Source organism: Pipistrellus hanaki (genome assembly GCF_964339955.1).
Source record: "Pipistrellus hanaki genome assembly, chromosome: 4".
Taxonomy (NCBI): domain Eukaryota; kingdom Metazoa; phylum Chordata; class Mammalia; order Chiroptera; family Vespertilionidae; genus Pipistrellus; species Pipistrellus hanaki.
In genome coordinates this window covers 92310738-92381651 of record NC_140506.1, presented here as the reverse complement: position 1 = coordinate 92381651, position 70914 = coordinate 92310738, and the positions used below count along the sequence as shown (strand labels likewise).

Here is a 70914-nt window from a genome sequence, read left to right as displayed (position 1 = left end):
TGGCCTCCCTGAGAAGTCTGGGGTCCCTGTTCTCTGTGTCTGGGTGTGAAGAGGTTTTCCAGGGTACAGTTCCATGTGATGGCATTTCTGGGAGCTCATGGATTTTTGCTTGTCCCAGTGTCCCTCCCTCCATCCCTACACATTCCTCATCCTTTGTTCCTCCCCACCACCCTATCCCTGCTTTTTATTTTCTCTCCCTGCTTGTCTATATTCTTTATCTTTAATTTCCCTTGTTTTCCTCCCTCTGTCCCTCCCTCCTTTCCTCTCTCCCTCCCTTTCTTCTTCCCTCCCTTATTTCCTCTCTCCCTTCCACCCCCCCTCTCTCCCTTCTTTCCTCCCTCTCTCCCCTTCTCTCTAATTATTATTGACCAGATTTGCCCAGCATGGACAAGGTCTTGGGGGAAGGAGTTCATGGAGTAGGTACCTGGGTTCCTGGAACCCACAGGGAGGTGAGGAAAGACATAAACACAGCACTGTAGTGAGTGTGGGACATGGTGTGGAGGTGAGTGCTGAAGACAGAGCTGGAGGGACACAGGGCGTGATGGAGCCATCCTGGACCTGATGGGAGGGTTTGATGAGGCTGACCTGCCAGGCCCAGCTCAGGAAGCATGAGCAAGTGTGGGCACTGGGGGATAGGGGCTCCGGATAGAGGGACAGAGGTGGTAGGGAAAGAGGTGGTGGGAACAGAGGTGGGGTCAGACATAGTGAGGGCAGAGGCATGAGCTTAGAAGGGATTTGAGGGGGCAGAAGTCCATTCTCTGAGTGTGCTTAAATGTAAGCTTGTTTGATTTTCAATATTAGCACATCAGAAACAGAGGAATTTAAAAATATATATATATATATATATATATATATATATATATATATATATATATATATATTATTGATTTTTTTTACAAAGAGGAAGAGAGTGATATAGAGAGTTAGAAACATTGATGAGGGAGTCATTGATCAGCTGCCTCTTGCACACCCCATACTTGGGCATGTGCCCAGAACCAAGGTACATGTGTTTGACCGGAATCAAACCTGGGACCTTTCAGTCCATAGGCTGACTCTCTATCCACTGAGCCAAACAGGTTTCTACATGAATTTTTTAAAAAACATATTTTTTTATTTAGTTCAGAGGGGAAGAGAGAGGGAAAAGGAGACAGAGACATCAATGATGAGAGAGAATCATTGATCAGCTACCTCCTGCACACCCCACACTGGATCGGTCCCATAACCTGGGCATTAGTCCTGACCTGGAATCAAACCTGGCACCCTTCAGTCTGCAGGCCAATGCTCCATCTACTGAGCCAAACCAGTCATGGCAGAAACAGAAGAATCTTAAAAACCCCCATAAAACATGAAAGAGCATCTGGGTAGATGGTTTGAGAGCCCAACTTCAGAAGCTTATTAGAGATTCAGAACCCCTTATCAGGAATTTACAAAAACTGTGTGAAAAAATGAAAACGTGGTTTTGGTACAAAAATATGTGATAATTTTCTAGAATCAAAGAAAAATGGTGTACCTCCAGTGGAAAGTGGCTGTGAAAATGCAGCAGAATAGATACAAAGAAATTCTCACCTAAACACATTTCAGTAAAACTGCACAATGTCCACATTAAAAGCCAGAGGAGACACATGATAGTTTAACCTAAAAAGAAAAGTCTATCAGACTCAGGGGAATTATGATCAGCAACAGGATGTGGAAGGAGAACCTGGAGCATTCCTTTGAAATGGTTAGGAAAAATCACCATCAACATAAAATTTTATTCCCAGATAAATTGTCTCATAATATTGAGCGGGAGGGAAATGGTGACATTACAAAACAGAAGACATGAAGAGTGTCTTATCACCTGCAGGCACTCATGAAAAGAAGTACTTAAAGATTTATTCCAGGAAGAGGAAATATTAATTCAGTGGAATGACGTGGGACAAAGGAAACAAAGCGTTAATGGAAACACACACACTGCATGCAATTCTCAAAAAACACACCTGAGTGGCCATTGGCATTTACTGGTCTGCTTCATAATCAGAGGAAAATAAAAAGACATACAGTTTCACACTCATCAGGTTGAAGAAAGTAAAAAAGTACGATAAAACCACATGTTTGCAAAGATGTTGAGAAATGAGCAACTCGTGTGGAATCTAAAACAAAATAAAACAAATAAAGAAAAGAGAAAAAGACCCATAGATAGAGAGAACAAGTTAGTGGCAGCCCAAAGGGGTGGGAACAAAATTAAAAAGGAAAATAACAAAGCTGTCCTATCTTTGTATTTACATGGTGTATTTCTGCAAACAATTTTATAAAGGAAGAAGGGGGCCCTGGCTGGTTTGCTCAGTGGTTGGAGTGTCAAACAGCAGAAGGAAGAGGACTGGGTTTGAGTCTCAGTCAAGGGCACGAGCTTGGGTTGCATATTTGATGCCCAGTCCGTGTTGTGATGCCTGCAGGAGGCAACCAATTAAATGTCTTTCACATGGATGCTCTTCTCTCTCCTCTCTCTCCCGTGTCCCTTCCAGTCTCACTAAAAATCAATGGCGAAAAATATCCTTGGATGAGGATCAACAGAAAAGATTAGAAGAATGCTGAGAAAACATGCGCATGGACATTCAGGCCAGCAGATGTGTTTGGGAGGTGGGTGGGCAATGCTCTGAGCAGGAGTCCTTCTGGCCTCAGGCCACCGTTGAGGGCTCCAGGGAGCTGGGTCTGAGTGAGAGGAATGGATGCCCAGAGAAGGGTGGGGCTGGTGGGCATTAGGGACAGGATCAAAGCCAGAACTGTAACAAGGATGTCAGAGCCCTGATAGGGGAAGGCTGAGGGCAGGTGGGCAAAAGGCACACCCTCTGTTACCTAACAGCCCCATTTTGCATCACCTCAGTGGAAGCTAAAGCAGGGAGGGAGGGTGAGGTGCTGTGGGGGCAGCACTGTGCCAGTGTCCCGGGGTCCTCACGTGTCACAGTGGAGGTCTTAGGGCCCGGGGCAGGGAGGGCTCGTGGAGGCCCTCATTCATATCCCTGGCTGTCCCATTTCGGGCCCCATCTAATGTCAGGAAAACTGTGAGCACACTGACAATGACACTGAATCTCACTCAGTCTCCCCCACTGCTCAGAGGGACACAGGCCCCAGCGCAGCTTTGTTTCCAGAGGACGGCTTTGCTCCTCAACCAGGGCAGCACCCGGGACCAGTTTCCAAGCAGCACCCCTCTCCGCAGTGCCCGCCAGGCTCTGACCGTGGCCGCTGATTTCTGTGTGCTGCTCCCGGGCACCTCTCCTGGTGGCTGTCCTCCCACAGCCAGGCCTCTGTGCTATAATGGATGCCGGGGTGCCAGCCAGTGACACTCAGGCTGTTTGGCTTCACCTCCACCATCCCCTCCTTCCTTCTGCTGGCTCCCCACTCTCCAATCTCCCTCCTCCCAGAGGCCCAGGCACCCTGGCACCCCCGTGTTCTAATGGATAGGAGACTTGACTGGCATCATCTGGGCTCCTACCACACAGGCCCCACAGCTGGAGGTTCCCGCCGCCTCTCTATGGAATGTTCCCAGTGTCTTGCTTGGTAGTTTGATTGCTTTCCCCTGAGGTGATCAGTTTTGCCAGGAGAGGCACCAGGTGCAGTGGCCTGGCTGCTTCCTCTGGCTCCAGGGCATGTTGGGAAAGAAGGCTGGAAGCTCAGGGTCCCACAGGCAGACTGCCACCCATGACTGGATTCTCAGCCCTAGGTTGGTCTCCCTGTACCCGGAACCTTCTAGGTCCTCTCTGCATGTGTACCCATGCATCATCTTCTGCATGTATGTGTGTGTATGTGCATGTGTGTGTGTGTGTGTGTGTGTGTGTGTGTGTGTGTGTGTGGCTGTTCAGTTGCATGGATTGGGAAGCTCCGATACATGCAGACATAAGGTCACTTAAAACTTTGATAGACGTTGGACAGGAGCAGATCACAGCGAACAACATGAGACAAGGCCACTTGCCATCAAGTTTACTGACTGAGTTTGTGAGGGGCGACCTGTAACCCATCTTTTGTAACTGATGATGGACATTTATTTCTCTGCCTTTGCTTATGTCCTCAGCAAATACTGAGCCTGAATTTCTGTTCTCAGAGGTCACTTCCAGTTGCCTTGTATTGGAAGAAAAGAGGCTACAATGGTATTTTAAGCTTTCTCACACTTATATCAAAAGTGAGCACAAGCCCTTCTACATTGGTAAATTTAAAAAATGTACTTCTAAAGAAATGTCAGAATGAAAATTTAAAAGTATATAAGACTCACAATAGTGACAATATCACCTCCTAACATTCACAGGGAAATGGGGGTTTGCACCTGGTGGGAGATGACCAGTCCTTTCTGGATTTAGTACAAATAGAACAGAGTCTATCCTATTGAAGTCCAGAAGTGAGAAAAAAGATGTCCAAGGAAACACAGAGAGAGCATAAGCAATAGGAGAACAGATAGGCCAACTAAAGTAAGAAAGTCCCCAGTGATTTAAAGCAAAAGAAGCACCTGGACTAGATAATTAAAAAAAAAGTTATAGGGTTGCAAAGCCAAAAATGAGTTCCTTAAATCTAATGAAATAGGCAAACTTCTGAAAATATTGATCAGGTAGGACAGTGGGTGGCAAACTGGGGCTCTGGAGCCACATGTTGCTCTTTGGCCCCTCAAGTGTGGCTCTTCCACAAAATACCAGGTGTAAGCGAACTCATATAGTGGGATTGAAACTTCATGGCCCATGTGAAAAAGTTGGTTTTTGGCTCTTAAAAGAAATTTCAATGGTTATACTGTTGATATTTGGTTCTGTTGACTAATGAGTTTGCCGAACACTGAGATAGGAAAAATGATGCACAGCTAATCCTATATAATGAAAGCCTAGGTGGCATCATACCCTCCCCGACACCTTTGAGGGACGTTGTCACAAGATGGGAGCCACAAGACGGCAGCCACAAGATGGCAGCCACAGATAGCTGCCAAGAAGGCTGACAGGGGAGGGCAGTGGGGGCAACCAGGCCTGCAGGAGTGGCAAGTTGGGGGACATGAGGTTGTTAGGGGATGGCAGTTGGGAACAAGATCAGGGCAGGAGGGGTGGGCAGTTGGGGGTGATCAGGTCTGCAAGGTAGGGCAGTTGCGGGGGGGGGGAGGGGCGGGGGGGGGGGAGACACTAGACTACAGGGAAGGGAAGTTGTGGGCAACCAGAGCTGCAGGGAATGGAAGTTGGGGAAAGAAGGGGACCAGGCCAGCAGAAGAGGCATTTAGGCATGACAGGCTTGCAGGAGAGGGCAGTTGGGGGCAAGATCAGGCCGGAAGGGGAGAAGTTAGGGTGCAATCAGGGGGACAAGCAGGCAGGCAGATGAGTGGTTAGGAGACAGCAGTCTGGGATTGTGAGAGGGATGTTTAGACTGTCCCTTTAGGCCTGATCTTGCAATCAGTCAGAAATGCTGCAGTCAAACATCCCCTGAAGGGTCCCAGATTAGAGAGGGTGCAGGCCCGACTGAGGGACACCCCTACCATTCCATGCACAAATTTCCTGCACCAGGCCTCTAGTATTAGTAATAAAGAGAAAAACAAAACGTGGACAGGCAGAGATGCTTAAAAATCGGAAGAGGTTAGTATGAACAACCACATTAGACAAATTTACCCTCAGGTGAAATGGACAACTTTTAGGCAAGTATAACTCATGGGAACTGACTTTAGGACAAAGGGAAGCAGGACCAGATTGATAATCAGGAAAGGCCTGCATCTGGGTGGTGAACATCTATATTTAGTATGAGCTAAAATATAAAGTACAACATGGGAGAGTTACAGCACAGCATGGCTTTCTGGAGAAATACACTAAGACATAAGGCCCCAGGGATATTCAGGGAACAAAAAGGAGGCAGCTCCCTGGCACACTGTCTGTAGAAAAGAACCAGGCACAGAGAATAAAGGGAAATTTCAGGCCACTTTCCATTATGAACATGGAATGAAGAAATGCAAAGTAAAACTTTGTCAAACCAACTTTCAATGTGTAAAATTATTCCCAAAGAACCCAGGAAGGTCTAAACCACCATGATTTAACACCAATTAGTGCAATATACCACAGTAACGGAGCAGAAATAGATGATAAAAACCATATGATAATCTCAATAGATATGAAAAAATAATTTTATTCTGGTTGATAAATTTAAGCATAGTTTGTGATGAAACTCTTAGCAAACTTGGGCAATAGATGACTTCCTAAAATGATAATGGTGGCTCTCCCAGAGCCTCAGCAAATGTCCTGCTTGTGCAGTTTGGGAGTACGCTGGCAGTCCCACCCCTGAATGAGGGACGATGGACAGGGAGGCTCAGACAGTGCAGGTGACTCCAGGCAGCACACAGCGACCAGAAACACACAAAAGGAGTGAGGATCAGGGAGATGAATGAGGTTACCAGGAAGAGCATAGCAGTGTACACAAAACTCCCAAGGCCATCTGCACAGAATGATAGAACTAATATGAGGGTGGGGCAAGGAAGCTTTGCCCACGATCAATGCAGGTCCAGCACTGAAATCCCACAGGGATACTAGCCACTGCCAATGGCCACTTAAAAGAGGAATCAGTAAGATACCATTGCCAATGATGTCTACCAGCCAGGGTGAGTGAAATGTATTTTGTTGACACAAGAACTGAGAAAGTGCTAGATTGGCACTATGTAGTCTCCCCTCTCCCCTCCACAGTGTCTTCTGTTTGAGCACCTGATTTTAAGATGAATAAGATCTGAAGGGTTCTCAGTGGGCCAGGTCACTCACCTATGATATGAGGCCATCATGTATCAAAAGAGCTTTTATTTCAGGAACCTGGGTGCAGGTTGCTGACGCTGAAAAAGCAATCAGTGGTGACAGAAGTGGGAGGCAGAAGGGTTTTACTAACTTCTGCGGGCTGCAAACCGGTCTACTGGTGTAAGGGTTCGGTCCTCCTTTCCTCCCATCGCCAGATCTAATGGTTGTCTAGGCTATGCCATGCTCAAGGCTGCAGGCTTTCTGCAAGATAACTGATAAGCACAATAAGTTTTCTCTGTCCCCTTTTATTCTGCTTAATATTTCAAGATCAAGATGCTTTCTGGACAAAGGTTCTTGGTCATGAGCCAGAAGAACACAATTCTTTATAAAGTTTAAATGTGTGTTCTTAATGGGAATCAGAGGGTTCTAAAATGAGTCCTCTTACATGTTATTAAATTAAGAGTAAGGAGTGTCTGACATAAGTAAATCCTAACAATGAGGTGATAATATCTAATCTCCAGGTTGTGTGAATCTCATGAAAATGTCAACAACTGTATTTGTTTTAATGTTTATCAAAGAAAAGTGCTTTGGTTCGCTATATCTTTAAGAAATATTAATCATGCCCTGTTAATCATGGTTGTTCCTTTCTGATTAGACAAAGCACATTCTCACCTGGCTGGGAGTTGTGCATCCTGGTACATGGAAGCTAGCAGCCGAATGCAGTCCATCTTACTGTCCAGAGAACTGTCTATCATTAATGCAGAGATTTACAACCTCATGACTGAGATAATCTAGTTCCGTAGGAACCTGCTTTGTACAACTCCAGCCCCTATTACCTGTTATCTGGTACTGAGGTCCTGGGAGGCGTCCACCCCCGGTGACCCCGCCACCCCAGCCTGCATGACTTTTTACCTATAATGATGCCCCATGCCCACTTCCCCATGCCTGTCATTCCAGCAGTGGCTTATGGTGAGCCGCAGAGCAGATTTCTCTGGCTGACCTGCTACTCTCCCATGCTGCTGGCAGGACTGGAATAAACGCTCCCACATGATTCAAGCCTGTCTCTGCTCCATGGGCTCAAGCAGTGACAGGCAGCCCAGGCCCACTGGCTGTCCGGTTACAAGTTCACATAAAGAGAAGCCCACATGGTGCGACCTCTGTGCCTCGCTGATTTCACTGAACACGTTTCCAGGGAGCACTGCACTTTGTAAGTCTCCTGCTCGGTTTCTCATTGGGTGAGTTGGTGTCTACACCCTGAGCATCTCTGTGGTGTGAAGGGCCTCTATGGGAACAAGCACCTTCAGCAGGCATTTGTTTGCCACTGCCCCTCCTCCACCTGCTTCTGCCCCAGGAGCACTGATGGAAATCCCTTACGTGCTGCCACCTCCCTCCTGCCCTCTGTCCTTGCCTTTCATGTCATTCGTCCAGAAGGGAGACACTATGGAGGAAGTGTCCGCTCAGTCATGGGTGCCAGGGAGACAGACAGGACATGGGAGAAGGCACTCGAAGAAACACACACCTGTGCCCTGCTGTTTGTTAGTGTCCAGCCACCCTACCCCCAACAAGGGACACTGAGGGCACCTCTACTTCCTGCTGATCTCTGCCACCCAACAAGTTACCCATTTCCTATCTCACTGGATCTCAGTTCAAGGTGGTCAGTTCCTGACCCCTGCTTCCTGTGTAGAGGCTGCTGAGCCTCTGATTTTGGGTTTCTGGGAACCCTGCCCACAGCAGTTAGAGCCAGGTGTGTCCTGAGGAGGCCACTCTGGGCTAGGGCCTTGGAGCTGGAGGCTGCTGCCTGGCCGGCCATGGGAAGCCAGCACTGACAACGGGGGCACACAGCAGGAACTTTGGGGGGATGCTGAGCCAAGCAGCAGCCCTGGAGAAAGGTTCCAACAACGTGACAGCAATGGACTGGTCACTGAAGGCCACACACAGAGCTGAAGAGCACCTGGCTGGCTGGTGGGCTATTTGATTCTGTTCTAAGATGCTGGAAAACAAATGGGTTTCACTATAAAGAGATGTTGACAGGAAGCCAGGAAGGCTGGTCAACAACCTTAATTGCTCTAACCACTCACCCTTTAGTTGAGATATTGTTAGCTGAAGCAGCCTCCACCTTGTTTGTCCCATGTAAGTTTCTGTTATTTCCTGCCTAAGGGCCACATGTAAATTTCTATTTATGTTGTCTAACCTGTTTTCCCCAAAGCCTCAATAAAAGGGATGGCAGGGCCAGAGCAGTGAGTAGTTCTCCCACTAGAGTTGGACTACCGCCTGGCCCCCCATATCGCCAAATTGAATTTGTTCAAGTCTCAAGTCCTTTCCTTTGTGTGCGGCCCTTCTCCAGAATCTGAAGGCAAAATTGGAACTCTTTCCAAGCGGGTTCTGAAAGACATTCCTATAGGCAAAAACCAAGGCTTCCTAAATGCCAGTCCTCTGTTTTGCTGGGACCAAAGGTTCTAGAGATAGATCACTCCCCCTCCTCCTGGGGTGACCCCAACAACAGGAGGGAGAGGAAGGCCTGGGTCCTGACCATGATTCCAGTCCCATGGCTCTCACCACCTTCCTATGTGCGGGTGACTCTCTCCAGCCCTCGCCAAGATCTGAGTTGCCTGGTACCCTCAAGTTCAAGTTTACTCCACCTCCATGTGTCCTGCACAGTGAGGGGTTTCACACCAAGCACCAGAACAGTGGGCTGCACTTCTCCCCAAGCCCCTCTTCTTCCTCCCTTCCTTCTATTCCCAGGGGCCATCACTGATGCCGGGTCCTCCTTCTTTGCTCTGAGTTGATACCATGCCTTTGTCTGCTGCTGTGCTGTCACATAGGCTGGGCCTAGGAGGATGGGCAGGTCGGCCAGGCCATTCAGGCACCCCACTTCACTGGGCGGCCACTGGGTTCCCATTTCCACAGCTTTCTGGCACCAGCTGCCTAGTTTGCCTCCCTCTGCCCTGTGGATTCTTGGGACATCCCCTCACGTCTTTCCCCCAGACAAACTTGGGGGTCACATTGAATGTTCCAGGCTTACCTGCAGTTCACATTCCATTGGGATTTGAAGAGTTGATATATGATGACACCGTCTCTTTTTAACCTGGAATGACATTTTATTTTGTGTGAGTTTCCTTATAAGGAAGTTGATGTTTGTCACCGACTCTGGATTAGGAATGTAAGGAACTGCCTTGAATGGAGTCTTTACCTAATGGCTTCGCAATAGTTACACTGAGAGTAACAGATGAGTTTCTGCTTCTTTCTCTCCTGATTTGCGTTTTAAAAATTTATCTTACATGCAGACACCTTCGAATCTTAATCTTAAAACCTTCTCAGGTAGGCTTTGGCTTTTCTTAAAAGAAATCGCATTATCTGCCAATGATTTTCACATGATTCCCTCCCAAGCCCCTCAAACCTCTTGTTTGTGTTTCGGGCAGATCTGCTCGAGCTGATCCAATGCTGTCTTTGTTCCAGGTCTGGCCCAGCTGGTTACCGCCCAGCCTGGTGGTGGAGGGTGGGAAGTCTGGGTCCAGCATCAGGCTGTGCGATGGGGCCAGTGGCTTCTCGCTGATTCCTCTGGGACTTGCTTTTCTGCCATCTGGGCCTGGGAACCAGCCCCAAACCACATCAACTGTTGAGGTGGGTAAAGGTCTGCGCTCTGACCAGACCACTGGCAGAGTGGGAGGAACCCCGCCCCTTAACACCCAATGTCTACCTCCGTGCCTGAATGACTTGCTGTGTCTCTGAGCTCAGCCTGTTTCCTCCTGGGTGCTCACTCCCCCCACCATGGGGCCCCTGGCCATGTTGGATCCTGATTGTTTCCCCTGGAGATCCCTAGTGTCCCCTAAAGATGCTGATCCTGGGTTCCCCCAGACACACCAGCATCTCAGCAAGGGTGACAGGGACTCTGGCCCCAGGAGGGAATGATGTATTTCTACAGACCTAAGCTCACCTAAGTGCGAAAAAGCATCCTTAGATGGGCTCCTCGCTGGGCTCATGGGAAGAGAGGACCGGGTGTGGTTCAGGAGTGTGGGAACCCCTCTTGCTTCTCCGCTGGAAGCATTGTCTGGTCCTATCCCATGCTAGGTGGAGAATGATTCTCAGAATGTCAACGGGAAGAAAAGCCTGTGCCTGGCGGGTGGCCGGCCTCATCCTGGGGTTGGACTTGGGGGACAGAGCTCCTCCATGCAGAAAGCAGGGAGGGTGAGAGTGGAGGTTGGCTCCCAGTGCTGTGCAGGTGCCTGGAGTGTGCAGAACGTGAGGAAAACTAGCAGTAAATTGGCACCTCTCACACCCTTTGCCCTATATTTTGACAAAGCTTGATCATGAGGACAACTGAGCAGATGCCTGAGTGTCCTGAGGCGGCCCTAACAATTGCCACAGACTTGGGCCTTTAGACAAAACCTTATTCTGTCCCACTGTGGGAGGCTGGAAGTCAACCATCAAGGTGCCAGCAGGTCCCACTCCCTCCAAATGCCACAGGGCAGCTGCCTCCTCCATCTTATGGTGCTGCTGGCCATCTCTGTCTGCAGGTCCAGCGAGTCTGTACTTTGTGGGGGGCACTGTGAGCCTCAAAATGTGGGTCGGGGGGCACTTTACCTGCTGCTGACCTTCATCCTCTTTTTGAGTCAGGTGCCAGCCCCCCTCCCCATCTGTGCCCCTGCTCTGTTTTGTTTCAGAGCATCTGACTCATTTATTATTATTTATTTAGTTCACCACCCTAGGATAGGCTTATGGCTTTTAGGGAGAGGAAGGGAGAGAGAGGGGTGAGGAACATTGATCGGTAGCCTCTTTTATGTGTCCTTATTGGGGAATGAACTCAGCCTAGGTATGTGGCCTGATTGAGATCAGAACCTGAGACCCTTCAGTGTACAGGATGATGCAAAGCATCTCATTTCTTTCATTTTCACATGCACTGTCATCTAACTACTGAAATGTCTCCAGAACCAATATTCTTATTGTTTTTATTTTTTGTGAGTCCTCACCCAAGGATATTTTTCCATTGGTATTTTGAGAGTGTGGGACAGGCAGAGGCAGAAAGAAACATCGATGTGACCTATTGATTGTTTGCCTTCTGCAAGAACCTGCAACCAAGGTAGGTGCCCTTGACCAGAATCACACCTGGGACCCTTCAGTACGCAGCCTGACGTTCTATCCACTGAGCAAAACCAGCTAAGGCTTCAGCACCAATACTGAGTGTCTTCTCAGAGAGGACCCCACATATTTCCTGTCTGATAGCTGATCTACTGGTCATCGCTGATCCCACTGAAGGGATAAGCCCCGACTTCTCCTATGCCCCACCCCAAAAGAGATTGGCTTCCCTTTGGGGCAGTCTGGGCAAGAGCATAAAGGCCCTCAGAGGGGTCCAGCAATAGAAGGCAAAGAGGCCTGACATGGTGAGGACGCTGCTCAAAGCCACATCCTCTCCATTCCCAGGTCCCTGCCCCAGATCTCCTCACTGGCTCTCCCGTTTTCCTCCTGCCTCCCCCTGCAGATGCTGTGGCTAATGCTCCTAACTCTACCCTGTCTGGAGGGCTCCATACCTGTGACCTCAGGCGAGTGCTGACCCCAGACCTGGCTTGTCTCTGAACCCCTCACACTTACCTCTCAGAGGCCTCCCCTGGGATGGGTGGAGATCCCCTCTGAGGATGGCTTTGGTAGGGACTCAGTATAGGGCCATGCTGAGTGCCGGGCAGGGGTGTTTGGGTCCCTGATGGCTCCTCCTCTGCTTTCCCAGATCCCAGCCCAGGGACTGAGCTGGTGGGCATCGTGGGAGGGCATAATGCTTCCTTGGAGAAGTGGCCGTGGCAGGTGGGCCTGTGGGTCCTTGATACAGAAGAGTGCAAGTGGAGTTTCAAATGTGGGGGCTCCCTCATCCACCGCCAATGGGTGCTGACCGCTGCACACTGCATTAAAGAGTAAGTCCCTCCTCTGACAGCACCCGGGATGGGAGTGGGGGACAATATTGGGAGGCATGTGATGTGTGTTGTGGGCAGATCTTGGGCTGAGTTGGTGCAGACCCCCCACCAGAATTCAGCTTCCTGGAGCTCCCCTTGCCCACCACAGAGGGGAGGTCTCTGGGCTCTAAGGGGCTGGGCCACTTCCTGCCACAGCACCTCAGAAGCCTTTGGCCTCTGTCCCCAGGACAAAACCCAAACCTCAGCACTTTAAGGTCCAACTAGGACGAGTGAGACCCTCATTCAGTGACAGTGTGCAGGTGGCTAGGATCATCCGCCACCCGGAGTACAGGCGTGGAAAGGGAGCAAAAGGTGGGGCAGACATGGCACTTCTCAAACTGAAGGCCTCCATGCGACCATCTAACCTCGTCAAGTGGATCAGCCTCCCGCCAGCCTCCTCCGCATTCCCCCCAGGCACACGGTGCTGGGTGACTGGCTGGGGCAACATTCATTATGAAGGTAAGAACCAGAACCAGGATGACAGGAGGGTGATGCATTGGGGCGGGCCAGGCTTTACCGATGAGGCCTCAGCTGGGGTCCCTCAGGGGTCTCCCTTGGGTGCAGGAGGCACACAGCTCCAGAGGAGTCTGTTCTGGAGCAGGGACCAAAGTAGCATGAATGAGGCATGGACATGAGATAGTTTTCCATTGATTTTTAGAGAGAGAGGAAGGTAGCGGGAGAGAGAAATATCAATATGAGACACATATCTATTAGTTGCCTCCCCGACGGGGGCTGGAAATTGAACCCTCAACCCAGGACCTTGTCCTTGACCAAGAATCAGAACTGGGACTCTTTGGGCCAGTGCTCTAACCACTGAGAACATGGGCATTTCTTTCTCTCACTTTGCACCAGGCCTGTGTGCACGCTTCCGGAGTCCCATTCTCCCTGAGTCTTCCCAGTGAGATGGAGAGGAGGAGAGAGAACTCCCGTGACCTGCTCCAGGATTCACTGTGAAATGGACAAAGTGAAATCTGACAGGAGGGCCACTCACTCTGCTTTTCTCGGGGGAAAGTACTTGCTCTGATTTTTCCCGATAAAATTGTTTGTGGATAAAAAATATATATATCTGTTCCTTTTTGGATCTTGTTGCCCCCAGTGTCAGCCTAGAGATTATCATCCCACTGGCCTAGAATGAACCCAGAGAGCAGGGGTTTTGGGTGACTCCCAGTGTCCCTTTGGGGGCGCTGAGGCTCAGTGTGATGTTCTAGAACCCGAGGCCTCTGATTGGCTGCCTTCTCAGGACAGCAGGCTCACTGGGCTTCTTCTCACAGAGCCGCTGCCAAAGCCCTACAATCTGCAGGAAGTGGAGGTCCCCATCATGGCGGATGAGATCTGTAGGCAGCAATATGGCAAGGATATCAAGGACGACATGCTGTGTGCAGGGAGCCCGGGCAGGGACTCCTGCAAGGTGAGACACCCAGACTGTGGCCTTCTTCACTGCTCCTGCCTGCAGGGACCCTGAGTATTGACTGCTTTTCTCCTCTATTCACAGGGCGACTCTGGGGGCCCCCTGGTCTGTAAATGGAGGAACACTTGGGTCCAAGTAGGGGTGGTGAGTTGGGGGAAAAAGTGTGGTCTTTCCGACTTTCCTGGAGTCTATGCCCGAGTGACATCCTACTTGCCTTGGATCCGCCGTCATATTCCCTCCTCTCCTTGAGCCCGGAGTCCGGCAAGGATGCTGCCCATGTGAGATGAAGACAGGCTCTCCATGGTGTCTGAGGACCTCACTGCTCCCTCCCAATGCCAGCTCTTCACTGCACCTAGCACCCTCCTCCACCACCAGTCCCTCTTAGATCCTCCAGCCTCTGCCATCTCCATCAGTCTGTCTCCCCCCTGACAAGCAAAAAGGAGTGGAGGGGTGTAGTCTGAGGTAAGGCGGGGCACTGCAGGCCTCCTGCCTCCTCCCCACCCTCTGTAGCTCATTAAACTGCATGAAAAACTGCTCTGGCCTGAGTGTAGTTACCTTTGGGAGGGGCCAGGGTGCCATGGGTGGTGCGTCCTGGTGGGGAACCAGGCTCTGGAAGGTGGACCAAGTGGGGATGGGCAAGTATGGCTGCAGCGTGGAAGAGGGACACATGGGTGGACTCTCTTGGCTGGGGAGGAGGAGGAGTGTTCTGCCTGGGGCTGGAGACCACAGCCATTAGGGCGGCTCCCAGAACCGCCAACACCTTCCCTCTTCCTCCTTCCATCCTGGTCAGTGTGGAATGGATGCTTTGAAGGGCTTGGACTTGGCAGCAAACAAAAAGGAAATATAGTTTTCCATGGTCACCACTGCTCTGCCTGACCTGGCGGCCACCAAATCCTCATTTTCCAATTCAATCATCTCCTTTGACTAATTAAAGTCCGGTCCCATTTGTATGCAGAACCTAGTCTCCCATTCTGAGCTTCTCCTGAGCCTGGAGAACCTGCAGGTGCCAGAAAAAAAACCCATTCCTGCTTCCCTGCCTCTGCCCTCAGTCTCACTTGGTGCCTTGGTTTGGGTTGGTTGGAGGCTGCCAGAGAGGAGGTTGGAGAGGGGGACCCCATCCTCCCAGAGGAGCCCCTGCTGGAGAAGTACCTCAGTGCACCCTCCTCTCAGGATCCTCAAAGCCCATCCTTTCTCCCAGGGGGTGGGAGGGGCTCCCAGAGGACAGAGGAGCTTCTGTCTCAGATGGAGGAGTGAGATGGGGCTGTGGAGCCCCTCCTGCCCCAGGCAGTGATGTGCAGTCCCTGCTGGGTTAGGATTTGGAGGGCATGGCTGGTTCCCAGCTGGGGTGGGTGCCTGCACCTGCAGGTTGGGGCCAGGACCCAGGACAGCCTGGGAGCCTGAGGCGGCCTGTATGGTGGATGAAGGGGTCCCCAGCCTGATTCTAAAATGTGGTGGAGCATTCAAGGTCCCTGCACAGTGAAGCCAGAGTGGACAAGCCCTGTCATCTCCCTGTGACCCTGTCCTTCGGGGAGAGCTGCCCTCCAGTTAGGGAGAGTGTTAGCTCCAGGGCAGACGGAGCAGGAGCTGCGTACCCCATGTGCCCGGGACTGAAGTCTGGGTTTCCTGAGCGCCAGGAGCTCTCCAGGAACTCCTTTATTTTTGGAAAATAAAGCCCAGGATTCAGCTGGAAGGCACCACCTTGCAGTTGGCCCCCTTAGTGATCTGATCCGCCCAGGAAGCAAGGAGGGGCTGACACAGCTCAGCCTGGTGCTGGGCCCTGGCTCTTGGGTTCCAGCACACTTTCTGCCTAAGTGAGTGCCCTGTCTATGGGCCTGTGGATGGGCGGCTTCCGGGGTGTCCACAGGCATCCAGGAATCTTCTGCCTGGCAGGAGAAGTGTGGGCTGACTGCAGTGCCATTGGGCCCTGGGGAATATGACTCTGTAGGGCTTCCCCCATGTGTGCGGGTGTAGTCAGACCTCAGTGTTTCCAGGGTTAAGAATGAGGGTTGAGTGACTAGAGGCCAGAGCTCCCAGGTGGGAGAGGACATGGGACTAGGTGTGGAGGGAAGGCTGGAATGGGACACACCTGGGCCTGGGGCCAGGTCTGCAGGCATGGCCACCTGGTGGCCCCACAGGGCTCTCTCTAAAGAGGATGGGCTCAGGGCCGATGGTCCCACCACCCATCCCCGCTACCGCTTGCCTGGAATCATCAAGGATCTCAGCACCTGGTTTCCTGGGATGAGCAGTAAGGCACGGTGGGTGGAGCCAGTTGCCTGGTTTGGACATGGACAGGGGCTTGTTGCTTGTGGTCTATGAAATCTGTACTAACCGAGCCCGGGGCCAGCAGAAATGGGGACACTGGGCCTACAGGGCTGTGTCCCCCAAAAAGACCCTGCAGGCCAGATCAGTGCCCTTGGACCCTTCCCGTTGTCTGAGGGTGACAGGATACACCCTCAGCGCTTAAAATGGAGATGATACAAGGCCACGACCTACCTGGTGGTACTCACATCTTCTTCAGTGCCAGGCTCACCTACCTGTGGTGTCCTGGAGTGGCAGTGAAATGCCAGGACTGGTGTGTGAGTGTGTGAGTGTGTGTGTGCACTTAAACACACAAATTCATTCTCTCACAGGCTAGAGGCCAGAATCAAGTTTTTCTGGGGCCACACCTCCCCAGGCTCCTGCCGCCTCCACTTCTGGTGGCGTCACGACCCTATCTTGCTGAGGAATCACTGGACCCCCCATCCTCCCCATTCTACCACTCCTTGTGTCTCTCCGCATCCTCACCTCTTCCTACAAGGACACCCATCACTGGTTTCGGGCCTCCCCTCCTCCACTCTGACCTCATCTGACCGAGTTCCCTCTACATCTATTTCTGTGAAGTCAGGTGTGAGGGACCTCACTGGTTAGGTTCCAGGCCACCAGGCTGTGTGCTCCTGAGGGGGAGCCCCTGAGGAGGCCAGGGGCTGGCACAGGAAAGCTTTCGGACCCAGCACCCAGGGGCACCCCATCCAACCACAGGCCGTGAGGGCCTCTGCACCTCTCAGGGCAAGAAGCAGCGAGCTCCACACCTCCCAGTGCCTGCCAGCCCGGGACGCCGGCCACACAGAGGCTGTGGCTCTGAGCGCTCCCATTGCTAGACAGGGCACCGCTGCAGGTCCAGGCTGCACTGGTGTCACAAGAGCAGCAGACACAATGGCGGTAAAGGTATTGGTGATGGGCCATGCAGCTGGCCCTGAAGAATGATCCTGAGATGGAAGTACAGCTGGTGTCTGGGTACTGGGAGCCAGCCATGCCGCCATCTTGGTGGGGCCAAAGACACTAACTGCCAGGCAGAGGCAGGAATGCTGTGTCACAATGAGGAGCAGGGACAGGAATGGCTCTGGTGTCTCTTGGTGCCCCCATGTATATGTGATGGCAGGTGGACACGTGCCTCCCCCCTGCCTGAGAAGTCCCTGTGCCCAGAGCTCAGCCCCTCAGGGATGGGGGTCTGGGTCCCACTTCCAGGTGAGCGCCAGTGTCCCATTGGGGGCAAGAGTGGGGGTCTCCGTGGACAGTGTGGGGCCTGTTGGCCTCAGTTGTGTCCTGAGCCTCTCCTTCCCAGGGCTGGGACTCCTGGGTGGTCCTGCGGCTGCCTCCTCAGCACACAAGGCAGAAGGCGGTGGGCACTGCTGTTCCCAGAGGCAGGCGGGCCAAGTCCCCTCACGGCTGGACTTGATGGCAGTGGCTGGGAGGCCTTGCAGCTCATCAGGCTACCTCACCCCATCAGGTCCAGCTTGGCTGTGCAGGAAGAGGCAGGGGCTGGCCTTGTGTCCTGTGGGGGGCACACCTGGGTTTTCCGTGGGCTGGTCAAGGGAGAATCACCCTGCATTGTGCTCCAGCCTCACCCTCTGCCCAGCTCTACTCTAACCACCTGCCTCCCAGGTGCCTCTCCCTGATGTTTCCCCATGAAAGCCTGTCGCGGTGCAGCTCCAAGAGCCCCCTGAAGAGGGCAGTGTGCAAGGTCTCTGCTGGGGGCAGTGAGGGTGGTCACAGGCCACGTGCCAGGCAGAGGGCATGCTCTAGTCAGATGGCATGCTCCAAGCTGCCTCACAGGGCTCAGCGGATTCAGGCGCTGCCCTGTAACTCCAGGGGCCCAGCAGCAGCTCTGGGGCTCTACCTGCCTGGGCCGCTTGCCTGGGCCCAGCGCTCCCGGACTTCTGTCAGCAAACCTGCTCCTCTGGCATGCTCTCCTTGCTCATGCTGTGGCCTGGCTCGGTTTGTGGCTGAGATCCCTGCAGCCAGAAGGGGCTGCTACCCAGTCACAGCCAGGGGGCAGGTCTGGGGATGTAGCGCCAGGGTCCAGCAGCAGCTCCTCGACGTCTGCTGAATGACCCCCTGACCTTGGTTGGTCCGGAGAGAGGAAAGGCTCTCTCTGCCCATGGCCCAGCCAGGGGCCCACACCTGCCCCTTCCTGTGCAGGGGATGAAGGGGTACAAAAAGGGGCCCAAGGATGCTCTCTCAAGGTGAGGATGTCCCTGCACAGACTCCAGCTTCTCCATCCACACCAGGTCCCACTCTTGGTGGTCTCAGCCAGGCCCCTGCCATCCCCGCAGATGCTGTGGCAGCTGTTCCTGAGCCTCCCAGGCCTCCGTGGCCTTGTTGCCAGGTGAGTCCTCACTCCCTGTCCCCATCTTCTGCTCAGGCTGCCCAGGCCCCTCAGCGTCAACTTAGGGCGGGACTCCTTGGTTCGTCCTGGGGAGACTGAGTGCAAGGGGCCCTGCTGAGGTCTAAGATGGCTTGCCCTCTCCCTTTTATTCCCAGGTCCTGGCTCAGAAGCACCCTGGGGGCACACAATGCCTCCGCTGGCAGATGGCCTTGGCAGGTCAGTGTGCAATGGTACGATAAGGAGCTGGAGCTGTGGCAGCACCTGTATGGGGGCTCCCTCATCCACCCTCAGTGGGTGCTGACTGCAGCCCACTGCACCCAGCGGTGAGCCATGCAGCCTGAGGCCCCCTGGCAGGGGTGGGGAGGGACCACACGGAGGGGTAATGGGAGGCTGGCTTTTGGCAGGGTCCTGGGTCTGCGGTAAGCCACTGTCAGGGAGCCCCACCCCTGCTGCTGTGCCCACACTGGCCCTGCCCAGGAGGCTCCTCTGAGAGGCTCCTGGTCCCTCTGCCAGGGAGGACGTGGACGCTTATGGCCTCAGGGTTCAAGTTGGGCAGCTGAGACTCTATGACCATGACACCCTGACAAATGTGAGTAAGGTTGTCCGCCACCCCAAGTTCAACCAGAGCCTGTCTGCAGAGGGGCGCGCAGACGTCGCCCTGCTGAACCTGGAGGCCCCAGTGACACTGTCTGAGCCCATCAGCCTGGTGCCTCTAACACCTGCCACGCTGAAGGTCCCTGAGTGGAAGATGTGCTGGGTGAGCGGCTGGGGTTACAGCAGCCTCAGAGGTGAGGCTCAGGGGGACCTGCTGGGTGTGTGTGGAGGGAGGCACAAGGATGTATGATTGTGGCTTTTGCCTGTTGTCTTCTTTCCCCTAGCATGATGCACTCCAGGCCCAGCCCTGCTGTAACCTGTGTCAGAACTGCATTTCTCTTTGTGGCCCAGTAACCTCCACTGGCTGGAGTGAGTGTTTTGTGGTCTGTTCCTGCCTGAGAGACTGGTGCCGCCTTCTGGCTGTTGTCAACCATGCTGCTTTGAACCTGTGTGTTCAAGCATTGCCAGAGCACCTGTTCTCTAGTCGTTTTGAACATGTTCCCATTGGAGTTTATAGTCAGTATTATTTTGAATTTGTTTCAGTTGTACGCCCAATGGTTGGACAATCATATACTTTACAAAGTGTCGCCCCACCCCTCATAGTTCCAAACCTACCTCGCAGCATACATGGCTGTGATAGTATTAGTGACTATATTCCCTAATCTGCACTCACATTCCCAGTGACTGTTTTGCAGCCACCCAGGTGTATTTTTTAATCCCCTCTTCTATTTCACTCAGAGCCCCATCCCCCCATTCCTCTGGCAACCACTATCTGTTCACTGTTCTAAGACCCTTTTTCTCTTTTGTTAGTTTGTTTATTTGATTCTTTAGATTCCACACAGAGGTGAAATCATATGGTATTTGTGTTTCTCTGACTGAGTTATTTCACTTAGCATAATGGCAAGATTTCTCTTATTTAATGGCCGAGTAATATTTCATTGTCCATATGGTGGGGCAGTAGGTTTATAGTTGTTCATATGGAAAATGATATGATAATTAATAAATAATAATACAAGAAGATTTTGCCTGCTCCTTACCATAAGCCTACTTTTGCCCCACCCTCTGTGTACCACCATGTTTTTATCACATGTCTAATGATGGACACTTGGGCTGCTTCCATATCTTGGCTATTGTACATAATGCTGCAATGAACACATTGGGTTCATTGGGTGCATATATTCTTTCCAATTATGTTTTAGGTTTCTTGAGATGTATATCCAGAAGTGGAATGGTTGGGTCATAAGGTGGTTCCATTTTTCATTGTTTGAGGAACCTCCACACTGTCTCCCACAGGGCTGCACCACTCTGCATTCCCACTGACAGAGCATGAGGGTTCACCTTCTCCATATCTTAACCAAAACTTGTGGCTTGTTGATCTATTGATGATAGCCATCCTGACAGGTGGGAGGTGGTATCTCATTGTGGTTTTAATTTGCATTTCTTTAATGATTAGTGACATTGGGCATCTTTTCATATGTCTGCTGGCCATCTGTATGTCCTCTTTTTGCTATTTATAGCTTATTTTCTAAAATTTATTTATTGTGGTGACATTGGTTAGTAAGATTATAGAGGTTTAAAGTGTGCAGTTCTATGGTACATCATCTGAATGTTGCATTGTGTGCCCATCACCCAAAGTCACACCTTCTGTCACCATATATTGACCCTTTTACCCTTTATCCCACCCCTTTCCTCTGGTAACCACCACACTGTTATCTGTATCTATGAATTTTTATATGTTTCTTTTTCTTGCTTGTTCATTTGTTGCTCTCAATTTTATATTCCTCAGGTGAGTGAAATTAATTTTTTTTCAGTTTTCTGCCTGACTTATTTAATTTGCATGATATTCTCAAGATCCATCCATGTTTTCTAAAAGGCTGTATTTCATGTTTTCTTATGGCTGAGTAGTATTCCATTGTAAATATGTGTCACATCTTTACCCAATCATCTAGCAAACAACACTACCATTGTTTCTGTCTTGGTCACTGTAAACAATGCTGCAGTGAACATAGGGCTCTGTGTGTGTGTGTGTGTGTGTGTGTGTGTGTGTGTGTGTATTTTTAAATATTTTTATTAATTTCAGGGAGGAAGGGAGAGCGATCAAGAGACAGAAACAACCATAATGAGAGAGAATCATTGATGGGCTGCCTCCTCCATGTCCCTACTGGGAATTGAGTCTGCAACTCAGGCATATGCCCTTGAATGAAATTGAACTTGGGACCCTTCAGTCTGCAGGCTGACACTTTATTTGCTGAGCCAAACCAGATAGAAAAAAGACAGCCTTTCTGGATAAAGTAATCTTGGTTGTAGTGTCTTTCAATTTATCACTTTAAATATTTCATGTAAGTCTCTTCTGCCTGAAATGATTCTGTTGAGAAATTGGTCTTAGGGGAACCTTACTTGTCACTATGTTTCTCTTACCCAATTTTAAGATTCCCTCTTCATCTTTAACCTTTCCCATTTTAATTATAATGTGTCTTGGAGAGGGCCTCCTTGGGTTCATCTACAATAGTTTGGGACTTTCTGTTCTTTCTGGGCTTATATGTCTTTTTCTTCACCAGGTTTGGGAAGTTTTAAATAATTATTTCTTGAAATAGGTTCTCAACCCCTTTCTCTCTCTCTTCTCCTTATGGTAGTCCTATGATGCAAACATTATGCTTTATGTTGTCCCACAGCAGCCTCGGAGGTGAGGCTCAGGGGGACCTGCTGGGTGTGTGCGGAGGGAGGCACAGGGCAGCCGCAGAAGGTGTGGTTGTGGCTTGGTGGAAAAAACTTTATTCTCTGAAATTGGGGGGAACCCTCCACGTTTTTACTGTGGCAAAATGTGCATAACAATAGCCACTACTGAGCTGCTTTCTACTTCTGTGCATTCACTTGTTCTGGAAGCTTCCTATGAATGTAAAGCGTGCAACGTGTGGCCTTGGCGTGTTTGTCTTCTTTCCCCTAGCATGATGCCTTCCAGGCCCAGCCATGCTGTAACCTGTGTCAGAACTGCATTTCTCTTTGTGGCCCAATAACCTCCACTGGGTGGAGGGAGCGGTTTGTGGTCTGTTCCTGCCTGAGAGACTGGTGCCACCTTCAGGCTGCTGTCAATCATGCTGCTGTGAACCTGTGTGTTCAAGCACCGCCAGAGCACCTGTTCTCTAGTCATTTAAAACATGTTCCCACTGCAGTTTGTAGTCAGTATTATTTTGTATTAGTTTCAGGTATACGCACAGTGGTTGAACAGTCATATACTTTACAAAGTGTCCCCCCAACCGCTCATAGTTCCATACCTACCAGCATTCATGGCTATGACAGTATAAGTGACTATTATCCCTAATCTGCACTTACATTCCCTCTGACTGTTTATTATTTACTCATGTGTATTTTTTTAAAATATATTTTATTGATTTTGTACAGAGAGGAAGGGAAAGGGACAAAGAGTTAGAAACATAGATGAGAGAGAGACATCGATCTGCTGCCTCTCGCAAACGCCCAATGGGGATGTGCCTGAAACCAAGGTACATGTCCTTGACCAGAATTGAACCCGGGACCTTTCAGTCCGCAGACCGACGCTCTATCCATTGAGTCAAACCAGTTTTGGCTCATGTGTATTTTTTAATCCCCTCCCCTTTTTCACTCAGCCCCTAAACCGGGCCTCTTCCCCCCTCACCCCCACCCCTCTCTGGCAACCAATAGTCTGTCCCTGTAGCTATGAGCCTGTTTCTCTTTTGTTTGTTTATTTGATTCTTTAGATTCCACACAGAGGGGAAATCATGTGGTATTGGTCTTCCTCTGACGGACTTATTTCACTTAGCACAATGAGAAGATTCCTTTTTTATGGCCCAGTGTTTATTTCATTGTCCATACAGGGTGGGGCAAAGTAGGTTTATAGTTGTTCATAGATAAAATAGTGCAACAATTAATAAATAATAATGCAAGAATAAACTCTGACTGAACATAAACTGTGCACCTATGGATGAGGACAATGGGGTGTGGGGAGGAGACGAGGGTGGGGTGTGAAACTCGTTGAAAGGGGAAGAAATGAGGAACCTTTGTAATAATATGAACAATAAAGATTGATTTTTTTAAAAAAAGAATAAACTCTTTATTTCACCTACTTATAACTCTAAGCCTACTTTTACTTTATGTTGTCCCAGAGCAGGGGTTCCCAACCTTTTGGACCTCTCAGATCACTGCTGGTCCATGGACCACCAGCTTGCCACTGCTGTTCCAGAGGTCCCTTAAGCTATCCTCATTTTAAATTCCTTTTCTCTCTCTCTCTCTCTCTCTCTCTCTCTCTCTCTCTCTCTCTCTCTCTCTCTCTCTCTCTCTCTCTCTCTCCCTCTCTATCTCCCTCTCTTTCTCACTCACTAGGTATTTTCTCCAAGCTTGTCATTTAAATTGCAGGTTCAATTTTGTGCTTTATCTAATCTACTCTTATTCCTTCTAGTGTAGTCATTTCAGATGTCATATCTTTCATTTCTGACCATGTGTTCGCTTATGGTTTCTATGCCCCTTTTTTAAATGCTTACTGTCTCCTTAGTGCAGTCCTCACTGAGTTCATCAGCCCTTCCCCTACATTCCTTGAGGATCCTTAGAACCATTGTTTTGAACTCTGTATCTGGTACATTGGGTGTCTCCATTTAATTTAGTTATTTTCCTGGGGATTTCTCCTGTTCTTTCATTTGGGGCATCCTTCTTTGTCTCCCCATTTTGTCTGTCTCTCTGTATGTGTTTCCCTGTGTTAGGTAGATCTGCTGTATCCTTAGTCTTAGAAGGGTGATTATTTGGGATACATGTCCTGTAGGGCTCAGTGGTGTATTTTTCCTGATTCCCTAAGCTAGGTGCCCCAGGAATGCCCCTGATGTGGGTTGTGTGAACCCTGCTGTTGTAGTTGAGTCTTGATTGTTGTTGGCCTGTTGTAGGTAGGGTTGACCCTCAAGTTGGGGTCCATGACTGTGAGTATTGACCCCGATCAGACTGTATGAGCTTCTGCGAGTAGGCTCACCCCATGAAGGAGAATGTGCTCAGTGGGTCAGGAGCCTGTGGAGATCTCCCTTTGAGTGTGCTTCTTGTGGAGCTAATTGGGTTGTACTTTGCTGTGAGTGGTTCTGGGGCCTCTGGGGAGGCACTCTGGTGCAGGTCAATGTCAGACCCTGCCTGTGACCAATCTTGGGCTACATATTAGAAGCTACAAAGAGCTCCACAGTTGATGGCACCCTTTGGTAGGCCTGGGTTCACATGGGAGCGGCTAAGCTGCAAACTGAGGCTGATTCCCAGCAATCCCAGACATGCATCTGAACACAAAAGGCCCACAGCACCCCAACATCTGCCTCTGCCTGTCAATCGCCATTGGCTCTGTCACTGAACGAGCCTCCAGCTAAGCTGTTGCCCTAGGATTGTCAGCTGTGTGGGTAAGGTGAGCCCAGCTGTTGTAGTTGAGTTGCATGAGGTAGTTTCTATATAAGTCATTGGATTGGGGCTAGTGGTGCTCATCAGGTTGATACAGATTCAAACTCAGCGAAAGTGCTGGGTGTGACGGCACTCAACAGAAGCCTAAGGAAACACCAAGGCCATTCAGCACCACCACCCACCACCCAACACCCACCACCCAATACTCACCTGGGGTCTTCACATCTTTCCAGTGGGGTAGGGTCTCAGGGAGTCGTCAGGATGAGGCCAGTAGATTTCATCAGGCTCTTCACATTAGGATTTGGCAGTGAGCAGGGAGGGCTGTGCACTGTGCAGCTAGTTGGGGGACCTGGGGAAAATGGCCCTCACCTCAGAGACACACAACTCAGTCTCTCCTTGTGTGTCTCCAACAGCCCTGGAGTCTGCTCAGACCTCCTCAGGAGCCTTCTGAGAAAGACTGTATGGACCCAGGCTGGTTGCAGCTAGCAGACTCCCCTGCAGGACCTGAGCTTGGTAGGGCGGGACCACTGGGAGCCTGGAGGCAGGGGCAGGGGTGTGGGGTGTAGGGTGTGTGTGTCTGTGTGTGTGTGTGTGTGTGTGTGTGTGTGTGTGCGCGCGTGCGTGACAGGGGGTAAGTCTATTCCTTCAGCTTGATGCCATATGGAGGGGAGTGTTCACCTCAGGAGAGATTGTATCTGTGGGCATGTGGGAGAGGGACTAAGCCCTGGATAATGGAGGCTGCCCCTGTAGCCCCTCCCCAAGCCATACAACCCAATCTCTCCCCATGTGACTCCCGTACATTCCAGGACACGTGAGTACCTGTAAATGACATGTTTGTGCACTGGCCGTTTAAAAGGGCATCTGGGTTCCTAGAAGTGTTCCTGTCTCACTCTGGCAAGTGCAGTCCCCACTGATGTTCACAGCCAGATGTTGTGTGGCTCCTTTTCCAGGCACTGGTGTTCCAGGTGGGGAGCTCGAGAGGGGTTGGAGACCCCTCCCTTCTTAGAGGGGACCTTTACCTCTGCGGTGTCCCTCCTGACTATCAATTCCAGACTTTTCTGTGTCTCCACCCTCCCTACCTGTCTCCATGTGGCTTTTTCTATGTGTTCTTAAGGATAAGACTTCCTTTCAGCCAATCTCCAGTTGGTGATTAAGGTTGATTGTCTATAATTTAGTTGTAATTGCAATATGATCCTGGGAGGAGGTGAGTGTACCTCCCACCTACTCTGTCACCATCTTGGATCCCTGTTTTCAATTCTTTTCTGTATAGACTGAAAGTAGAATATCTGGGCCATATGCGAATGCTACATTTGGTTATTAGAGGGGGGATTTCCTTTTGAGCCCAAATGTATGCAGAACTGGGGTTCTAGGATCAGATTCATGGACACTGAGGACACAGGTGTTTACTGTGCCAGGCCTACAGGCCATCTTATGGTTCTGCCTGGGCCCTCCCCATGCTCCGTGTGGGTGTTTGGACCTTGATTGTCCTCCTGAGTCAGTCTGGGAGTGAGGGCCTGTGGTGATCTCACAGTGCACAGGTCCCTAATTCAGAATGAAAACCCAACCCTTCAGGTCAGAAGTGTTTCCTTCCTGTTGTGATGCATTTCTCTGGGATGAGTCCTTGATCCATTCCTTTTCAAGGAGAAAAATCCTGGGATAACACTCTCTCCCCAGTGCCTACCCTGAAGCATGTGGAGACCAGACTCTGGCTGATGAAGTGCTGAGTCCAGAACTAAATGGGCTTAATAGCTGCTGGGAGGCTAAGTCCCAGGACCAGGTGTAGCTGCTTCTAGACCTGAGGGTCAGGGCCCACAGAGGGACTTACTGTGCTTTCCAGTGATGGCTGGGAGTGGCCCAGAGAGGGAAAGGAGTACCTGGTTTTTGGGAAGGAGCAGAAGTTGGACTAGCCCTGGTTCTCAGCCAGCCCCTCCCCATAGCTCCGCTGACCTGACTCTACCAGCTGCAGGAGGTGATGGTTGCTATTGTGGGGAACAGGGATTGTAATCAGCACTACAAGAACTCTTCCAACAAGGCTGACCAGATTATCAAGGAGGACATGCTGTGTGCTGGGAGTGATGGCCAGGACTCCTGCCAGGTGAGACCCCACCTGTCTCCGTCCTCTGTCCTCCGTCCCCTCCCTGCGCAGAGAAATCTGGACTCAGAAGCTCCATGCAGAAGCCCATGTGGAGATGTTCACTGAGTCCTGCCTCTCCCCACAGGGAGATTCCGGGGGTCCCCTGGTGTGCAGCTGGAAATGCACCTGGGTCCAGGTAGGGATTGTGAGCTGGGGATACCTCTGTGGTCATCGCGACTTCCCTGGGGTGTATGCCAGGGTGATGAGCTACATTTCTTGGATCCAGAAGTATGTTTCTCCGCCCCCAGGATCCTAGCTGAGGCCAGGCAGGATTCCCATTTTGGGATACCCTCTACCTTCTTTGTTGAAACCCCTGCTGATTTCCCAATTTTAACATCTTTTTTTAAAATATATTTTTAAAATATATTTTATTGATTTTTTTTTTTTAAAGAGAGGAAGGGAAAGAGATAGAGAGCCTGAAACGTCGATGAAAGAGAAACATCGACCAGCCACCTCTTTCACATCCCCCACCAGGGATGTGCCCACAGCCAATGTACATGCCCTTGACCGGAATTGAACCTGGGACTTTTCCGTCTGCAGACTGACGCTCTACCACTGAGCCAAACCGGTTTCAGCCCAGTTTTAACATCCTTCTCCCAACCTCCTCACCCATTGTCTCACCCTCCACAGTGACACCGGCCTCCTGCCCTCTGGGTTACCCACCTTTCCTGGACTTAGAGTGGCAGGCACAGGAAGAAGCTCTAAAGTCTGGTGTCTCTCACAGAAGGGTGGGCCAGGTAAGTGGCCTGTGCCCATGGCCTCCTGCTCACCCTCTGATTCCCATTAAACTTGGAAAAGCCAGCTCGACACCGTGGTCTCAGATGGCGGCATGGACTCATTGTGGGGTTGACTGAGGGTGCATTGTGGCCTCACTGAGAGGTCCTATGTCCCTGGTCTCTGTGTGTGGGGGTGAGAAGGTTTTCAAAGGTTTAGTTCCATATGATGGCATTTCTGGGAGCTTATACATGTTGCTTGTCCCAGTGTCCCTTCCTCCATCCCTCCACTTTCCTTGTCCTTTCTTCCTTCCCTCCCTCCTTTTCCTGCTTTTTTATATTTTCTCTTTCTGATCTTTTATGTTCTCTCTCTTATTTCCTACTTGTTTCTTCTTATTCTCTTCCCTCTTCCTCTCCCTCCCTCCTTCACTTTGTTTGTTATCCTTGTTCAAATGTGCCCATCATGGACAAGGTCTCAGGGGAAGTTCACTGAGTGGGTTCCCGGGTTCCTGGAACACACAGGGAGATGAGGACAGACATAAACACAGCACTGCAGTGAGTGTGGGACATGGTGTGGAGGTTAGTGTTGAAGACAGAGCTGGAGTGACATAGGGCATGACCCAGCCTGATCCTGCTGGGACGATTTGATGGGGCTGAGCTGCTAGGCCCAGCTCATGAAGTATGGGCAAGGGTGGGTATTGGGGGAAGGGGCTCCGGGCAGAGGGACAGAGGTGGTGGGGACAGAGTCATGAACTTGGAAGGAGTTTGAGGGGTGGAGGGCCATTTTCTGAGTGTGTTTGAATGTCGGCTTGTTTGGTTTTCAACATCAGCATATCAGAAACAGAGGAATCTGAAAAAACCCTTAAAAAACCAAAGAACATGTTTGTAGATGGTTTGAGAGCCTCCAGCTTCAGAGGCTTCTTAGAGATTCAGAACCCCTTATTAGGAATTTTAAAAAAAAACTGTCTGGATAAACTAAAACGTTTTTGTAAGAGGGTGGTGGCCCTAAGGGAGAGGGTAGAGGGGAGGGGATAAAATTAATGAAGAGGAAACTCAAAGCTCTCATAATCTCTATATTTACGACGTGGTATATTTCTGTAAATAATTTTAAAAAAGAAGTGTGGGCCCTGGCTGGTTTGGCTCAGTGGTTGGAGTATCCGACCACAGAGCGAAGAGGCCTGAGTTTGATTCCCAGTAAAGAGCATGTGCTTTGTTGCAGGTTTGATCCTTAGCCCGTGTTAGGGTGCCTGCAAAAGGCAATGGATTGATATTCTCTATCCTGCCCTGCCTTCCCTTCCAGTCTCTCTAAAATACAATAGAAAAAAATACCCCGGGATTCGGATTAATTAAAGAGGATAAGAAAAGGATGCTGAGATACAGTTCACATGGGTATTGAAGCCAGCAGCTGTGTTGGGAGGTTGGTGGGCAGTGCCCTGCACTCCTGCTCTGTGCAGGGGTCCTTCTGGCCTCACGCCGCCATTGGGGGTCCCAGAGAGCTGGGTCTGAGTGAGAGGAATGGATGCTCAGAGAGAGGGTGGGGCTGGGTGGGCATCAGGGACGGGATCAAAGCCGGAACTGTAATTAGGGTGTCTGAGCCCTGATAGGGGAAGGCTGAGGGCAGGTGGGCAAAAGGCACAGCTTCTGTTACCTAACAGCCCCATTGTGCAACACCTCAGTGGAAGATGAAGAACCAGGGTGGGTGGGGATGCTGTGGGGGCAGCACTGTGCCAGCATCCATGGTTCCTCACCTGTCACAAGGAGGGTTTTGGGTTCTCCAAGGGAGGGCTCATGGAGGCTCTCATTCATGTCATTGGCTGTCCCATTCAGGCCCCACCGAACCTCAGAACAACTGTTAGGGCAAGGACAATGACACTGAATCTCCCTCACTCAGAGGGACACAGGCCCCAGCGCGGCTTTGTGTCCACAGGACGGCTTTGCTCATCACCAAGGGCAGCCCTTGTGATGGCTTCCAGGCAGTACACCTCTCCACAGTGCCCGCCGGGGCTCTGACCAAGGCCCCCAAGTTCTGTGTGCTGCTCCCTGGCACCTCTCCTGGTGGCTGTCCTCCCATATCCAGGCCTCTGTTCTATAATAGATGCCGGGTGCCAACGTGTGACACCCAGGCTGTCTGGCTCCACCTCCACCATCCCCACCTTTCTCCTGCTTGGCTCCCCACTCTCCCTCCTCAGGGAGGCCCAGGCACTCTGGCACCCACTGTGTTCTAATGGGTAGGATACTTGACTGGCATCACCTGGCCTCCTACCACACAGGCTGCACAGCTGGAGGTTCCTGCAGCCTCTATGTAGGGTGTTCCCAGTGTCTTGGTTGGTAGTTGGTTTGCTTTCCCCTGAGGTGACCAGTTTTGCCAGAAGAGGTGCCAGTTGCAGTGGCCTTGTTGCTCCCCCAGGCTCCAGGGCATGCTGGGAGAGAAGGCTGGAAGCCCAGGGCCCCGCAGGCAGACTGCCACCCATGACTGTGTTCTCAGCCCCAGGCTGGTCTCCCTGCAACCGGAGCCTCCTAAGGCCGCCCTCCAGGTGTGTCTATGCATCATAATCATTTTTAAAAATATATATATTTATTGATTTTTTACAGAGAGGAATGGAGAGAGATAGAGAGCTAGAAAATGTTGTTGAGAGAGAAACATCGACCAGTTGCCTCTTGCACACCCCCTACTGGGGACGTGCTGGCAATCAATGTACATACCCTTGACCGGAATGGAACCTGGATCTTTCAGTTCGCAGACTGATGCTCTACCACTGAGCCAAACCAGCTTCGGCCATACATCATAATCTTCATGTGTGTGGGCATACATGATTTTATGTGTGTGTGTGTGTGTGTGTGTGTGTGTGTGTGTGTGTGTGGTTGTCCTATTGCATGGATGGGGTAGCTCTGATACATGCAGACATATGGTCACATATAACTCTGATAGACGTTGGACAAGAGCAGATCACAGCGAACACCATGAGTCAAGGCCACTTGCCAACAAGTTCACTGTCTGAGTTTACGAGGGGCGTCCTGTATCCCATCTTTTTTTCCTGACACCAGACATGTATTTCTCTGCCTTTGTTTACATCCTCAAAAATACTGAGCCTGAATTTCTTCTTCTCAGAGTTCTCTTCCAGTTGCCTTTTATTGGAAGACAACAGGCTACATTGGTATTTTAAGCTTTCTCACATTTCTATCAAAATGGGCACAAGCCCTCCTACATTGGAAAATTTAAAGAATATACTTCTAAAGAAATGTGAGGTTGAAAATTAAAAAGTATATATGACTCACAAATTGACAATACCACATCCTAATATTCACAGGAACGTGGTGGCTTGCACCAGGAGGGAAATGACCAGTCTTTTCTGGATTCAGTTCAAATAGAACAGAGAATGTCCTGTTGAAATAAAAAAAAGTGAGAAAAAAAGATGTCTGAGGAAACTGAGAGAGAGATTATAAGCAATAGAATAAAAGATCGTCTAACTAAAGGAAGAAAGTCAGGGGTGATTTAAAACAAAAGAAGCACCTGAACTAGATAATAAAGAAATTACAGGGTGGCAAAGCCAAAAGTGAGTTCCTTAAATCTAATGAAACAGGCAAACTTCTGGAAAGATTGATCAGGTAGGAAAACTGAGGCACAGATAATCCTATATAATAAAAGCCTAGGTGGCATCAGGCCCTCCAACGATACCCTTGCGGGACATTGTCACAAGACGGTAGCCACAAGATGTGAACCACAAAATATCTGCCTTGATGGCTGGCAGGGGAAGGCAGTTGTGGGCAACCAGGCCTGCAGGGAATGGCAGTTGAGGGTTGGGGGGACAAAGCCAGCAGAAGAGGCATTTGGGCGTGACTAGGCCTGCAGGGGAAGGTGGTTGGGGGCAAGATCTGTCCAGAAGGGGAGCAGTTAGGGGGCGATCAGACTGGCAGGCAAGCGAACGGTTAGGATACAGCAGTCTGGGATTGTGAGAAGAATGTTTAGACTGCCCTTTTAGGCCTGATCTTGCAATCAGTCAGAAATGCTGCAGTCAGACATCCCCTGAAGGATCTCAGATTGGAGAGGGTGCTGGCCCAAGTGAGGGACACCCCTCCCACCCTGTGCACCAATTTGGTGCACCAGGCCTCTAGTATTAGTAATAAAGAGATTAACAGAAACATGGACAGGCAGAGATTTTTAATTATATGAAAATGTTAGTATGAGCAACCACATTAGACAAATTTGCCCTCGGGTGAAATGGACAGATTTTAGGCAAGTATAACTCTTGGGAACTGATTTGAAGAAAGGGAAGTGGGACCAGACTGAAAATCATGAGAGGCCTGATTCTGGGTGGGTGAACATCTACCCAGAACTAAAATATAAAGGAAAACACAGGAGAGTTACAGCACAGCATGGCTTCCTGGAGAATGACATTGAGCCTTCAAGGTCCGATGGATCTTCCAGGGAATATACTGGCACCCTCTCTGGAGATCAGAACCAGGCACAGAGAATAAAAGAAAGTTTTAGGCCACTATACGTTATGAACACAGAATGAAGAAATACAAAGTAATACATTGTCAAACCAACTTTTAATGTGTAAAATAATTACCAAATAACCCAGGAAGGACTGAACCACCATGGTTTAACACCAATTAGTGCAATATACCACATTAACGGAGCAGAAATAGATGATAAAAGCCATGAGATAATCTCAATAGATATGGAAAAATAATTTTATTTTAGTTGATAAATTCAACCATAGTTTGTGATGAAACTCTTAGCAAACTTGGGCAATACGTGACTTCTTTAAACAATAATGGTGGCTTTCCCAGAGCCCTCAGCAAACTTCCTGCTTGTAGGGTTAGCGGGTATGCTGGCAACCAGGCCCCTGAATGAGGGATGATGGACAGGAAAGCCCAGACTCCAGGCAGTACACAGCGACCAGAAACACACAAAGGGAGTGAGGATTGGGGGGAGGGGAGGAGGCTACCAGGAACAACATGGCAGTGTACACGGAACTTCCAAGGCCATCTGCACACAATGTTAGAACTAACATGGGTGCGGCGAGGCAGCTTTGCCCACGACCATTGCAGGTCTAGTGATAAAATCCCACAGGGCTCCTAGCCACTGCCAATGGCCACTTAGAAGAGGAATCAGTAAGATAGCATTGCCAATGATGACTGCAATAGCCAGGGCGAGTGAAATGTATTTTATTGACACAAGAACTGAGAAAGTGCTAGACTGGCACTAGGTAGTCTTCCCTGTCCCCTCCTCAGTGTCTTCTGTTTGAGCACCTGATTTTAAGATGAACAAGATCTGAAGGGTTCACAGTGGGCCAGGTCACTCACCTATGATATGAGGCCATCGTGTATCAAAAGAGCTTTTATTTCAGGCACCTGGGTACAGTTGGCTAAGGCCGAAAAGCAACCAGCAGTGACTGAAGGGGGAGGCAGGGTTTTACTAACTTCTGCTGGCTACAAACCGTTCTGCTGGTATAAGGGTCCGGTCCTCTTTCCTCCCGTCGCCAGATCTAATGGTTGTCTAGGCTATGCCGTGCTCAAGGCTGCAGGCTTTCTGTAAGATAACTGCTAAGCACAATAAGTTTTATCTGGCCCGTTTTATTCTGCTTAACATTTCAAGATCAATATGCTTTCTGGACAAAGGTTCTTGGTCATGAGCCAAAAGAACACAATTCTTTATAAATTTTAGATGTGTGTGATTTCATGAGAAGAAAAATGAGTCCTCTTACATGTTAATGAATTAAGAGTAAGGAGTGTCTGAGATGAGTAAATCTTAACAATGAGGTGATAATATCTAATCTTCAGGTTGTGTGAATCTTATGAAAATGTCCACAATTGTATTTCTTCCAATGTTTGTCCAAGAAAAATGCCTTTGTTCACTATAATTATAAGAAATATTAATCATGTTCTGTTAATCATGGTTGCCTTTTTCTGTTTAGACTAGGGTTGTCGAACTCAATCAGAGAAGGGGCCAAAATCTAAAATCCAGCCTAAATCGCGGGCCGAATGGTTGACTGAACAGTCATAAACTGACAATGTCATAAACTGACAGCGGAGTGCAGTGATGACAGCGCGGTGCGGGCCACATTGCAAGGCCTGGCGCGCTGGATTCGGCCCGCGGGCCTTGTGTTTGACACATGTGGTTTAGACAATGCACATGCTCACCTGGCTGGGAGTTGTGAGCCCTGGGACATGGAAGCTAGCAGACAAATGCAGTCCATCCTCCTGTCCAGACAACTGTCTATCATTAATGAAGAGATTTACAATCTCATGATTGAGATAATCTAGTTCCATAGGCACCTGCTTTGTACAACTCCAGCCCCTATTACCAGTTATCTGGTCCCGTGGTGCCTGGAGGCGTCCACCCCCAATGACCTGGCCACCCCAAGCTGCATGACGTGTAACCTGTAATGATGCCCCATACCCACTTCCCCATGCCTATCATTCCTGCTTCCCCACGCCATCTCTGTCCATCTACCCAATAGAAACAGTGGTTGATGGTGAGTCCCAGAGCAGATTTCTCTGGCTGACCTGCTGGTCTCCCATGCTGCCGTCAGGACTGGAATAAACGCTCCTGCCTGATTCAAGCCTGTCTCTGCTTCATGGACTCAAGCGGTGACAGGCAGCCTGGACCCACTGGCTGCCCAGTTACAAGTTCACATAAACAGAAGTCCACACTGCGTGACCTCTGCCACTCGCTGATTTCACTGAACACGTTTCCAGGGAGCACTGTACTTTGTAAGTCTCCTGCTCGGTTTCCCATTGGGTGAGTTGGTTTCTACACCCTGAGGCGGTGAGCATCTCTGTGGTGTGAAGGGCCTCTATGGGAACAAGCCCCTTCAGCAGGCATTTGTTTGCCACTGCCCCTCCTCCACCTGCTTCTGCCCCAGGAGGACTGATTGAAATCTCTCATGTGCTGCCACTTCCCGCCTGCCCTCTGCCCTTGGCTTTCATGTCATTGGTCCAGGAGGGAGACGCTATGGAGGTGGTGGCTGCTCAGTCACGGGTGCCGGGGGAACAGTCAGAACTTGGCAGAAGGCACTCACAGAAACACACACCTGTGCCCTGATGTTTGTTAGTGTCCAGCACCCTTGCCCTGATTGGTGGCTCAATGTATGGTCCATACAAAGTGCCTGGTTAGGTGTTCAGGTACCTCCAGGCCGCAGGTATGTCATACTCTGCCCACCAGTTGGGGTAAGGGAGGGTCTATCAGAAACCACAGTGTTTCTCAGGCCTGTGACATGGCAGCTTCCACATTGGGGCCCAGTGGAGGCAATTAAACGCCCCCCTCAAGGCGGGACCTTCAGCACAGCTGTAGCTGGATGGTGACTCTCTCTGGGGAAGAAGCCCATCCTTCTGGCCACAGGGAATGCTCCCCTCCAGGGAATGTCACCTGGGCCCTGTCCCTGGAGGCCAGTAAAGGTCTGGAAGGTGGAGCAGCCCTGCCTGCATCCCTGCTGGGACCTGGGAAGTTGTTGGGAGCCATCAGAGTTGAGACAAGCAACTCCGTCTTAAGAAAATACAACTCCATCTTAGAATTAAGTTCCTTCTAGCAGAAGTTATGCGGTGCCTGCGGGTTTGGTCAGAAGCTAAAGATAACCTGCCGCAGGATCTCTGCAACTCCCCTTCCTGACCCTCCCCCATAGCTAGCCTTGCCTTGGAATGTTACACCATCCTGGCAGTTAGCCAATCCTGTGTTGCCAGATACCTTACCACCTTGTCACTCAGTGCCTAAACCAATTATACACTGTCAAAGACCCCGCTGCATAGGCAACCCTGCCCCCCTTTGTTCCTGCTGTATATATACTGCTGTTCCAAAAATAAAGTTTGAGGCTTGATCAGAACTTTGTCTTGCCTCCATTTCTCCATGCCCCTGTCCCTTCTTTTCATCCTCTACAGGTCCTCCCTCTTCCCACGTTGCTGTGCTTCGTGGGTCAGGGCAGGAAGTGGTGCTCCCCTCCCTGCACAGGGGTGTCTGTCCTGGTCCTGGTCCTGGTCCTGGTCCCGAGAAGAGGTGCCCCACGGCCAGGGGACAGGAGAGGCCCCTGAGCACCCATCGCTGCACTTGTCTCTTTGTGCTCCGAGTGCAGAGGGATGGGTGGCAGGAAGAAGAGGCACCGAGGTGGCAGGTGTACAGGGGCCCTTTGGCTGCCATAGGAATTAGCAGACACCCGGGGTCTTACCACATCGGGGATTCAGTCTCTGGGTCTGGGGCCGGGTGTCCAGAATCAGCCACCAGCAGGGATTCCTTCTGGGAGGCTCACAAAGAGCATGCAGCTGGAAATGCACCTGGGTCCAGGTAGGGACTGTGAGCTGGGGAGACATCTGTGGTCATCACGACTTACCTGGGTTGTATGCCCGGGTGATGAGTTACATTTCTTTGATCTGGAAGTATGTTACTGCACTCCCTGGCTTCTAGCTGAGGCCAGGCAGAGTTCCCATGATGGGGAACCCTCTATCTTCCTTGTTGAAACCCCTGCTTCTTTCCCAATTGCAACATCTTCCTCCCAACCGCCTCACCTTTCGTCTCACCCTCCACAGCGTCAAGGGCCTCCTGCCCTCTGGGTCACCCACTTATACTGACTTTATGTATTTATTTATTTATTTACTTATTTATTTTTAAAATATATTTTATTGATTTTTTTTACAGAGAGGAAGGGAGAGGGGAGGAGAGCTAGAAACATCAATGAGAGAGATAGATTGAACAGCTGCCTCCTGCACACCCGCTACTGGGTATGTGCCTGCAACAAATGTACATGTCATTGACGGGAATGAGACAAGGCATCTTTAAGTCTGAAGACTCATACTCTATCCACTGAGTCAAACCAGTTTTTCCTTTCTTGATTTTAGAGTGGCTGAGGTGGTGGGGACAGACATGGTGTGGACAGAGACGTGAGCTTAGAAGGGATTTGAGATGGCAGAAGGCCATTCTCTGGGTGTGCTTCAATGCCAGCTTGCTTGGTTTTCAATATCAGCATATCAGAAACAGAGGAATCTTTTTTTAAAAAAAATATATTTTTATTGATTTTAGAGAGGAAGACAGAGGGAGAAAGAGACAGAAACAACAATGATGAGAGAGAATCATTGACCAGCTGCCTCCTGGACACCCCACACTGGATCGATCCCACAACCTGGGCATTTGTTCTGACCTGGAATCAAACCCGGGATGCTTCAGTCTGCAGACCAATGCTCCATCTACTCAGCCAAACTAGTCATGGCAGAAACAGAAGAATCTTAAAAACCCCATAAAACATGAAAGAGCATCTTGTTAGATGGTTTGAGAGCCTCCAACTTCAGAAGCTTATTGGAGATTCAGAACCCCTTATCAGGAATTTACAAAAACTGTCTGAAAAAATGAAAACGTGGTTTTAGTACAAAAATATATGGTAATTTTGTAGAATCAATAAGAAAAATGGTGAACCTTCAAAAAAACATGCCCTGTGAAAATTCAGCAGAATAAATACAAATAAATTCTCCCCTAAACCCATTTAGGTAAAACTGCACAATGTGCACATTAAAAGCCAGAGGAGACACATGATAGTTCAACCTGAAAGGGAAAGTCTATTAGCCTCAGGGGAGTTCTGATCAGCAACAGGAGGTGGAAGGAGAACCTGGAGCATTCCTTTGAAGTGGTGAGGAAAAATCGCCATCAACATAAAATTTTATTCCCAGATAAAGTGTCCCATAATATTGAGGGGGGGAAATTGTGATATTACAAAACAGAAGACATGAAGAGTGTCTTATCACCTCCAGGCACTCATGAAAAGAAGTACTTAAAGATTTATTCCAGGAAGAAGAAATATTAATTCAGAGGAATGATATGGGACAAAGCGTTAATGGAAACACACACACTGCATGCAATTCTCAATAGACACACCTGAGTGGCCATTGGCATTGACTAGTCTCCTTCATAATCAGAGGAAAATAAAAAGACATACAGTTTCACACTCATCAGGTTGAAGAACGTAAAATAGTACGATAAAACCACATGTTTGCAAAGATGTTGAGAAATGAGCAACTCATATGTAGAATCTAAATCAAAATAAAACAAATAAAGAAAAGAGAGACAGACCCATAGATAGAGATAACAAATTGGTGGCAGCCCAAAGGGAGTGTGTTCAGGAGTGGGAATAAAATTAAAAAGGAAAATAACAAAGCTGTCCTATCTTTGTATTTACATGGTGTATTTCTGCAAATAATTTTATAAAAGAAGAAGAGGGCGCTGGCTGGTTTGACTCAGTGGTTGGAGTGTCAAACCGCAGAAGGAAGAGGACAGGGTTCGAGTCTCAGTCAAGGGCACGAGCTTGGATTACACGTTTGATGCCCAATCCATGTTGGGGTGCCTGAAGGAGGCAACCAATTAATATGTCTCTCACATTGATGCTCTTCTCTCTCCTCTCTCTCCCGTGTCCTTTCCACTCTCACTAAAAATCAATGTCCTTGGGTGAGGATTAACAGAAAAGATACGAACGATGTTGAGATAACGTGCACGTGGGCATAACTTGACTCCAGGCAGCACACAGCGACCAGAAACACGCAAAAGGAGTGAGGATCAGGGGTGAGGGAAGGAGACAGGAAAAACATGGCAGTGTACATGGAACTCCGATGGCCTGGTGAGGAAAAATGGTGAGGAAAAATCGCCATCAACATAAAATTTTATTCGCAGATAAACTGTCCCATAATATTGAGGGGGGGGGGGGAAATGGTGACAATACAAAACAGAAGACATGAACTTAACGTTAGAACTAATGTGGGTGCAGCGAGGCAGCTTTGCCCACGATCAATATAGGTTCAGCACTGAAATCCCACAGGACTTCTAGCCACTAACAATGGCCACTTAGAAGAGGAATCAGTAAGATAACATTGCCCATGATTAATATCAGCCAGGGTGAGTGAAATGCATTTTGTTGACAGAAGAACTGAGAAAGTGCTAGACTGCCACTAGGTAGATTCCCTTTTCCCCTCCCCAGTGTCTTCTGTTTGAGCACCTGATTTTAAGATGAATGAGATATGAAGGGTTCACAGTGTGCCAGATCACTCACCTATGATATGATGCCATCGTGGATCAAAAGAGCTTTTATTTCAGGCACCTGGGTGCAGGTAGCTGATTCCCAAAAAGCAATCAGCAGTGACAAAAGGGGGAGGCGGGGTTTTACTAACTTCTCCTGGCTTCAAACTGTTCTGCTGATGAAAGGGTCCGGTCCTTGGTTCCTCCCAACGCCAAATCTAATGGTTGTGTTGTCTATGCCATGCTCAAAGCTGCTGGCTTTCTGCAAGAAAACTGCTAAGCACAGTAAGTTTTCTCTGCCCGGTTTTATTCTCCTTAACTTTTTAAGATTAAGATGCTTTCTGGAAAAAGGTTCTTGCTCATGAGCCAAAAGAACACAATTCTATATAAAGTTTAGATGTATGTGGTTTCTTCATAAGAAAAATGCGTCCTCTTTTGAGGACTCATTTATGAATTCAGAGTAAATAGTGTCTGCCATAAGTAAATCTTAAGGATGTGGTTATAATATCTAATCTCCAGGTTGTATGAATCCAATGAAAATATTAACAATTATTTTCCTTTTATGTTTATCAAAGAAAAGTGCTTTGGTGCGCTATACTTATAAGAAATATTAATCATGCTCTATTAATCGTGGTTGCTTTTTTCTCGTGAGACAAAGCACATTCTCAACTGGCTGGGAGTTGTGAGCCCTGGGACATGGAAGCTAACAGCAGAATGCAGTCCGTACTCTTGTCCAGAGAACGGTCTATCATTAATGGAGAGATTTCCAACCTCTTGATGAGATAATCTAGTCCCGCTCCGTACAACCCCCAGCCCTGAATTCTAGTCCCTGGTCCCTGGAGGTGTCTACCCTCAGTGACCCTGGCACCCCATCCTGCATGACGTGTAACCTGTAATAATACCCAGATGTCCACTTCGTCATGCCTGTCATTTCTGCTTCCCCACACCATCTCTGTCCCTCTACCCAATGGAAGCAGTGGCTGATGGTGGGCCACAGAGCTATTTCTCTGGCTGACCTGCTGCTCTCCCATCCTGCCAGCATGACAGCAATAAACAATCCCACATGATTCAAGCCTGTCTCTGCTTAATGGGCTCAAGCATTGACAAGCAGCCCGGACCCACTGGCTGTTCGGTTACAAGTTCACATAAACAGAAGCCCACATGGTGCGACCTCTGTGCCTCGCTGATTTCACTGAATATGTTTCCAGGGAAGACTGAACATTGTAAGTCTCCTGCTGGGTTTCTCTTTGGGTGAGTTTGTGTCTATACCCTGAGAATCTCTGTGGTGTGAACGGCCCTCTGTGGGAACAAGCCCCTTCAGCTGGCATTTTTGCCACTGCCCCTCCTCCACCTGTTTCTGCCCCATGAGGACTGATGGAAATCTCTAACTTACTGCCCTCTCCTTCCTGCTCTCTGCCCTTGGCTTTCATGTCATTGGTCCAGAAGGGAGACACTATGGAGTTGGTGGCTGCTCAGTCCCTGGTGGCAGGAAGACTTTCAGGCCTTGGGAGAAGGCAATTGCAGAAACACACACCTTTGCCCTGTTGTTTGTTAGTGTCCAGCCCCCCTACCCCCAACAAGGGACACTGAGGGCACCTCTACTTCCTGCTGCTCTGCCACCCAATAAGTTACCCATTTCCTATCTCACTGGATCTCAGTTCCAGATGGTCAGTTCCTGACCCCTGCTTCCTGTGTAGAGGCTGCTGAGCCTCTGATTGTGGTCTTCTGGGAGCCATGCCCAAAGCAGCTGGAGCAAAGTGTGTCCTGAGGAGGCCACTCTATATTGGGGCTTTGGAGCTGGATGATGCTGCCTGGCCGGACATGGGAAGCCAGCGTTGAAAACGTGGGCACAGAGCAGGGGCATTGAGGAGATGCTGAGCTCAGTGTCGGCCCTAAAGAAAGATGCCAACAACCTGACAGCAATGGACTGGTTACTGAAGGCCACACACAGAGCAGAAGAGTGCCTGGTTGGCTGGTGGACTATTTGATTCTGTTCTAAGATGACTGGGCAGAAAACTGGACTTCCCAGATGCTGGTCCTCTGTTTTTCTGGACTCAAAGGTTATAGATATGGACCACAACCCCTCCTCTTTGGGTGCACCCAACTGCAGGAGGAGAGGAGGGCCTGGGTCCAGACCTTGTTCACAGTCTCATGGCTCTCACCACCTTACTCTGTGCGGAGTGACCCTCTCCAGCCCCTGCCAAGATCTGAGTTGCCTGGGCCCCTCAAGTTCAAGGTGACCCCACCTCCATGTGTCCTGCACAGTGAGGGGCTTCACACCAAGCACCAGAGCATGGGCTGCACTTCTCCCCAAACCCCTCTTCTTCCTCCTCTCCATCACTTCCCAGCGGCCATCAGTGATGCCGGGTACTCCTGCTTTGCTCTGAGTTGATACCGTGCATTGGTCTGCTGCTGTGCAGTCACATAGGCTGGGCCTAGGAGGATGGGCAGGTCGGCTGGGCCATTCAGGCACGCCACTTCACTGGGAGGCCACTGGGTTCCTATTTCCACAGCTTCTGGCACCAACTGCCTAGTTGGCCTCCCTCTGCCCTGTGGCTTCCTGGGACATTCCCACATGTCTTTTCCTCCCGACACACTTGGGGATCATGTTGAATGTTCCAGACTTGCCTGCAGTTCACATTCTATTCGGATTTGAAGAGTTGATATTTGATGACACCGTCTCTTTTTAACCTTGAATGACATTTTATTTTGTGTGAGTTTCCTTGTAAGGAAGCTGGTGATTGTCACACACTCTTGATTAGGAATGTAAGGAGCTGGCTGTGAATGGAGTCTTCCATTCATGGCTTCGCATTAGTTACACTGAGAGTAACAGATGAGTTTTTGCTTCTTTCTCTCCTGATTTTGTTTAAAACATTTATCTTGCATGCAAACACCTGGGGAACCTTCATCTTAAAACATTTTCAAGTGAGGCTTTTGGCTTTTCTGAGAAGAAATCGTATTATCTGCCAATGATAGTCACGTGGTTCCTTCCCAAGACCCTGAAACCTCTTTTCTGTGTTTCAGGCAGATCTGCTGGAGCTGATCCAGTGCTGTCTTTGTCCCAGGTATGGCCCAGCTTGTTATCACCCAACCTGATGGGGGCGGGGGGGAGTCTGGGTCCAGCATCAGGCTCTGCTTTGGGGCCTGTAGCTTCTCGCTGATTCCTCAGTGACTTGATTTTCTGCCATCCAGCCTGGGAACCAGCCCCAAATCCAGATCCACTGTTGAGGTGGGTAAAGGTCACGACTCTGACCAGACCACTGGCAGGGAGGGAAGAAGCCTGCCCCTTATCACCCATGGTCTGGCCCCCGGGTGAGACCATTGCTGTGTCTGTGAGACCAGCCCGTTCCCTCCTGGGTGCTCACTCCTCCCACCATGGGGCCCCTGGCCATGTTGGATCCTGGTTTTTTTCCTGTGGAGATCCCTATTGTCCCCTGAGGATTCTGATTCTGGGTGCCCCAGACACACCAGCATCTCAGCAAGAGTGACAGGGACTCTGGCCCCAGGAGGGAATGATGGGTTTCTAGGGATGCGAGCTCACCTAAGTGCTGGAACGCATCCCTTGTTGGTCTCCTCGCTGGGCTCACCGGGCAGAGAGGACCTGAAGTGGTTCAGGAGTGTGGGAATTCCTCTTCTTTCTCCTCTCAGAGCATTGTCTGCTCCTATCCCATGCTTGGTGGAGAATGATTCTCAGAAGGTCAAAGGGAGGAAAAGCCTGTGCCTGGTGGGTGGCCGGCCTCGTCCTGGGGTTGGACTTGGGGGACAGAGCTCCTCCATGCAGAAAGCAGGGAGAATGAGAAGAGAGGTTGGCTACCAGCGCTGTGCATGTGCAAGGAGTGTGCAAGACTTGAGGAGAGGTGAGGAGAACTAGCAATAAATCGGTACCTCTCACACCCTTTGCCCTGCATGTTGACAAAGCTTGATCATCCAAAGGAGGGATGAGGATAGCTGCGCAGAGGTCTGAGTGTCTTGGGGCTGCTGTAACAAATGCCACAGACTTGGGCCTTTAGACAAAACCCTATTCTGTTACAGTGTTGGAGGCTGGAAGTCTACCATCAAGGTGCCAGCAGGTCCCACTCCCTCGAAAGACCCCAGGGCAGCTGCCTCCTCCATCTCATGGGGCTGCTGGCCATATCTGTTTGCAGGTCCAGCGAGTCTGTCCTTTGTGGGTGGCACTGTGAGCCTCAAAAGAAGGAGGGGACAGGGGAGACTGGCCCTGCTGCTCTCCTTCGCCCACCTCTTGGCTCAGGTGCCAGCCCCCAACACATCTGTGCCCTTCTCTGTTTTGTTTCAGAGCATCTGTCTTATTTAGTATTTATTTAGTTCCTCGACCGAGGATAGGCTTATCGATTTTAGGGAGAGAAAGGTAGAGAGATGTGTGGGGAATATTGATCGGTGGCCTCTTCTACGGATCCAGATCTATGAATGAATTCTCAACCTAGGTATGTGGCCTGACTGAGAATTGAACCTGAGACCCTTTAGTGTACAGGATGATGCAAAGCATCTCATTTCTTTCTTTTTCACATGCACTGTCATCTTACTACTGAAATGTCTCCAGTACCAATATTCTTATTGTTTTAATTTTTTGTGAGTCCTCACCCAAGGATATTTTTCCATTGGTTTTTTGAGAGAGTGGGAGGGGCAGAGACAGAAACAAACATTGATGTGATCAATTGATTATTTGCTTTCTGTAAGAACCTGCAACCAAGGTAGGTGCCCTTGACCAGAATCACATCTGGGACCCTTCAGTATGCAGCCTGACGTTCTATCCACTGAGCCAAACCAGCTAAGGCTTCAGCACCAATATTCAGTATCTGCTCAGAGAGGACCCCTCATATTTGTTATCTGATAACTAGTCTTCTGGTAATCGCTGGTCCCACTGCAGGGATAAGCTCCTCCTCCCATGCCTCACCCGTAAGAGGGTGGCTTCCCCTTGGGCCAGTCTGGACAGGAGCATTAAGGGGCTCCGAGGAGTCCAGGAGCAGAAGGCAGAGAGGCCTGACATGGTGAGGACCCTGCCCAAAGCCCCATCCTCTCCATTCCCAGGTTCCTCCCACAGATCTCCTCACTGGTTCTCCCCTTCCCTCCTCTCTCCCCCTTCAGATGCTGTGGCTGCTGCTCCTGACTCTCCCCTGTCTGGGGGGCTCCGTACCTGTGACCTCAGGTGGGTGCTGACCCCAGGCCTGGCTTGTCTCTGAACCCCTGACTCTGACCTCTCAGAGGCCGTCCTGGTATGGGGTGGAGCTCCCCCTGAGGTGGCTGTGGGAGGGACTGAGGATGGGGCCATGCTGAGTGCCAGGCAGCGGTGCCTGGGTCCCTGATGGCTCCTCCTCTTCTTCCCCAGATCCAGGTCCAGGGACTGAGCTGGTGGGCGTCGTGGGGGGACACGATGCTTCAAAGGGGGCGTGGCCGTGGCATGTGGGCCTGTGGTTCTGGATTGAAACTGAAAACTATTGGGTTCTCATTTGTGGGGGTTCCCTCATCGACCCCCAGTGGGTGCTGACCTCTGGCCACTGCTTTCCAGGGTAAGTCCCTCCTCTGCCATCACCCAGCATGGGGGTGGGGGACAACATGGGAGGCATGTTATGTGTGCTGTGGACAGATCCTGGGTTCACTTGGTACAGACCCCCAACAGGATTCAGCTTCCTGGAGCTCCCCTTGCCCACCACAGAGGGGAGGTCTCTGGGCTCTGAGGGGCTGGCCCACTTCCTGCAATAGCCTTTCAGAAGCCTTTGGCCTCTGTCCCCAGGAAAAACCCAAAACCTCAGCACTTTAAGGTCCAACTAGGAGGAGTGAGACCCTCATCGCTTGACACTGTGATGGTGGCTAGCATCATCCGACACCCTGAGTACAGGATTGAAGAGGGAATACCTCAGGCAGACGTGGCGCTTCTCAAACTGGAGTTCTCCATGCGACCAACTAATCTCATAAAGTGGATCAGCCTCCCACCAGTCTCCTACGCATTCCCCACAGGCACTCACTGCTGGGTGACTGGCTGGGGCAGGATTGGTCCTGAAGGTAAGAACCAGAATGATTGGGGGGAGAAGACTGAGGGTGATGCCCTGGGGTGGATGGGAAAAGGGCAGGATTTACAGAGGAGTCTGCAGCTGGGGTCCCTCTGGGATATGCCTTGGGTGTAGGAGGCACACAGCCTAAGAGGACTCTGTTCAGGAGCAGAGACCAAAGTAGCAAGAGGGAGGCATGGACATGGGCATTTTTTTATTTTTATTTTTTTTAGTATCATACAACGATATTTTTTCCATTGATTTTTAGAGAGTGTAGAAGGGAAGGAGAGAGAGATACATTGATCTGAGAGACATATCTATTAGTTACCTTCCGTCCGGAGCTGGGGATTGAACCTACATTCCAGGTCCTTGCCCTGCTCCAAGAATCAGACATGGGACCCTTTGGGCCAGTGCTCTAACCAAGGCATTTGTCTTCCTCCCTCTGCACCAGACCTGTGTGCTCCCTTCCGGGGGTGCCGTTCTCCCTGAGTCTCCCTAGTGGGATGGAGTGGAGGAGGGAGAAGTCCAGTGACCTGCTCCAGGATTCACTGTTAAATGGACAAAGTCAAATCTGACAAGAGGGCCGTTCGCTCTGCATTTCTCAGGGGAAAGTACTTGCTCTGATTTTTCCCAATAAAAATTATTTGTAGATAAAAAATATATTTCTGTTTCTTTTTGGATCTCGTTGCCCCCAGTGTCAGCCTAGAGATTATCAGCCCACTGTCCTAGAATGAACCCGGAGAGCTGGGATCTTCGGTGACTCCCTGGGTCCCCCTGGGGGTGCTGAGACTTAGCGTGAGGTTCTAGAACCCGTATCCTCTGACTTGACTCCCCCTCAGGACAGCAGGCTCACTGGGCTTCTTCTCACAGAGCAGTTGCCAGAGCCCTACAATCTGCAGGAAGTGGAGGTCCCCATTGTGCCGAATGAGATCTGTAGACAGCAATACCTCCATATCAACAAGGTTGTCAAGGATGACATGTTGTGTGCGGGGAGCCCGGGCCGGGGCGCCTGTAAGGTAAGACCCCCAGGCTGTGGCCTCCATCCACTGCTCCTGCCTGCAGGGACCCTGAGTATTGACCGCCTGTCTCTTCTTCCCACAGGGTGACTCTGGGGGCCCCTTGGTCTGTAAATGGAACCACACCTGGGTCCAGGTTGGGGTGGTGAGTTGGGGGTACAAGTGCGGTCATCCTGACTTTCCTGGAGTCTATGCCCGAGTGACATCCTTCTTGCCTTGGATCTGCCGTCATATTCCCACCTCTCCTTGAGCCCGGGGCCGGGCAAGGATGCTCCCCATGTGAGATGAAGACAGGCTCTCCATGGTGTCTGAGGACCTCACTGCTCCTTCCCAATGCCAGCTCTTCACTGCACCTAGCACCCTCCTCCACCCCCAACCCCTCTGAGATCCTCCAACCTCTGTCACCTCCATCAGTCTGTCTCCCCCTGACAGGCAATAAGGAGAGGAGGGCTGTGGTCTGAGGTCAGGCGGGGCGCTGAAGGCCTCCTGCATCCCCACCCTTTGTAGCTCATTAAACTGCATAAAAACTGCTCTGGACTGAGTGTACTTACCTGTTCGCGAGGCCAGGGTGCAATGGGTGGTTCGTCCTGGTGGAGAACCAGGCTCTGGAAGGTGGACCAGGTGGGGATGGGCAAGCATGGCTGCAGTGTGAAAGAGGGCCACATGGGTGGGCTCTCTTGGCTGGGGAAGAGGAGGAGTGTACTTTCTGGGGCTGGAGACCACAGCCCGGAAGGTTGCTCCCAGAGCAGCCCACACCTTCCCTCTTCCGCCTTCCATCCTGGTCAGTGTAGAATGGATGCTAAAGGACTTGGACTTGGCAGCATAAAAAAAGGAAGCATAGTTTTCCATGGTTACCACTGCTCTGGCTGACCCGGTGGCTGCCAAATCCTCATTTTCCAATTTGATCAATGCCTGGGACCTAATGAAGTCCAGTCCCATTTATATGCAGAACCTCAGTCTCCCATTCTGAGCTTTTACTGAGCAGGAGAACCTGCAGGGGCCTGAAACAAGCCCTGTTTTCCCTCTTCCTGCCCCTGTCCTCAGCCTTCCTTGGCATCCTGATCCTGGTTGGATGGAGGCTGCCAGAGAGGAGGATGGAGATGGGGACCCATCCTCCCAGAGGCTGCTCTTCCAGCACTGGCACCCCTGCTGGAGAAGCATTGCAGTGCATCATCCTCTCAGGCTCCTCAAAGCCCATCCTTTCTCCTAGGGGGTGGGAGGGGCTCCCAGTTGACAGAGGACATTCTCTCACAGATGGAGGAGTGAGAAGGGGTTGTGCAACCTGTCCTACCACAGGCAGTGATGTGCAGTTGCTTATGAGTTAGGATTTGGGGGGCACAGCTGGTTCCCGGCTGGGGTGGGTGCCTGCACCTACAGGTTGGGGCCAGGACCCAGAAGAACCTGGGGAGCCTGAGGCCGCCAGTATGCTGGGTGAGGGGGCTCCATTCCCTGCAGCCACAGGCCAGTCCCCAGCCTGATTCTAAAATGTGGTGGAGCCTTCAATCCCTGCCCAGTGCCCAGGACCTGCCCCCAGAAGCCAGGGTGGACAAGTCCTTCTCTCCCCTTTTTGACTCTGTTCTTTGGGGACAGCTGCCTTCCAGTTAGGGAGAGTGGGAGCTCTGGGGCAGAAGAAGCAGGAGCTGCACGCCCCATGTGCCCGAGACTGAAGTCTGGGTTTCCTGGGCCCCAGGAGCTTTCCAGGAACTCCTTTTTTCTGAGAAAGTGAGGCAAAGGACTTTGCTGGAAGGCACCACCTTGTAGATGGCCCCGTTGGGGATCTACTACACCCAGGGAGAGAGGATGGGCTGACCCAGCTCAGTTTGGCGCTGTGCCCTGGCCCTCGGGTTCCAGCACACGTTCTGCCTAAGTGACTGCCCTGTCCACGGGCCTGTGGATGGGCGGCTGCCAGGATGTCCACACACATCCAGTTCCCTTCTGCCCGCCAGGTGGGGTGTGAGCTGCCTGCAGTGCCATTGGGCCCTGGGGGATGTGACTCTGTAGGGCTTCCCCTATGGGTGAGGGTGTAGTCAGACCTCAGTGTTTCCAGGTTTAAGAATGAGGGTGAGTGACTCAGAGGCCAGCGCTCCCAGGAGGGAGAGGATCTGGGACTTGGTGTGGAGGGAAGGCTGGAGTGAGACACACCTGGGCCTGGGGCCCTGTCTGCAGGAATGTCCACCACGTGGCCACACTGGGCTCTCTCTCAGGAGGGTGGGCTCTGGACAATCTCCCCCTCCCCCCACTTGCCTGGAATCAGCACCTGAGCAACTGGCTCACTGGGCTGAGCAGTAAAGCAAGGTGGGCAGCGCCAGATGACTAGGCTGGAGATGGACAGGAGGTGTGTTGCCTGTGGTCTCTGAAATCTGTTCTAACTTAGCCCTGGGCCTGCAGGTATGGGGGACACTCAGCCAACAGTGCTGTGTCCCCCAAAATAGACCCTATAGGCCAGGTCAATGCCCATGGGGACCCTTGGGAGGGCGTTGGCCTCTTCCCTTTGTCTGAGGTGACAGGAGACACCCTCAGGCTTAAAATGGAAATGCCAGGCAGGGCCATGCCCTTCACATTGTTGGTCACACCTCAGTCACTGTCAAGCTCGCCCACTTGTGAGGTCTTAAAGTGGCAGTGAAAGCCCAGGATATGTGTGTGTCCGTGTGTGTGTGTGTGTGTGTGTGTGTGTGTGTGTGTGTGTGTGCGCGCGCGCACAGGCTTAAACAACATAAATTCATTCTCTCCCTGGCTGGAGTACAGAAACCCTCAGCCAAGTTTTTCTGGGGTCACACTTCCACAATCCACTGCCTCCTCCACTTTTATTGGTGCCGGGACCCTTGACTTGCTGAGGAACTACTGGACCCCCTACTCCCCGTCTTACCACTCCCTGAGTCTCTCCTCATCCTCCCTTTTCCTTCAAGGACACCCATTACTGGTTTAGGGCCTCCACTCCTCCACCCTGACTTCATGTGACCCATTTCCCTAGGCATCTGTTTCTCAGTGAGGTCAAGTGTGAGGGACCTCACTGGTCCACACTGACCTACCTCATTGGTGACATTCCAGCCCACCAGGCTGTGTGCTCCTGATGGGGAGCCTCCTGAGGAGGCCAGGGGCTGGCACAGGAAAGCTTTAGGACCCAGCAACCAGGGGCACCCCATCCAACCACAGGCTGTGAGGCTCTCTGACCTCTCAGGGCAAGATGGAGCGAGCTTCACACCTCCCAGTGCCCTCCGGCCTGGGACACCGGCCACACAGAGGCTGTGGCTCTGAGTGCTCCCAGTGCTGGATACGGCACCGCTGCAGGGCCACGCTGCACTGGCGTCACAGGGGCAGAAGAAACGATGGCTATAAAGGTAGCTGGCCCTGAGGAATGTTCCTGACATGGAAGTGCCGCTGGTGTCTGGGGACATGGAACTCCTGTGTCTGGGGATAGGGAGCCAGCCATGCCACCATCTTGGTGGGACAATGACACTGACTGCCAGGCAGAGGCAGGGCTGCTGTGTCCCAATAGGGGGCAAGGACGGGGAGGGCCATGGGTGACTCTTCTGCCCCTCGTCCATGTGATGGCAGGTGGACACGTGCAGCCCCCGGCCTGAGGAGTCCCTGGGCTCAGAGCTCAGCCCCTCAGCGATGGGTGTCTGGGTCCTGCTTCCAGGTGAGCCCCAGAGTCCCAGTTGGGAGCAATGGGTGGAGGTCTCGGTGGACAGTGTGGGGCCTGTCAGCCTCAGTTGTGCCCTGAGCCTCTCCTTCCCAGGTTCCTGGGCAGGGACTCCTGGGTGGTCCTGAGGCCGCGTCCTCAGCATACGAGGCAGAAAGCGGTGGGCCCTGCCGGTCACTGAGGTGGGCCAGGTCCCCTCATGGCGAGAATTGATGGCAGCGGCTGGGAGGCCTGGCAGCTTCTCTGGCTTCCTCGCCCCATCAGGTCCCTCTGGGCTGTGCAAAAAGAGGCAGAGGTTTGCCTTGTATCCTGTGGGGGAGCGGACTGGGTCTCCAATCAGCCTGCATTGTGCTCCAGCCTCGCCCTCTGCCCAGCTCTGCTTTGTCCACCTGCCTTCAGGTGCCTCTCTCTGATGTGTCCCCATTAAAGTCTGTCTCAGAGCAGCACCTGTGCGCCTCTAGCAAGGGCAGTGTAGGTTGCTTCCGCTGGGGGCAGTGAGGGTGGCCACAGGCCATGTGCCAGACAGAGGGCATGCTGTAGTCAGACAGCGTGCTCCATGCTGCCTCATATGGCTCTGCGGATTCAGGGGCTGCACCATGGCTCAAGGGGCCCAGCAGCAGCTCTGAGGCTCTGCCTGCCTGGGCCGCCTGCCTGGACCCACTCCTGGTCTTCTGCCAGCAAACCTCTCCTCTTGGCACATTCTCTTTGTTCATGCTGCTGCCTGGTTGGGTTTGTGGATGAGATCCCTGCAGCCAGAAGGGGCTGCTGCCCATTGACAGCCAGGGGGCAGGCGTGAAAGTGGCAGTGCCAGGTCACAGCTGCAGATCCCTTAAAAAAAAAAAAAATATATATATATATATATATATATATATATATATATATATATATATATATATTGTTCAGACTATTACAGGTTTTCCTCTTTCCCCCCTCTTCCCCCTTGGCTCCCCTCTATCTGATTCCAACTCCACCCCATGCCCTTATCCCCGCCTCTGTCTTCATCCATAGGTGTAAGATTTTTGTCCAATCTCTTCCCTCACCCCTCAGACACCCTTCCCCCTGAGAATTGTTAGTCCAATCCCTTTCTATGTCCCTGATTCTATTATGTTCACCAGTCCATTTGTTCTTCAGATTTTTTATTCACTTGATTTTTAGATTCACTTGTTGGTAGGTATGTCTTTGATGTCTTTTTGTTGTTCATAATTTTTACCTTTATTTTTCTTCTTCTTCTCCCTCTCCTTAAAGAATACCCTTCAGCATTTCATGTAATCCTGGTTTGGTGTTGGTGAACTCCTTTAACTTTTTCTTGTCTATGAAACTCTTTATCTGACCTTCAATTCTGAATGATACCTTTTCTGGGTAGAGTAATCTTGATTGTAGGTTTTTGTTGTTCATCGTTTTGAATATTTCTTGCCACTCCCTTCTGGCCTGCATAGTTTCCATTGAGAAATCAGCTGACAGTCAAATGGGTACTCCCTTATAGGTAACTAGTAGTTTTTCTCTCTCTGCTTGTAAGATCCTCTCTTTGTCTTTTGCCCTTGGCATTTTAATTATGATGTGTCTTGGTGTGTTCATCTTTGGATTCCTCTTCTTTGGGGTTCTGTATGCTTCCAGAACTTGTAAGTGTATTTCTTTTACTAGGTAGGGTAAGTTTTCTATCATTATTTCTTTCAATAGTCCTTCAATATTCTGCTCGCTTTCCTCTGGCACCCCAAAAATCTGGATGTTGGTACATTTTAAGCAGTCCCGGAGTCTCCTTACACTATCCTCACACTTTTGGATTCTTCTTTCTTCCTGCCTCTCTGGTTGGGTGATTTTATTTTCCTTATATTCCTGATCTTTGGTTTGATTCTTGGGATACGTTGATCTATAGTTGAGTTTCTGTATATTCTTTATTTCAGAGATATTATGCTTCATTTTTGCCTGTTCCTTTTCCTTTTTTTTTTTTTTTTTTTTTTTGGTATTCTCTTTAAGGTCCTTGAGGGTCTCACCAAGCTTCTTGGAGGTCTCATCAAGTTTCTCAAAGCTTTTAGAAGATTCTTGAGTAATCTTATAAATGTGATTCTGAACTCTGTGTCGTCCAGCAGTTTACTGTCCTCCTTCTCTCCCATTCGTGACATGTTTCTGTGTCTCCTCCCTGTGTTGATGGAGTGGCTTTGTGTGGTAGGTGACCTATCAGCTTCGCCAATCACCTGGGGTGGTCTCTTTTGGTATATCCCTTTGTGGGCTCTGGGTTGAGTCTTGGTCTAATTAAGCCTTGCTTGCTATTGGTACTCTGGGAGGAACTGATCTCCAGGCCAATTGTCTGTGAGGACCTACTGTATCTATAAAGGAAGAACTGCTGCGCTGGAGACAAGGTTTGTTTCAGTGGGGCTTTGGTGCTCACTGTGTCCTTCTCCCGAATGTGTCACCTATGGGTGTGAGTGGTTGAAATTGACCACTGGGAACACTGGCTTCTGGATCTCCAATGGGATTCAGTTCAGGTACTGTCTGAAGCCACCCTGCAGGAGCTACAGGGAGAACTACAGTTTTCTTCTGTTTGCTTGGGACTTAGAGGCTTTGTTGGTGGAGCTGCAGTTTATATCTGGTTAAGTGGTCTTAATACAGGCCATTCATATGTAAAAGTACCTTTGAGGTGCCTGAGCAGGTATATAGAATGTGTGGCTGGGGCCTCAGGGGAGGGTCACAGAGTAAGCTGGGGCCTCCAGTTGGGGTGGAGTCTCAGGATGGCACTAGGTTGGGGTGTGGCTAACAGCAATGGCTGCCATCAGCAGTCCCTGCCCTTTGGTGTTTCCAAGTCCAAGCTTCCCTGCGATCCAGAGCAGTAAACAATGATTGCTGCTTGCACCTCTGCAAGAGTAGCCCTCAATTTGGACCTGATGGCCAACAGACTACCTTCTCCCCTTGGGTGTCTGGGTCCCCCACATGACCCCAGAATCTGAAATCAAAGTGATAGAGAGCTTGTTACCTTTTGGGTTGAAAAGAAAAGCCTCGCTAGGCGCCCAGTCAAACGCCACCATCCCATATTGCCACCAGCCCGATTCGCTAGCCTCAGTATCTCGGCTCTTTAGCTTTTCAGCGCTTGCACTCCCTTCTCTTTCAGCCAGCCTTCCCGTGGTTTCGGGTGATAGATGTCCTTTGTATTAGTTTTAATTTTTTTAAATTGTTGTGCATATGGCAGCCCAGTTGTTCACCTAGGACGCCATCTTGGTTTCATCCCAGCAGCAGCTCCTTGATGCCTGCTGACTGATCCCCCGACCTGGGGTGGTCCAGAGAGAGAAAAGGCTCTCTCTGCCATGGCCTAGCCAGGGAGCCCCAACCTACACCTTCCTGTGCAGGGGAAGAAACGGTGCAAAGAGGGTCCTAAGGATAGTCTCTCAAAATGAGGATGATCCTGAGTGCACCCCTGCTTCTCCATCCACACATGGGTCCCGAGCCCCTAGAAGTCTCAGCTAGATTGCTGCCATCCCCGCAGATGCTGTGGCTGCTGTTCCTGAGCCTCCCAGGCCTGGGGAGCTTCATGACCTTGTTGCCAGGTGAGTACTCACTCCCTGTCCCCATCTTCTGCTCAGGCTGCCCAGGCCCCTCAGCATCAACTCAGGGCAGGACTCCTTGGTTCCTCCTGGGGGAGACTGAGTGCAAGAGGTCCTGCTGGGGTCTAAGATGGTGTTTCCTGTCCCCTTTGTTCCCAGGTCCTGGCTCAGGGAGGAGGCCGAGTGGCACCATGGGTGTGCACAATGCCCCCTCTGGCAGATGGCCTTGGCAGGGCAGCATGCAATGGTACAATGAGAAGCTGGAGCTGTGGCAGCACCTGTGTGGGGGATCCCTCATCCACCCCCAGTGGGTCTTACCGTAGCACACTGCATCCCGTGGTGAGACATGCAGCCTGAGGCTCTCAGCAGGGGTAGGGTGGGAAACACATCAAAGGGTCATGGGTGGTGGACTTTGTGCATGGCCCTCGGCCAGGGGAAAGCCACTATCAGGGAGCCCCACTCCTGCTGCTGTGCCCCCACTGACCCTGCCCCGGAGGCTCCTCTGAGAGAATCCTGGTCCTTCCCCCAGGGACGACGTGGAGGCTTATGGCCTCAGGGTTCAAGTTGAGCAGCTGAGAATCTATGACCATGACACCCTGACAAATGTGAGTAAGGTCGTCCGCCACCCCAAGTTCAACTAGAGCCTGTCTGCAGAGGGGGGCGCGGACATCACCCTGCTGAAACTGGAGGCCCCTGTGACACTGTCTGAGCACATCAGCCTGGCCCCCCTGCCACCTGCCTCGCTGAAGTTCCCTGAGAGGAAGATGGGCTGGGTGAGCAGCTGGAGTTACAGCAGCCTCGGAGGTGAGGCTCAAGGGGACCTGCTGGGTGTGTGCGGAGGGAGGCACAGGACAGCCACTGAAGGTGTGGTTGTGGCTTTTTGGAAAATACTTTATTCTCCAAAATTTGAGGGAACCCTCCAAGTTTTTACTCTGGCAAAATTTGTATAACAATGGCCACCACGGAGCTGCTTTCTACTTATGTGCCTTCACCTGTTCTGGAGGCTTCATATGCATGTGAAGCCTGCAATGTGTGGCCTTGGTGTTTGTCTTCTTTCTCCTAGCATGACGCCTTCTAGGCCCAGCCATGCTGTAACCTGTGTCAGAACTGCTTTTCTATTTGTGGCCCCGTAACCTCCATTGTTTGGAGGGAGCGTTTTATGGTCCATGGCTGCCTGAGAGGCAGGTGCCACCTCTGGCTGTTGTCAACCATGCTGCTGTGAACTTGTGTGTTCAAGCACCGCCAGAGCACCTGTTCTCTAGTCGTTTAAAACATGTTCCCATTGCAGTTTGTAGTCAGTATTATTTTGTATTACTTTCAGGTGTACGCACAGTGGTTGGACAGTCATATACTTTACAAAGTGTCGCCCCTCCCCTCATAGTTCCATAGCTACCTGGCAGCATACATGGCTGTGACAGTATTAGTGACTATATACCCTAATCTGCACTCACATTCCCTGTGACTGCTTTGTACCTACCCATTTGTTTTTTTAATTCCCTCCCCTTTTCCATTCAGTCCCCTAGACGCCCCCAGCTCCTGACCTTCTCTGACAACCATCAGTCTGTTCCTGTTTCTATGAGCCTGTTTCTCTTCTGTTTGTTTATTTGATTCTTTAGATTCCACACAGAGGTGAAATCATGTGGTATTTGTCTTTCTCTGACTGAATTATTTCACTTAGCACAATGACAAGATTTCTTTTTTTATGGCTCAGTATTTATTTCATTGTACATATAGGGTGTGGCAATAATAGATTTATAGTTGTTCATGTGAAGAATTGCGAAATAATTAATAAATAATATGGCAAGAATGAACTCTGTATTTCGCCTACTCATAAACATATGTCAACTTTTGCTTTATGTTCTCTCAGAGGAGAGGTCACTAACCTTTCTGGACCCCACTGGTCCACAGACCACCGGGTGTTGACTGCTGTCCCAGGGATCTCTTAAGCTGTCCTCATTTTAAATTCTTTTTTTTTTCCACTCTCTGATTATGTGTTTTCTGCCAGTTTGCCATTTAAATTGCAGATTTGATTTTGTGCTTTATCTAATCTACTCTTATTCCTTCCAGTGTATTCATTTCAGATCTCATATCTTTCATTTCCGACCATGTGTTCTCTCATGGTTTCTATGCCCCTTTTTTAAATGCTTACTGTCTTCTTATTGCAGTCCTCACTGAGTTCATCAACCCTTCCCCTATGTTCCTTTTGCATCATTAGAACCATTGTTTTGAACTCTGAATCTGGTAGACTGCTTGTTGCCATTTAATTTAGTTTTTCCCTAGGGATTTCTCCTGTTCTTTCATTTGGGGCATACTTCTTTGTTTCCCCATTTTGGCCACCTCTGTGTATGTGTTTCTTACTGTAGCACACTGCATCCCGTGGTGAGACATGCAGCCTGAGGCTCTCAGCAGGGGTAGGGTGGGAAACACATCAAAGGGTGATGGGTGGTGGACTTTGTGCATGGCCCTCGGCCAGTAGTTAGATCTGCTGTGTCCCCCAATCTTGGTAGGGTGGCCTTTTGGTGTACATGTCCTTAGGAGCTGCGTGGTGCATTTTCCCTGATTCCCTAGCCTAGGAGCCCCAGGAATGTCCTTGATGTGGGTTGCGTGAACCCTGCTGTTGTAATTGAGTCTTGATTGTTGTTGGCTTGTGGTAGGTAGGGTTGACCCTCAAGTTGACAGGCTGTGAGCTCCTGCGAGTGGACTGATTCCATGTAGCAGAATGTGCCCAGCAGAGTCGGGAGCCTGCAGAGATCTCCCTTTGAGTGTGCCACTTGTGAAGCTAGTTGGGTTGTACTCTGCTGTGGGCTGGTTGTGGAGCCTCTGGGGAGGCACTCTGGTGCAGGTCAATGTCAGACCCTGCCTGTAACCAATCCTGGGCTACCTGTTAGAAGCTAAAGAGGGCTCCACAGTTGGTGGCTCCCTCTGCTAGGCCTGGGTGCACATGGGAGGGGCCAAGCTGCATACTGAGGCTGATTCACAGTGATACTAGACCTATGTCAGGACACAAAAGGCCCAAAGCACCCCAACATCTGCTCTGCCTGACAGTTGCCCTTGGCTCTACCACTGTAAGAGCCTCCAGCTAAGCTGTTGTCCCAGGAATGTCCCTTGTGTGGGTGAGGTGAGTCCCGCTGTTGTAGTTGAGTTGCATGAGGTAGTTTCTCTATGAGTCATTGGGTTGGGGCGAGTGGTGTTCATCAGTTTGATAAAGATTCAAATTCAGCACCAGTGCTCGGTCTGACACCACTCAACAGAAGCCTTAGGGAACACCAAGGCCATTCACCACCTACCACCCACCACCCACCACCACCACCCACCACCCAGCACCAACTCAGTTCTTCATATCTTAGCAGTGGGGTAGGGTCTTAGGGAGTCGTCAGGATGAAGCTAGTAGAATTCATCAGGCTCAGCACATTAGGATTTGGCAGTGAGGAGGGAAGGCTCAGCACAGTGGAGCTAGATGGAGGGCTTTGGGAAAATTGCTCTTGCCTAAGATACACAGAACTCAGTCTCCTCCTGTGTGTCTCCAACATACATGGAGTCTGCTAGGCCTCCTTGTGAGCCTTCTGAGAAAGGCTATTGGGGTCCAGGCTGGTTGTAGCTAGCAGACTCCCCTGCAGGACAGGAGCTTCGTAGGGCAAGACCACTGGGATCCTGGAGGGGGGAGGTGGTCAAGTGCCTTGTCCCAGACTGATGCCCTATGGAGTTGAGTGTTCAACTCCAGAGAGATGGCATCTGTGGGCAGTGTGGGAGAGGGACTCAGCCTTGGATAATGGAGGCTGCCCTTCCAGTGCTCACCCCAAAGCCATACAACCCAATCTTTTCCTGTATGACTCCTGTCCGTTCCAGGCCACTAGAGCCCAGGTTGTGTACCTGCAAAGTAGATGTTTGTGCACGGGCCTTGCATAGGGCATCTGGGTTCCTAGCGGTCTTCCTGTCTCACTCTGGCAAGTGCAGTCCCCATTGATGTTCACAACCAGATGTTTTATAGCTCCTTTTCCAGGCACTGGTGTTCCAGGTGGGGAGCTCAGGAGGAGGTGGAGACCACTCCCCTCTTACAGGGGACCTTTGCAGCTGAGGTGTCCCTCCTAACTCTCAATGCCAGACCTTTCTGTGTCTCTAACTTCCCTACCCATCTCCATGCATCCTTAATGATAAGACTTCCTTTGAGCCAGACTTCAGTTGGTTATTCAGGTTGATTGTCTATGATGTAGTTATAATTCTGATTTGGTCCTGGGAGGAAGTGAGTATACCTTACACCTACTCTGTCACCATCCTCCATCCCTGTTTTCAATTCCTTGGGCTATAGACTCAGAGTAGAATTTCTGGGTCATGTGCAAAATCAAAATTTGGTTATTAGAGAGGGGATTTCCTTTTGAGCCCAAATGTGTGAAGACCTTCAGTTTTATGATCACGTTCATGGACACTGAGGACACAGGTCTTTATTGTGCCAGGCCGATAGGTCCTCCCGTGGCTCTGCCTGGCTCCTTCCCATGTGCTGTGTGGGTGTTTGGACCTCGATTTTCCTCTTGAGTCAGTCTGGGAGCGACAGGCAGGGCCCCGTGGTGATATCACATGGAGAAAAATCCTGGGATAGCACTCTCTCCTCAGTGCCTACCCTCTGGCATGTGGATACCAGACTTTGGCTGATGAAGTGCTGTGTCCTGAACTGAATGGGATTAGTGGCTGCTAGGAGACAAAGTCCCAGGACCAGGTGTAGCTGCATCTAGACCCATGGGTCAGGGCCCACAGAGGGACTCCCTGTGACTTCTGCTGAAGGCCGGGGTGTTTCAGAGAAGGGGAAGGAGTACCTGGTTGTTGGGAAAGAGCAGAAACATGGACCAGCCGTGGTTCTCAGCCAGCCCCTCCCCACAGCTCCACTGTCCTGGCTAAACAAGCTGCAGATGATGGTTCCCATTGTGGGGAACAGGGTCTGTAACCAGCACTACCAGAACTCTTCCAATAACACTGGGAAGATCATCAAGGAGGACATGCTGTGTGCTGTGAGTGAGGGCCAGGACTCCTTGCAGGTGAGTTCCCCCTGTCCTTGTCCTCTGTCCTCCGTCCACCCCGGCACAGAGTAATCTGGACTCAGAAGCTCCATGCAGAAGCCCTTGTGCAGATGTTCACTGAGTCTTGCCTCTCCCCACCCTGTGATTCCGGGGGCCCCTGGTGTGCAGCTAGAAATGCACCTTGCTCAAGGTAGGGATTGTGAGCTGAGGATACATCTGTGGTTATCGTGACTTCCCTCGGGAGTATGCTCGGTGATGAGCTACATTTCTTGGATTCAGAAGTGTGTTCCTGCACCGCCTGGATCCTAGATGAGGCCAGGAAGGGTTCCCCTGATGGGGAATCCTCCATCTTTCTTATTGACACTCCTGCTTCTTTCCCAATTCCAACATTGTCCTCCCAACCTACTCACCTTTGGTCTCACCCTCCACAGTGTCAAGGGCCTCCTGCACTCTGGATCACCCACTTTTCCTGACTTTAGAGTGGCTGACACAGTAATATGCTCTGAAGGCCGGTGTCTGTCACAAGAGGGTGGGCCTGGATAAGGGCCCATACCCTGCTTCGCGCCCTCTGATTCCCATTAAACTTGGAAAAGCTAGCTCCAAACCATGGCCTGAGATGATGGTGGCATGGATTCATCGTGGCATTGATTGAGGATGTAACGGGGCCTCCCTGAGAGGTGCTTGGGTCTCAGGTCTCCGAGTTTCGGTGTCAGGAGTTTTCCCGGGGTACAGTTCCATGTGATATTTCTGGGAGCTCATGAGGCTTATGTTTGTCTCTCTGTCTCTCCCTTCATCCCTTCACTTTCCTCTTCCTTTCTTCCTTCTCCTCTTCTTTCCCTGCTTTCTATTTTCTCTTTCTTCTCTTCTGTGTTCTTCTCTCTCTCTCCGATTTCCCTCCTCCCAGCCCTCCCTCCCTTAATTATCCTTTGTGAAGTTATGGCCCATATGGCCTCGGGTTCAAAGAGTGAAAGAAAGAGCCAATGTGCAAATTAGCCACACGAGTCAAGAAATATAAATTTAGAAATTATGAGGGAAGACACTCGTGACCTTGGTAGAAGGAACAAAGTTTCACTGAGTCTCTGTTCCCATCTGCTTTTATTTACTACAACACATAATTGCCTTTTAGCAATGCACACAGACATATCAAAGGTGATGATTGGTAAAGAGTAAGACTATCAAGCTGGAGGAGTTTGCTTTAGGCCATTGAGTCAGTAGTAGGTAATACCATGCAGATATTCATCCCTGTGAATATCTAACAGCCCCATTCAGCCTTCTGACCTGACTTCTTGCATTTATAACAATAACCATTGATCTTGGTTCCCAGCAATCCTTGATCAAATGTGCCCAGCATGGACAAGGCCTCAGGGGATGGAGTTCAATGAGTGGGTTCCTGGGCTCCTGGAATCCACAGGAAGGTGAGGACAGACATAAACACAGCACTGCAGTGAGTGTGGGACATGGATGGTGTGGAGGTGAGTGCTGAAGACAGAGATAGAGGGACACAGGGTGTGACCTAGCCTGGACCTTCCGGAGGGTTTGATGGGGCTGAGCTGCCAGGCTCACCTTAGGAACCATGAGCAAGGGTGGGCATTATGGAGAAGGAGCTGCAGACAGAGGGATAGAAGTGGTGGGGACAGAGGCATGAGCTTAGAAGTGAGTTGAGGTGGCGGAGGGCCATTCTCTGAGTGTGCTTGAATGTCGGCTTCTTTGGTTTTCAGCATCAGCATATCAGAAACAGAGGAATCTTTGAAAATATCTGTTTTTAGTGATTTCAGAAAGGAGGAGAGCTGGAAAGAGAGAATCATTGATCAACTGCCTCCTGATTGCCCCACACTGGGGACTGAGCCCGCCACCTGAGCATGTACCATGACTGGGAATCAATCCTTGGACCCTTCAGTCTGCAGGCCAATGCTCTCTCCACTGAGCCAAATAAGACAGAGCAGAAACAGAGGATTCTTAAAAAACAACAACCCATAAAACATGAAAGAGCATTTGGGTAGATGGTTTGAAAGCCTCCAACTGCAGAGGCTTCTTAGAGATTCAGAACCCTTTAATAGGAAATTATAAAAACTGTCTGGATTAACTAAAATATGGTATTGGTACAAAAATATCTGAGAATTTTCTAGAATCAAAGAAAAATGGTGAACCTTCAGTGGAAAGTGCCTTTGAAAATTCAGTAGAATAAATAGAAATAAATTCTCACCTCAACACATTTCAGTAAAACTGCACAATGTCCACATTAAAAGCCAGAGGAGACAAGGGATAGTTTAACCTGAAAAGAAATGTCTGTCAGACTCAGGGGAGTTCTGGTCAGCAATAGGAGGGGGAACAAGAATCTGGAGCAATTCCTTGGACGTGGCGAGGAAAAATCACCATCAACATAAAATGTTATTCCCAGATAAACTATCTCACAATAATGAGGAAAAAGTAGTGATGTTACAAAACAGAAGACATGACTAGTGTCTTATGACCTGCAGGCTCTCATGAAAAGAATTACTTAAGGATTTATTCCAGGAAGAAATACTAATTCAGAGGAATGGTGTGGAATAAAGGGAAGAAAGTGTTAATAAAAAGAAACACACTGCTTGCCACTCTCAAAAGACACACCTCAGTGGCCATTGGCATTGACTGGCCTCCTTCATAATCAGAAATAAAAGGACTTTCACATTCATGAGATTGGAGAAAATAAAAACGTACAATAACACCACATGTTTGCAAAGATGTTGAGAAATGAGCAACTCATATGTGGAATCTAAAACAAAATTAAACAAATAAAGAAAAGAGAAACAGACCCATAGATATAGAGAACAAGTGGGTGGCGGTCCAAGGGGAGAAGGTTGAGGGGTGGGGACAAAATTAAAAAGGAAAATAACAAAGCTGTCCTATCTTTATATTTACACTAGAATCCTGGTGCACAAATTGTGTGCATGGTGGGGTGTCCCTCCTCAGCCTAGCCTGCACCCTCTCCCGATTCGGGACTCCACCGGGAATGTCCAACTAACAGTTTAAGATTAGGCCTAAACCAGCAGTCAGACATCCTTCTCACAATCCTGGACCACTAGCTTCTAATTGCTCATCTGCCTCTTTGCCTGGTGGCCCCTAACCTCTCCTCCTCTTGCCAGCTTGATCATTCCTCATTGCCTCTGTGTGCTGGCCTGATCAACCCTAACTGCCCATTCTGGCATCCTGGTCCCCCCCCCCACTGCTGCCCCCTTGCCGGCCTAGTTGTCCCTAACTGCCCCCCCCACCCGCCTGTTTGCCCTCAACTGCCCATCCCCCTTCTTGGCCTGGTTGCCCATGTAGCCTGCGTGTTCAGTCATTAGGTATTCCTTCACTAACCCCCCTGATGACCTGGTTGTGGGCAGCTATCTTGTGAGGGCATGAGGGTTAATTTGCACATTACCTCTTTATTATATAGGATGGTGTATTTCTGCAAATAATTTAAAATAGAAGAAGGGGGCACTGGCTGGTTTTCCTGAGGGTGATCAGAGCAAAGAGACCTGGGTATTCCCAGTCAAGGGCATGAGCTAGCGTTGCAGGTTTAATGCCCAGCCCCTTGTTGGGGTGCCTGAAGGAGGCAAACAATTGATATGTCTCTCACATTGATGGTTTTCTCTCTCCTCTCTCTCCCCATGTCCCTTCCACTCTCTCTAAAAATCAATGGAAAAAAAATATCCTCCAGTGAGGATTAATAAAAAAAAGATAAAAGGAGGAGGCTGAGATAATCTGCACGTGGGGATTCAGGCCAGTAGTTGTGTGTGGGAGGGAGAGTGTGCAGTGCCCTGTCTTCTGCTCTGAGCAGGAGTCCTTCTGGCCTCAGGCTGCCATTGGTGGGCCCAGGGTGCTGGGACTGAGTCAGAGGAATGGATGCCCAGAGTGACGGTGGGGCTGGCTGGGCATCAGGGACAGGATCAAAGCCAGAACTGTGATGAGGATTTCTAGCCCTGATAGGGAAGGCTGAGGGCAGGTGGGCAAAGGGCACAGCTTCTCTTACCTAACATCCCTGTTATGAAACACCTCAGTGGAAGCTGGACAGGGAGGGCTGGTGGGGTGCTGTGGGGGCAGCACTGTGCCAGTGTCCACGGGTCCTCACGTGTCACAGAGGAGGTCTTAGGGCCCGGAGAAGGGAGGGCTCATGGAGGCCCTCATTCATGTCACTTCTGTCCCATTCAGGCCCCACCAAACCTCAGAACAACTGTGACCAAACGGACAAGGACACTGAATCTCCCTCACTCTGCCCTACTGCTCAGAGAGACACAGGCCTCAGCACAGCTTTGTGTCCACAGGACGGCTTTGCTCCTCACCAAGGACAGCACCTGGGACCGGATACCAGGCAACACCCCTCTCCACAGTGCCCGCCAGGACTCTGACCAAGGCCCCCGAGTTCTGTGTGCTGCTCCCTGGCACCTCTCCTGGTGGCTGTCCTCCCACAGCCAGGCCTCTGTCCTAGTGCCGGGGTGCCAGTCTGTGACACCCAGGTTTTCTGGCTCCAACTCCACCATCCTCTTCTTCCTCCTACTGGCTCCCCACTCTCCCCTATCCCTCTTCCCGAGGCCCAGGCACCCTGGTACCCACCGTGTTCTAATGGGTAGGAATCTTTACTGGCATCACCTGGGCTCCTACTACACAGGACCCACAGCTAGAGGTTCCCGCAGCCTCTCTGAGAGACGTTACCAGTGTCTTGGTTGGTAGTTGGTTAGCTTTCCTCTGAGGTTACCAATTTTGCCAGAAGAGGCGCCAGGTGAAGTGCCCAATCCATGGCATGCTGGCTCCAGGGTATGCTGGGAAAGAAGGCTGGAAGCCCAGGGTCCCGCAGGCAGACTGCCACCCATGACTGGATTCTCAGCCCCAGGCTGGTCTCCCTCAACCTGGAGCCTCCTAGGTTCCTACTCCACGTGTGCCCATGCATCATCTTCTGCATGTGTGTGTGGGTATATGTGCATATATGAATGTGCATGTGCATGTTCGTGTGTGTGTGTGTGTGTGTGTGTGTGTGTGTGTGTGCGCGCGTGTGTGGATATTCAGTTGCATGGATTGGGAAGCTCTGATACATGTAGACATATGGTCACATATAACTTTGATAGACGTTGAACAGGAGCAGATCACAGCTAACACCATGTGAAAGGCCACTTGCCAACAAGTTCACTGTCTGAGTTTATGAGGGGCATCCTATATCCCATCTTTTGTAACTGATGCTAGACATGTATTTCTCTGCCTTTGCTTACAGCCTCATCAAATACTGAACCTGAATTTCTGTTCTCATAGGTCACTTCCAGTTGCCTTGTATTGGAAGAGAACAGGCTACTTTGGTATTTTATGCTTTCTCACACTTATATAAAAAATGGGCACAAGCCCCCCTACATTTGGAAAAGTAAATAATATTCTTCTAAAAAAAATGTCAGAATGAAAATTAAAAAGTACATATGAGTCACAATGGTGACAATACCACGTCCTAACATTCACAGGGACATGGGAGCTTGCACCTGGATGGAGATGAGCAGTCCTTTCTGGATTCAGTACAAATGTCCTGTTGAAGTTGGGAAGTGCGAAGAAAGATGTCAGAGGAAACCGAGAGAGAGCATAAGGAAGAGAATAAAAGATTGGCCAACTAAAGGAAGGAAGTCAGGGGTGATTTTAAATTACTAAAAGAAGAATCTGGACTAGTTAATAAAGAAATTGCAGGGTTGCAAAGGCAAAGGTGAGTTTCTTAAGTCTAATGAAATAGGCAAACTTCTGGCAAGATTGGTCAGGCAGAAAAACTGATGCACAGATAATATTTGCAATAAAGTGGGGAACAGACACATAGACTGGGCGAAGATTTTTAAAAATCAGAAGAGGTTAGTAGAAACAACCATTTAAACAAATTAGCCCTCAGGTGAAATGGACAATTTTGAGGCAAGTATAACGCACGGAAACTGATTTAGGAGAACTCGAAGCGAGACCAGAATAATAATCATGAATGGCCTGCTTCTGGGTGGTGAACATCTACCCAGAAGTAAAATATACAGTACAACACGGGAGAGTTACAGCACAGCATGGCTTCCTGAAGAATTACATTGAGCCTTCAAGGCCCCAGGGATCTTCCAGGGAACAGAGAGGCGACTTCCTGGCACACTGTCTGGAGCACAGAACTAGCACATGGAATAAAGGAACAAATTTTATTCAAACACATAGAATGAAAAAATCCAAAGTAAAACCAACATTCAATATGCAAAACAATCACACAAAAAAAGCCAGGAAGGTCTGAATCACCATGGTTTAACAGCATTTAGTGCAATATACCACATTAACGGAGCAGAAATAGATGATAAAAACCATGTGATAATCTCGATAGATATGGAAAAATAATCTTATTTTGGTTGATAAATTCAACCACAGTTTGTGATGAAATTCTTAGCAAACTTGGGCCATAGGTGACTTCCTAAAATAATAAGGATGGCTTTCTCAGAGCCCTAGGCAAAGGTCCTGCTTGTGGGGTTGGGCGGTTTGCTGGTAGCCACGCCCCTGAATGAGGGATGGTGGACAGGGAGGCCCAGACAGTGCAGGTGACTTCTGCTTGCTGCAAACAGTTCTGCTGAGTTGACTGTCCAGTTCTTGGTTCCTCCCAACGCCAGATCTAATGGTTGTGTAGGCTATGCCGTGCTCAAAGCTGCCAGCCTTCTGCAAGATAACTGCTAAGCACAATAAGTTTTCTCTGCCCCGTTTTATTCTCCTAAACATGTCAAGATCAAGATGCTTTCTGGACAAAGGTTCTTTGTCCTGAGCCAAAATAACACAATTCTAAATAAAGTTTAGATGTCTGTGGTTTCTTGAGGAAAATGAGTACTCTTACATGTTAATGAATTAAGTGTAAGCAGTGTCTGCGATAACTAATCTTAACAATGAGGTTATAATATTTAATCTCCAGATTGTGTGAATTTCATGAAAATGTCAACAACTGTATTTAATGTTTATCAAAGAAAAATGCTTTGGTTCACTATACTTATACGAAATATTAATCATGCCCTGTTAATCATGGTTGTTCTTTTCTGATTAGACAAAGCACATTCTCACCTGGCAGGGAGTTGTGCGTCCTGGGACATGGAAGCTAGCAGCCGAATGCAGTCCATCCTCCTGTCTGGAGAACTGTCTATCATTAATGGAGAGATTTCCAACCTCATGACTGAGATAATCTAGTCCCGCTCTGTACAGCCCCAACCCCTTTACCTGTAATCTGGTCCAGAGGTCCCGGAGGCATCCACCCCCGCTCACCCCGACCTCCCTCCACAGGGATGTCTGTCCTGGTCCTGGTCCTGGTCCTTAGAAAGGGAGGGACTCGGCCAGGAAACAGGAGAGGGCCTTGAGCACCCATCGCTGCACTTGTCTCTTTGTGCTCCGGGTGCGGAGGGACGGGTGGCAGGTGTACCGGGCCCTGTGGCTGCCATAGGAATGAGCAGACGCTTGGGGTCTTACCACATCGGGGATTCAGTATCTGGGTCTCGGGCCGGGTGTCCAAAATCAGCCGCCAGCAGGGGTTCCTTCTGGGAGGCTCAGGGAGAAAATGCAGCTGGAAATGCACCTGGGTCCAGGTAGGGTTTGTGAGCTGGGGATACATCTGTGGTCATTGCAACTTCCCTGGGGTGTATGCCCAGGTGAAGAGCTACATTTTTTGGTCTGGAAGTGTGTTCCTTTGCCCCCCGGTTCCTAGATGAGGCCAGGCAGGGCTCCCATGATGGAGGACCCTCCATCTTCCTTATTAAAACTCCTGCTGATTTCCCAATTCCAACATCTTCCTCCCAATCTCCTCACCCTTTGTCTCACCCACCACAGTGTCAAGGGCCTCATGCCCTCTGCGTCACCCACCTTTCCTGACTTTAGAGTGAGAGACACAGGATGAATCTCTAAAGGCTGGTGTCTCTCACAGGAGGGTGGGGCAGGGTAAGGGGCCTATGCCCATGGCCTCCTGCTCACCCTCTGATTCCCATTAAACCTGGAAAAGCCAGCTACAAACCGTGGATTGAGATGCTGGCATGGACTCACCGTGGCGTTGACTGAGGGCGCAGTGTGGCCTCCCTGAGAATTCCGGGGTCCCTGTTCTCTGTGTCTGGGTGTGAAGAGGTTTTCCAGGGTACAGTTCCATGTGATGGCATTTCTGGGAGCTCATGGATTTTTGCTTGTCCCAGTGTCCCTCCCTCCATCCCTACACATTCCTCATCCTTTGTTCCTCCCCACCACCCCTACCCCTGCTTTTTATTTTCTTTCCCTGCTTTTCTATATTCTTTCTCTTTAATTCCCCTTGTTTTCCTCTCTCTGTCCCTCCCTCCTTTCCTCTCTCCCTCCCTTTCTTCTTCCCTCCCTTATTTCCTCTCTCCCTTCCACCCTCCCTCTCTCCCTTCTTTCCTCCCTCTCTCCCCTCCTCTCTAATTATTATTGACCAGATTTGCCCAGCATGGACAAGGTCTTGGGGGAAGGAGTTCATGGAGTAGGTACCTGGGTTCCTGGAACCCACAGGGAGGTGAGGAAAGACATAAACACAGCACTGTAGTGAGTGTGGGACATGGTGTGGAGGTGAGTGCTGAAGACAGAGCTGGAGGGACACAGGGCGTGATGGAGCCATCCTGGACCTGATGGGAGGGTTTGATGAGGCTGACCTGCCAGGCCCAGCTCAGGAAGCATGAGCAAGTGTGGGCACTGGGGGATAGGGGCTCCGGATAGAGGGACAGAGGTGGTAGGGAAAGAGGTGGTGGGAACAGAGGTGGGGTCAGACATAGTGAGGACAGAGGCATGAGCTTAGAAGGGATTTGAGGGGGCAGAAGTCCATTCTCTGAGTGTGCTTAAATGTAAGCTTGTTTGATTTTCAATATTAGCACATCAGAAACAGAGGAATTTAAAAAAAAAAAAAAAAAAAAATATATATATATATATATATATATATATATATATATATATATATGTTGATTTTTTACAAAGAGGAAGAGAGTGATATAGAGAGTTAGAAATATTGATGAGGGAGTCATTGATCAGCTGCCTCTTGCACACCCCATACTTGGGCATGTGCCCAGAACCAAGGTACATGTGTTTGACCGGAATCAAACCTGGGACCTTTCAGTCCATAGGCTGACTCTCTATCCACTGAGCCAAACAGGTTTCTACATGAATTTTTTAAAAAACATATTTTTTATTTAGTTCAGAGGGGAAGAGAGAGGGAAAAGGAGACAGAGACATCAATGATGAGAGAGAATCATTGATCAGCTACCTCCTGCACACCCCACACTGGATCGGTCCCATAACCTGGGCATTAGTCCTGACCTGGAATCAAACCTGGCACCCTTCAGTCTGCAAGCCAATGCTCCATCTACTGAGCCAAACGAGTCATGGCAGAAACAGAAGAATCTTAAAAACCCCCATAAAACATGAAATAGCATCTGGGTAGATGGTTTGAGAGCCCAACTTCAGAAGCTTATTAGAGATTCAGAACCCCTTATCAGGAATTTACAAAAACTGTGTGAAAAAATGAAAACGTGGTTTTGGTACAAAAATATATGATAATTTTCTAGAATCAAAGAAAAATGGTGTAGCTCCAGTGGAAAGTGGCTGTGAAAATGCAGCAGAATAGATACAAATAAATTCTCACCTAAACACATTTCAGTAAAACTGCACAATGTCCACATTAAAAGCCGGAGGAGACACATGATAGTTTAACCTAAAAAGAAAAGTCTATCAGACTCAGGGGAATTATGATCAGCAACAGGATGTGGAAGGAGAACCTGGAGCATTCCTTTGAAATGGTGAGGAAAAATCACCATCAACATAAAATTTTATTCCCAGATAAATTGTCTCATAATATTGAGCGGGAGGGAAATGGTGACATTACAAAACAGAAGACATGAAGAGTGTCTTATCACCTCCAGGCACTCATGAAAAGAACTACTTAAAGATTTATTCCAGGAAGAAGAAATATTAATTCAGTGGAATGACGTGGGACAAAGGAAACAAAGCGTTAATGGAAACACACACACTGCATGCAATTCTCAAAAAACACACCTGAGTGGCCATTGGCATTTACTGGTCTGCTTCATAATCAGAGGAAAATAAAAAGACATACAGTTTCACTCTCATCAGGTTGAAGAAAGTAAAAAAGTACGATAAAACCACATGTTTGCAAAGATGTTGAGAAATGAGCAACTCGTGTGGAATCTAAAACAAAATAAAACAAATAAAGAAAAGAGAAACAGACCCATAGATAGAGAAAACAAGTTAGTGGCAGCCCAAAGGGAGTGGGTTCAGGGGTGGGAACAAAATTAAAAAGGAAAATAACAAAGCTGTCCTATCTTTGTATTTACATGGTGTATTTCTGCAAACAATTTTATAAAGGAAGAAGGGGGCCCTGGCTGGTTTGCTCAGTGGTTGGAGTGTCAAACAGCAGAAGGAAGAGGACTGGGTTTGAGTCTCAGTCAAGGGCACAAGCTTGGGTTGCATGTTTGATGCCCAGTCCGTGTTGTGATGCCTGCAGGAGGCAACCAATTGATATGTCTTTCACATTGATGCTCTTCTTTCTCCTCTCTCTCCCGTTTCCCTTCCATTCTCACTAAAAATCAATGGCGAAAAATATCCTTGAATGAGGATTAACAGAAAAGATAAGAAGGATGCTGAGAAAACGTGCACATGGGCATTCAGGCCAGCAGATGTGTGTGGGAGCTGTGTGGGCAATGCTCTGAGCAGGAGTCCCTCTGGCCTCAGGCCACCATTCAGGGCTCCAGGGAGCTGGGTCTGGGTGAGAGGAATGGATGCCCAGAGAAGGGTGGGGCTGGTGGGCATTAGGGACAGGATCAAAGCAAGAACAGTAACAAGGATGTCAGAGCCCTGATAGGGGAAGGCTGAGGGCAGGTGGGCAAAAGGCACACCCTCTGTTACCTAACAGCCCCATTTTGCATCACCTCAGTGGAAGCTAAAGCAGGGAGGGAGGGTGAGGTGCTGTGGGGGCAGCACTGTGCCAGTGTCCCGGGGTCCTCACGTGTCACAGTGAAGGTCTTAGGGCCCGGGGCAGGGAGGGCTCATGGAGGCCCTCATTCATATCCCTGGCTGTCCCATTTCGGGCCCCATCTAATGTCAGGAAAACTGTGAGCACACTGACAATGACACTGAATCTCACTCAGTCTCCCCCACTGCTCAGAGGGACACAGGCCCCAGCGCAGCTTTGTTTCCAGAGGACGGCTTTGCTCCTCAACAAGGGCAGCACCCGGGACCGGTTTCCAAGCAGCACCCCTCTCCACAGTGCCCGCCAGGCTCTGACCGTGGCCCCTGATTTCTGTGTGCTGCTCCCTGGCACCTCTCCTGGTGGCTGTCCTCCCACAGCCAGGCCCGCTGTGCTAGATGCCAGGGTGCCAGCCAGTGACACTCAGGCTGTTTGGCTTCACCTCCACCATCCCCACCTTCCTTCTGCTGGCTCTCCACTCTCAAATCTCCCTCCTCCCAGAGGCCCAGACACCCTGGCACCCCCGTGTTCTAATGGATAGGAGACTTGACTGGCATCATCTGGGCTCCTACCACACAGGCCCCACAGATGGAGGTTCCCGCCGCCTCTCTATGGAATGTTCCCAGTGTCTTGGTTGGTAGTTTGATTGCTTTCCCCTGAGGTGATCAGTTTTGCCAGGAGAGGAACTAGGTGCAGTGGCCTGGCTGCTTCCTCTGGCTCCAGGGCATGTTGGGAGAGAAGGCTGGAAGCTCAGGGTCCCACAGGCAGACTGCCACCCATGACTGGATTCTCAGCCCTAGGTTGGTCTCCCTGTACCCGGAACCTTCTAGGTCCTCTCTCCATGTGTACCCATGCATCATCTTCTGCATGTGTGTGTGTGTGCATGTGTGTGTGTGTGTGTGTGTGTGTGTGTGTGTGTGTGTGGTTGTTCAGTTGCATGGATTGGGAAGCTCCAATACATGCAGACATAAGGTCACTTAAAACTTTGATAGACGTTGGACAGGAGCAGATCACAGCGAACAACATGAGACAAGGCCACTTGCCAACAAGTTTACTGACTGAGTTTGTGAGGGGCGACCTGTAACCCATCTTTTGTAACTGATGATGGACATTTATTTCTCTGCCTTTGCTTACGTCCTCAGCAAATACTGAGCCTGAATTTCTGTTCTCAGAGGTCACTTCCAGTTGCCTTGTATTGGAAGAGAACAGGCTACACTGGTATTTTAAGCTTTCTCACACTTATATCAAAAATGGGCACAAGACCTTCTACATTGGTAAATTTAAAAAATGTACTTCTAAATGAATGTCAGAATTAAAATTTAAAAGTATATAAGACTCACAATGGTGACAATATCACCTCCTAACATTCACAGGGAAATGGGGGTTTGCACCTGGTGGGAGATGACCAGTCCTTTCTGGATTTAGTACAAATAGAACAGAGTCTGTCCTATTGAAGTCCAGAAGTGAGAAAAAAGATGTCCAAGGAAACACAGAGAGCATAAGCAATAGGAGAACAGATAGGCCAACTAAAGTAAGAAAGTCCCCAGTGATTTAAAGCAAAAGAAGCACCTGGACTAGATAATAAAAAAAAGTTATAGGGTTGCAAAGCCAAAAATGAGTTCCTTAAATCTAATGAAATAGGAAAACTTCTGAAAATATTGATCAGATAGGACAGTGGGTGGCAAACTGGGGCTCTGGAGCCACATGTTGCTCTTTGGCCCCTCAAGTGTGGCCCTTCCACAAAATACCAGGTGTAAGCGAACTCATATAGTGGGATTGAAAATTCATGGCCCATGTGAAAAAGTTGGTTTTTGGCTCTTAAAAGAAATTTCAATGGTTATACTGTTGATATTTGGTTCTGTTGACTAATGAGTTTGCCGAACACTGAAATAGGAAAAAGGATGCACAGCTAATCCTATATAATGAAAGCCTAGGTGGCATCATACCCTCCCCGACATCTTTGAGGGACATTGTTACAAGATGGCAGCCACAAGACAGCAGCCACAAGATGGCAGCCACAGATAGCTGCCAAGAAGGCTGACAGGGGAGGGCAGTGGGGGCAACCAGGCCTGCAGGAGTGGCAAATTGGGGGACATGAGGTTGTTAGGGGATGGCAGTTGGGAACAAGATCAGGGCTGGAGGGGTGGGCAGTTGGGGGTGATCAGGCCTGCAAGGGAGGGCAGTTGCGGGGCGGGGGGGTGGGGAGAGACACTAGACTACAGGGAAGGGAAGT

The 70914-nt window shown here is 50.0% G+C and overlaps 3 protein-coding genes across 3 annotated transcripts; all 3 read left to right on the top strand.

The window, feature by feature from the left end:
• Positions 1–12180: 12180 nt before the first annotated feature.
• Positions 12181–14300, top strand: LOC311621310 (mastin-like; the record flags this gene model as incomplete). The annotated part of the gene is made up of 5 exons (XM_084881247.1): positions 12181–12241; positions 12424–12604; positions 12831–13102; positions 13915–14051; positions 14136–14300. The coding sequence occupies 5 exons, from the start codon at positions 12181–12183 to the stop codon at positions 14298–14300; spliced, it is 816 nt and encodes a 271-aa protein (XP_084737373.1).
• Positions 14301–17243: 2943 nt separating this feature from the next.
• LOC311621758 (mastin-like) lies at positions 17244–27074 on the top strand (the record flags this gene model as incomplete). Its single annotated transcript, XM_084882141.1, has 6 exons — positions 17244–17249; positions 18644–18696; positions 18852–19019; positions 19210–19453; positions 26645–26779; positions 26904–27074. The coding sequence occupies 6 exons, from the start codon at positions 17244–17246 to the stop codon at positions 27072–27074; spliced, it is 777 nt and encodes a 258-aa protein (XP_084738267.1).
• A 16550-nt stretch (positions 27075–43624) lies between these two features.
• LOC311621308 (mastin-like) lies at positions 43625–45792 on the top strand (the record flags this gene model as incomplete). The annotated part of the gene is made up of 5 exons (XM_084881246.1): positions 43625–43685; positions 43866–44046; positions 44271–44539; positions 45397–45542; positions 45628–45792. 5 exons carry the CDS (start codon positions 43625–43627, stop codon positions 45790–45792), a joined length of 822 nt encoding a protein of 273 aa, XP_084737372.1.
• Between the last annotated feature and the right edge of the window lie 25122 nt (positions 45793–70914).